The sequence below is a fragment of the Neoarius graeffei genome, chromosome 1, assembly GCF_027579695.1.
Source record: "Neoarius graeffei isolate fNeoGra1 chromosome 1, fNeoGra1.pri, whole genome shotgun sequence".
Classification (NCBI taxonomy): Eukaryota; Metazoa; Chordata; class Actinopteri; order Siluriformes; family Ariidae; genus Neoarius; species Neoarius graeffei.
The window spans coordinates 902283-972472 of NC_083569.1; the positions used below are offsets into that span (position 1 = coordinate 902283).

A 70190-nucleotide genomic window follows, 5' to 3' on the forward strand; every position below is an offset into this window, starting at 1 on the left:
ACGTTAGAATCGTCAAGCAAGAGTCAAGCACCGTGCTCTGTTTCCCCAGTAGAATAACATCCAACGCTTATGTCTGTGAAGATTCTCAGTCATCCAGGTCATAGTAAACTGTGGGTGGTAAAAGAGAGCAACTGGACTTGCTTGAAGATTCTTGAAGACGTTTAACTTCTCATCCGAAAGGCTTCTTCAGTTCTGTCTGATTAATAGGGAGTATCAGGTATTTAGCCTCTCATGGATGAAAAGCAATCCTAAGGTGTGGTTGAGTCCTCCTGTTGGTGTGGGTCACTGGGGGCTGGGTGTGAATGGCCTAGAGAGTTGTTGGGGTGATCAATGGGTTGTTGATTCTCTCGGTCCTCCTGTGAGTCACTGAAAACAGCTGGATTTTGGTGTGCATTCAGTTGTCTGGGAAGTGTGCCAAGGACTGCATTGTAGGTGGCTAATAACTGATGTCTTAGGTCAAGTTTACATTAGACCGTATCTGTCTCGTTTTCTTCGCAGATGCACTGTCCATTTACATTAAACCGCCTGGAAACGCCGGGAAACGGGAATCCGCCAGGGTCCACGTATTCAATCTAGATCGTGTCTGGTCTGGTGCTGTGTAAACATTGAGAATACGCGGATACGCTGTGCTGAGCTCTAGCTGGCGTCGTCATTGGACAATGTCACTGTGACATCCACCTTCCTGATTCACTGGCGTTGGTCATGTGACGCGACTGCTGAAAAATGGCACGGACTTCCGCCTTGTATCACCTTTCATTAAAGAGTATAAAAGTATGAAAATACTGCAAATACTGATGCAAATACTGATGCAAATACTGCCCATTGTGTAGTTATGATTGTCTTTAGGCTTGCCATCCTTCCACTTGCAAGTGGTAAGTGATATGCGCTGGGATCACACACACAGCGGCTCAGTCCCAAATCACTGCTTGTGTGCTCCACTCGCGCGCTCTGTGAGCTGCGCAGGGCCGGAGTGCACACCCTCCAGAGGGCACTCGCTGTTCAGGGCAGAGTGATTTGGAGCGCAGGATCCCTGCGGAGCCGAGCGTACCTGTGTATTGGTGTTGCTGTGTGCACACTAATCGTTTTAAAAACGTTAATCTGATGATCCTCTGATACAGTCTAATGTAAACCCCACCTTAGACCCCCACCTCTGTTCAGTGATGGCCGTTCCAGGTTGACACAAATGGCTTCTTTAACTCCTCGCTCATACCAACGATCCTCTCTGGCTAAAATGCGTACGTTGCAATCCTGAAATAAGTGTTCTTTGTTGTTAAGATGAAGATAGACAGCAGAGTCCTGGGCCCTGTACTACGAAGCGGGTTTTCTGGCTTACCAGGGTAACTTCGAGAGTAACTTGATCACGTGCAGCGTAACTTCCCGATTAACCCATACTACGAAAGTTGGCTATGTTCAAACCGAGGTATGCTGCCATGGCAACTTGCGCTGCATCTCAAACCTGCTCGTCTCAGGTTATGTTCTTGGTTAACCCGAGGTTTCTGATTAACCACACCCTTTTTAAACACCACCTCTCCACCGACACTTCCTCTAGAGACAATGCCAGCGTACCTGGATGACCCGTGCGATATCGGAGCGCAGATTAGAGATGGGATTTATGGCGCTTTGATGGGATCCGCATCTTTGTGATCCGTTCTTTGAAAAGAGCCATTCAAAAGACTGGCTCATTTGGCTCTTTTTAAATATTTATTCAGTTTTAAGAAGACAGCGTCTAAAGAAGCCAGATCCCTCTGCTTAGACAGTGACATCAATATTTCTGGACATACCTTTTATATAAAGCAACCTAGACTTACATTATTGTAACCCCTAAACGCTCATAAATAACCATTAAAAAACAATGAGGGCTTCAATGAATGTCCATGCAGAATGGCTTTTCTGTAAAAAAAAAAAAAGAACCCACTCAAGAACATAGTTACCAAGAACGCAAGAATATTTTATAGAAAAACACTTGTTTTACAAAAATATTTAAGTCTGAGATACAAAATAGATACAACTACAATAAATATAACACAAGAACTAGTTATCACACAAGAACATTTTAATAGAAAAAAACAAACTTTCTATATTAAAAATATTGAAATTGTAACAAAAATAGATACAACTAAACAGTCAGATAAATAGTTATAACAAGAACACAAGATTATTTTAATAGGAAAAAACAAACTATTAATGCAAAAAATATATTAGTATTAGAAAAATAGATACAACTAGACAAACAGATAAATAAATAAAATACACAAAAATAGAACAAACAAAATGACGATAGAATAAATTAAATGAACGTCCGTGCAAAGTAGCTTTCCCACAATATTATCATTAATATCACACAACAACATTATAAACTATATACAAAACAATTTGAACTATTAGGCAAACAGATAAATCTCTCGTCTTCTTCCGCTTTATCCGGGACCGGGTCGCGGAGGCAGCAGTCTAAGCAGGGAAGCCCAAACTTACCTTTCCCCAGACACCTCGGCCAGCTCCTCGGGAAGAACACCGAGGCGTTCCCAGGCCAGCTGAGAGACATAGTCCCTCCAGCATGTCCTGGGTCTTCCCCGGGGCCTCCTCCCGAGGGGACATGCCTGGAACACCTCCCGAGGGAGGCGTCCAGGAGGCATCCGAAAAAGATGCCCGAGCCACCTCAGCTGATTCCTCTCGATGTGGAGCAGCAGCGGCTCTACTCCGAGCTCCTCCCGAGTGACTGTGCTTCTCACCCTATCTCTAAGGGAGCGCCCAGCCACCCTGCGAAGGAAACTCATTTCGGCCGCTTGTATCCACGATCTTGTCCTTTCGGTCATTACCCAAAGCTCATGACCATAGGTGAGAGTCGGAACGTAGATCGACCAGTAAATTGAGAGCTTCGCCTTCTGGCTCAGCTCCTTCTTCACCACGACGGACCGGTAAAGCGACCGCATCACTGTGGAGGCTGCACTGATCCGCCTGTCGATCTCACGCTCCATCCTTCCCTCACTCGTGAACAAGATCCCGAGATACTTAAACTCCTCCACTTGAGGCAGAACTTCTCCACCAACGTGGAGAGGGCAAGCCACCCTTTTCCGGTCGAGAACCATGGCCTCGGACTTGGAGGTGCTGATTCTCATCCCAGCCGCTTCACACTAGACTGCAAACCGCCCCAGTGCATGCTGAAGGTCCTGGTTTGAAGAAGCCAACAGGACAACATCATCCGCAAAAAGCAGAGATGAAATCCTGTGGTTCCCAAACAGGATTCCTTCTGGCCCCTGGCTGCACCTAGAAATTCTGTCCATAAAAATTATGAACAGAACCGGTGACAAAGGGCAGCCCTGCCGGAGTCCAACATGCACTGGGAACAGGTCTGACTTACTGCCGACAATGCGAACCAGACTCCTGCTCCGTTCATACAGGGACCGGACAGCCCTTAGCAAAGAGCCCCGAACCCCATACTCCCGAAGCACCCCCCACAGAATACTACGGGGGACACGGTCGAATGCCTTCTCCAGATCCACAAAGCACATGTGGACTGGTTGGGCAAACTCCCATGAACCTTCGAGCACCCTATGAAGGGTATAGAGCTGGTCCAGTGTTCCGCGACCAGGACGAAAACCGCATTGTTCCTCCTGGATCCGAGGTTCGACTATTGGTCGAATTCTCCTCTCCAGTACCCTGGAGTAAACCTTCCCTGGGAGGCTGAGAAGTGTGATTCCCCTATAATTGGAGCACACTCTCCGGTCCCCTTTCTTAAAAAGAGGGACCACCACCCCAGTCTGCCACTCCAGAGGCACTGTCCCTGACTGCCACGCGATGTTGCAGAGGCGTGTCAACCAAGACAGCCCCACAACATCCAGAGACTTGAGATACTCAGGGCAGATCTCATCCACCCCCGGTGCCTTGCCACCGAGGAGCTTGCAAACCACCTCAGTGACTTCGGCTTGGGTAATGGACGAGTCCACCTCTGAGTCATCAGCCTCAGTCTCCTCAGTGGAGGACATGACGGTAGGATTGAGGAGATCCTCAAAGTATTCCTTCCACCGCCCGACAATGTCCCCAGTCGAGGTCAACAGCTCCCCACCCGCACTGTAAACAGTGTTGGCAGAGTACTGCTTCCCCCTCCTGAGGCGCCGGACAGTTTGCCAGAATTTCTTCGAGGCCGACCGATAGTCCTTCTCCATGGCCTCCCCGAACTCCTCCCAGTTCCGAGTTTTTGCCTCCGCAACTGCCCGAGCTGCGGCACGCCTGGCCTGCCGATACCCGTCAGCTGCCTCGGGAGTCCTGGAGGTTAACATGGCCCGATAGGACTCCTTCTTCAGCTTGACGGCATCCCTTACTTCTGGTGTCCACCACCGGGTTCGGGGATTGCCGCCACGACAGGCCCCGGAGACCTTGCGGCCACAGCTCTGAACAGCTGCGTCCACAATGGAGGTAGAGAACATGGTCCACTCAGACTCAATGTCCCCCGCCTCCCTCGGAAGCTGGGAAAAGCTCTCCCGGAGGTGGTAGTTAAAGACCTCCCCAACAGAGTGCTCAGCCAGACGTTCCCAGCAGACCCTCACCATACGTTTGGGCCTGCCAGGTCTGTCCAGCTTCCTCCTCCGCCAGCGGATCCAACTCACCACCAGGTGGTGATCAGTTGACAGCTCAGCCCCTCTCTTCACCCGAGTGTCCAAGACATAGGGCCGGAGATCAGATGAAACGACTACAACGTCGATCATCGACCTCCGACCTAAGGTGTCCTGGTGCCACATGCACTTATGGACACCCCTATGCTCGAACATGGTGTTCGTTATGGACAAACCGTGACTAGCACAGAAGTCCAATAACAAAACACCACTCGGGTTCAGATCGGGGAGGCCGTTCCTCCCAACCACGCCCCTCCAGGTGTCACTGTCATCGCCCACGTGAGCATTGAAGTCCCCCAGTAGCACAATGGAGTCCCCAGTCTGAGCACTCCTCAGTACCTCTCCCAGGGACTCCAAGAAGGCCGGATACTCTATACTGCTATTTGGGCCGTAGGCACAAACAACAGCAAGAGCCCTCTCCCCAATCCGAAGGCACAGAGAGGCGACCCTCTCGTTCACTGGGGTAAACTCCAAGACATGACGGCTGAGCTGGGGAGCTATAAGCAAGCCCACACCAGCCCGCCGCTGCTCACCACGGGCGACTCCAGAGAAGTGGAGAGTCCAGCCCCTCTCGAGGACCTGGGTTCCAGAGCCCAAGCTGTACGTGGAGGTGAGCCCGACTATCTCTAGCCGGTACCTCTCAACCTCCCGCACAAGCTCAGGCTCTTTCCCCCCCAGCGAAGTGACATTCCATGTCCCAACAGCCAGCCGCTGTGTCCGGGGATCAGGTCGTCGAGGCCACTGCCTTCGACTGCCACCCAATCCACATTGCACCAGTCCCCTACTGCTACCTCTGGGTGGTGAACCCACAGGAGGTCGGGCCCACGTCACCTCTTCGGGCTGAGCCCGGCCGGGCCCCATGGGCAAAGGCCCGGCCACCAAGCGCTCGCATACGAGCCCCAACCCCAGGCCTGGCTCCAGGGTGGGGCCCCGGCTGCGTCATCCCGGGCGACGTCACGGTCCTCAGATTTTTCTCCATAGGGGTTTGGGTGAACTGCTCTTAGTCTGGCCTGTCACCTAGGACCTGTCTGCCTTGGGAAACCCTGACAGGGGCATAATGCCCCCGACAACATAGCTCCTAGGATCATTCAAGCACACAAATCCCTCCACCACAATAAGGTGGCAGTTCTAGGAAGGGACAGATAAAACTTGAATAAATAAAAGGCAAATGAATGCTTGCTTGCACGCGCACACACACCCCATTATGAATGATGTTTTTATGTTTCATTTTCACCTGTTGCCAGGTGCGTTTGGCACTGCTGTTGCCTCTGAAATGTTCACAGGACATACACCAACTTAGTCAAAGGGACTGAACAGTCAGTCATCCTAATTCATGTGACTCTGTGCACATATCAGCTTAAGTAGGCTACTCCATGAATTTACCATACCAAATTTTATTCAGGACTTTTCGGACATTAAACAAGCTATATATGACTGGGGCCACGTCGAAGGACCATTTTCTGTGACTTGTGATTGATCATGAAGCTTTCTCTCATCCTATACTTCTGTTCTGGAACATGTAGAAGGGAGAATGTACTTACGCATTTACCCGATCGGCAATTCGTTGCAAACATGCTTGCCGCTCCTTATTGGCAGCCGCTGTGTTAGATTTTGCTCTTAATGTTGTTTTGAACTCCTTGTAGCTTTGCATTATGACAGCGCATTCTTCCTCCGTGAAGTACGGCGACCATGTCATTGTGAACAGTGGTGATTTGCGCTGATAACCTTCATAACTGGCGTCATAGTACCGTTTAACCCCAAACAAGATAACCAGGTTTTGTCAACCCCAGGGGTGATAGCGTTCCGGCGCCGCGCCGGATTTCCGGCACGCCGTGGCTGGGGGAAAAAAAAAAATCTAGTTCGCCCATTGTCCTGTGTCATTCTGAGATGCGCAGATAGACAGTAAAGGGAATTCCGAATTCCCTTTACTGTCTATCTGCGCATCTCAGAATGACACAGGACAATGGGCGAACTAGATTTTTTTTTTCCCCAGCCACGGCGCGCCGGAAATCCGGCGCGGCGCGCCGGAACGCTATCACCCCTGCAACCCTGGTTTAGCGGGGGAACCCTGGGTTACTTCTGAGTAGGTTAACCTCCGTTCGTAGTACAGGGTCCAGGCCTGAGGAACTGGCTCTCCTGTGTTGGGCCATGCACCTGTGAAGCGGTTGTTTTGTTTCCCCAATATACGAGTCCATGCATTCCTCACTGTACTGAATTGCATACAATGTGTTGTCCTGTTTGTGTCTGGCTATTCTGTCCTTAGGGTGGACCAGTTTCTGCTTCAGGGTGTTACTGGGTCTGAAATGTACCGGAATGTTGTGTTTGTAGAAGATCCTCCTGAGTTTCTCAGATAGGCCAGAAATGTAGGGAATGACAATGTTCTTGCGTTTGTTCCTGTTATCATCCTTGTCCGTTAAGTTCCTTTTTCTGCTCTTGAAGAAAGCCCAGTTGGGATACCCACAGTTCTGAAGTGCTTTCTTGATGTGATTTTGCTCCTGCTCTTTCCCCTCTACCGTTGTAGGAATGTTCTGAGCCCTGTGTTGCAAGGTCCTAATGACCCCCAATTTGTGTTCTGAAACTGGTCCACCCTAAGGACAGAATAGCCAGACACAAACAGGACAACGCAGTGTATGCAATTCAGTGCAGTGAGGAATGCACGGACTCGTATATTGGGGAAACAAAACTACCGCTTCACAGGCGCATGGCTCTTCATCTATTTCTGTGAGGATTGAGACTGAAGCTGGAACCATCTGTTCAGATGTCTGTCTGATATCTACGTATTTATCTACCCTGTCATTACAGCCTGCTCTTCTTCATTACTGACTAATGCTGCGGAGAAAAACCTCATGACGCTGTAATCTCTGTATACGGAAACCTTTATCATATTTCATAGTAATTATGGAGTCATATGTTGCTTTAAAAGGCTGAACTCTTCTGTCTGTCTCTCTACCTGGTAGTGAGTTAAACCGAGATCACGCAGGAGGGTCGTAGCCTTCTACATTCTGAAATTCAGTTGAATTAAAGGAGCATTAGGTTTAGGTCTGTAATGGTTAAGTAGGTGGAGTTCAACAACATCAGAATGTTTTTTTCCTCCTTAAAGGAGATACATAGAACCTTTATTTTTAAATAAATTTCGAGTGGATAGTAGCTCTACCCTTGACTCTTGTATGATGCATAAATGGGAATAAAATATATATTTTTGAGAGTAAAAATCGACCACAAAGTTGTGATTGGAGCTGCCCCGCTGAGCCAGCCAGCCCTGAGTGCGTGATGTCACAGCGGGAACCGGTTTTGAGGCCTTTTACAGCTATAGACCAAAGTCATATAAATAAAAATTTATGGTGAAAGTAAGAAATACCGTTACTGACTCGCTCAACTAAGACTGATTTGACTTCATTGATTGTGGGTTGACTCTCATTAAAACAGGATGGTTCATCTGTAAAACAGTCCTTCTGCCCCTCGGACCTGCTTGATCCATCCTGGTGCCCTGTGTCTGGTCGGAGTTTTATCGCACCGCTCCTGTGATGGACAGCCCCATGAGGACAGTTGAGGGTTATACCTGTTAAAACTGTTAATATTATAGTCAGGCTGTCTGTTGTTGCCCAAATGAGAATGGGTTCCCTTTTGAGTCTGGTTCCTCTCGAGGTTTCTTCCTCATGTCATCTGAGGGAGTTTTTCCTTGCCACCGTCGCCACAGGCTTGCTCATTGGGGATAGATTAGGGATAAAATTAGCTCATGTTTTAAGTCGTTCAAATTCTGTAAAGCTGCTTTGCGACAATGTTTATTGTTAAAAGCGCTATACAAATAAACTTGATTTGATTTGATGGGTGTTATAACTTATGCAACATGTACATGCATGCATTTTCACTGATAAAAGGTAAAAGGCTCATTAAATAATCAGATGAACTGAGACAATCACATTCTGAAGCAAATTAAATAATCTCATACCGCTAACTTAAACACACAATACAAGTTACATGGATTAATCTAAATGCAGGGAAACGGTGTGTTTTGTGTCCAAATGAGAGTCGGAGCTTACCCGTCTGTGTTCTCGCTTCTTGAAGGCCGATCTTGTGGCCGATTGTTTTGAAACAATCTGACTTTCAGTTGTTCGTTCATTTCTCCGTTCATTTGCTTCTTCCACGTAAGGGCGAGATGGCAGTAATATCCAGTTTAGAAATCAGACGGCTGCTCCACTCATTCTCCATTTTCTCCATTACTGAGTACTCCGCCATTACTGCTCAGCTCAGGCAATTACTAAAACCCGGGACGGAATGGGATGTCACCGGTTTTAGCAACAACTGCGGGGAGGTCACTGCCCGAGCGATATGTCACATCCCATTCCATCCTGGGTTTTAGCAACAACCTTCGGCTCACTCTGGGAGGACTGGTGCAACTGAACTCACTTAAAATAAATAAATAAATATTTTCCTTTTTTTCTTTAATTGTTGGGACTGCACCCTCTTTCAATCCGGGCTTATAGCCAACGCTCCTCAACAGATCAGAAGTCTTCTACGAGTCTTCAGTAAAATGTGCAGAGCAGAAGAGAGACCACTTCGTAGGCACCCAATGTGCCCATGAACTTCTCGCAAAACTTTGCAGTTTGAACATTCTTGTACCATGAATGCAGTGTAAATCCACCTTCTGTCGTGTTGCTGGCGGGTGCAGCAACACATCTACGTGGCATGGCGATAAATTAGCTCAAAATGGAGGATCGGAGTTGCAGTCAGCTCTGTGGTTTAGTATAGCGGAAATAGTGATGAGACTGATAGACTTCCTGCTGTAACGTTACGGACGTCAAGGTCATTCACTCAGACCACTACCTACTGTATATAAATCACTTTAATCGTAAAAATTACTATATTAGATTTATTGTTAACGCTTAAAACTATTCCTGTGCCATTCTTGCGGTCTCAAGGCATTTATAAATGAAAGTGAGGCCATGGTTCTGCATATATGCTTTAAGCCGAACCATAACTTTTTGTTCTGTTCTGTTTCAGATCTCCATGATGAGTGTGATTTAAGTCCCAACTGTCTAAGCAGCAGGAGATGAAGCTGTGTTCTCTACTTGGTCACGTGAAACTCAGTCTGCTGTTCAAGGCCAGTGTGCACGGTTTCAACGCTACAGCCTTCCACCAGAAGTGTGATCATCAGGGCCCCACTGTTACTGTAGCATATAATAACTCAGGCTACATTTTTGGAGGGTACACCAGTAAAGATTACACTCAGACGTATCAGTACATCGCAGATAACAATGCTTTCCTGTTTAGCTTCAAAGCGAGTGAGGTTGATGAAGCTCCTCTGCCTGTGGTGAGCACAAACGCAAACCAGTTGTTGCATGATGGAAACACTGGGCCTCATTATGTCTCCATGGTTTTTCTGTACAATAACACTGCTACTGTCCAAAGCAATCCAGGCACCTATAATTTTAACCCAGTGGAGATGCATGGCAATGACCTCCAGCTGAGCGAGTGTGAGGTGTACCGAGTGGAAGGTGAGGTTTTTTCAGTTAAAGTATGAGATTAAAGCCCAGGTTATTCTCATGAAGACAGTGTTAGTGTTTGTGTCCCTGCAGGGTTGGATAAACTCATGGAGAAACCATGGAGAAACATCAACTGGAGTTTGGAGTAAGAAAAACTCAAACACAGTATAAATCTTCTTCAGAATTAAAGTTATTGTAGGTGCTTTTTCCACCAGCTTAATCTGAAACTCTTCTGTGGTTTCCACCATGAAGGAACTGGTTCTGCTGGACTAGAACCAAGGAAGTGATGTCATAAACTGTTTAGAAATGTGACTGGGTTGTTGTCATAACCTCCCCAAAATAACCCTCACAGCTAAAGAACTAAAAGTAAAGGTCCACCCTCAATGACTCACATATTGAATTGTGCTCTTCAGAAGTTTCCACACATCCAACATGAACTTCTTTCATTGGTCTATTTTCACTTTGGCTAATGCTTTCGTACGTTACCCACAATACCGCTGGGCTACGTGTTAGTGCTGGTGGTGCAGTGGGATTTAGAACTCTCTTTAACTCGACTTAAACAGTGGCCCTTTAGTCCTCATCCGTGCGTTCTGTTCTGTTCACCCAAGCTTCAGCTTTCACACTAATACCACCGTCAACACCATCACACTCATCATCACCATCATACATCACCATCTACTCAAGTCGCGTCTCCGCTGTAACTCGGTGTCGCGTATCTGTGTTACATTCTGGAACTTTGCTCAACGTCTCCACTACTACTTCTCTGGATTTCCCATTCAGATGATGCTGCTGGAAAATGAAAAATAAGTGAGCAAAGGTGTTTTGGTTCCAGTAGTGGAAGCTGAGCATCATCACTTCTCACAAACATTATCATTTTTTTAATGTTATTTTTCTTTCTGTTGTAACTGCAGTTGCAATAATAATGTTCCTGTGTGATATCATCAACTCACAGACATCATGAAAATACAACACCGGCCAACAAATTATCATCAGAATCACAAAACACATCACAGATATTTCAGTGTAAACATGATGAACGTGTTTCATGGTGGAGTTTAACGCTAATAACCCTGTGTAGGAAGAGGACGTCTCTGATGAAAGCGATCGCGGGCTGGACTACGAGTACGGCTTCGGTGCAGAAAGCTCGTGTGTTGCTTGTCGGTGCTGTGGGAGCAGGTAAATCCAGCTTCTTTAACTCCGTTAACTCCGTGTTTAAAGGCCATGTGAGCTTTCAGGCCAACACGGGCATCGCCGGCACCAGCCCCACCAAACAGGTAATTCACTAGTTTTACAGAAAAATGATTTTTTTAAGGGGCGGCACGGTGGTGTAGTGGTTAGCGCTGTCACCTCACAGCAAGAAGGTCCGGGTTCAAGCCCCGTGGCCGGCGAGGGCCTTTCTGTGTGGAGTTTGCATGTTCTCCCCGTGTCCGCGTGGGTTTCCTCCGGGTGCTCCGGTTTCCCCCACAGTCCAAAGACATGCAGGTTAGGTTAACTGGTGACTCTAAATTGAGCGTAGGTGTGAATGTGAGTGTGAATGGTTGTCTGTGTCTATGTGTCAGCCCTGTGATGACCTGGCGACTTGTCCAGGGTGTACCCCGCCTTTCGCCCGTAGTCAGCTGGGATAGGCTCCAGCTTGCCTGCGACCCTGTAGAACAGGATAAAGCGGCTAGAGATAATGAGATGAGATGAGATGATTTTTTTAATAGAATAATTTTTGATTAAAAAGTTCTGTATTAGGACTCGAGCGTTAATATAAAGCTGTGATCTGCAGATATGTTCAGTATGATGTTTGATGGTGTGTGTGTGTGTAGTTCCGTGTGTACCCTGTTCAGGTGGGCAGTGAGACGTTGCCCATCAGACTGTGTGACACTGTGGGACTGGAAGAGGGACTTAACGCTGGACTGGATATCGACGACTTCACCAACATTTTAAAGGGTCACATTCAGGACAAATACCAGGTGGAGATAAAAACCTAAACTCTTCTCCTCAGTGTTAATGCATGGACATTGGACCACTTTGATATCTGAAGAGCAAAGACCTGTGAAACTAAACATACATGAGTTTGTAGTTGGCATGGATTAAAATTTTGGTCCCATGGGTGTGTAAACTTTTGTGCGTGATGCTATATTTATGTGCAATCCACTGGTTTCATGTTCTAGACCCTCAGAAGCTCTTTAGCTACACCACTGATCCTGTGCTGAACCTCGTGTACAGATGCAGTCAGTTTACACACACAGACACGACTGTGATGGTCAGTTTGGGCTTTCAGTGGTTCTCTGAACTGATCGTTTTCTGGGGCAGAATGATTACAACCCACATCTTTAATAATAAAAAAAATTTAATTTGGGTTTTCTGAAATCAACACTTGGTCAAAATTATACATACAGCCATCTAAAATTAGGTTAAATCTCCCTGAGCGAGTTTCTCTTCAGCAGACGCTTCTGTTCGCCACCGACAAGCTTCTGTCAGAGTTCTGGTTGGATATTTGTCTTCTCTTCTCAGCAGAATTGATGGAGCTCAGATAAATGTGTGCATGTCCTCGAACAGACCCGACTTTTAATCACAGTCCACATATTTTCGACAGGGTTGAGATCAGGACTCGTTTAAGCTGAATGTTAGCCTTCTTTATCCTCCACAACCAGCTCTGATGTGTGTTTGGGATCATGAGATGGTCCTTCATGATTCCATCCTCTTTGTTTAATGCATCAGTTCCTCTGGCAGCAGAACAGTCCCAGAGCTTTAAAGCTGGTACAGTGTTCCTCTGTCTCTCTGGTCATTGTGGCCAAACAACTCAATCTTTGTCTCATCTGACCATAAAACCTTCTTCCGGAAAGCATTTTCTTGTCCATGTGTTCAACTGTAAACTTTACTCGAGCTTGAAGGTATAGATTCTGGAGCAGGAGCTTCTTTCTTGGGCAGCAGCCCCTCAGTCCATGATGATGTAAAACTCCCCTGACTGTAGAGTGTTCCAGAAGCTTCCAGTTCATAGGCAGGTCTGTGCCTTGGTGGTTCCTGGGTTGTCCTTGACCATCTGAACCAGTTTCCTCTCAGTTGATGGGGACAGTTTGGATCTTCTTCCAGCAAAGTGGCTCCACCTCCCAATAACTTGTACTTTACATAATTTCTTTGAACTGATGATGTTGGAATCTGCAGATGTTTAGAAATGGCTCCAAGAGACATTCCTGAGTGTAAATCTATGATCCTGTTTCTCAGATCTGCACTGAGCTCCTGGGATTTTCCAACTGTACTGTGTGTTGGTCAATCCAGTGAACGTCAATCAAACCCTTTTTATGTTGGGCACAGAGACGCTTCCAGCTGCAGTCAATCATCATCACTAACAGGAAGTTAAGAGGCCTTGGACTTGGAGAGTTAAAAGATGTTTTGGAAATTTCAGCTCCACTGAATTAATCGTGTAATTGAGGATGTATAATTTTGATGCTGTGTTGATTTCAGAAAACCCAAAATAAATTCAAACTTGTGCATCAAATTCTTGTTTTTTTTCTATTAAAGATTAATGCTGTACAATCAAATTACCATCACGTACGTGTGTGTGTGTGTGTGTATAAACACCTTACTGCAAGTGTAAACCCTGTATTTTGGTACATTCGTGTCGTTATGTTGATAGCTGATAAAATCATGAGTTTTATACTTTTTTTGCCCTCTGTGTCTCTCTCTTTCTCTCTAGTTTAACCCAGTGATGCCTCTCCGATCGGATTCTCTTTATTTTTATGAAAAGCCGACTTTGAAGGACAAGATCCACACCGTGGTGTATGTGCTGGACGCCTGCAAGATCAAACTTCTGTCGGAAAAGATGATCAAGAAACTGGCTGCTCTCCGCACAAAAGCCATGCGAATGGGTAACACACACACACACACACTCACACACACACACACACACACAGAGTACCTTTTTCAGTAACATGACAAGCTATGTGTTTTTGTTTTATTAATTTGAATAGAGAGAATAAAGAGAGACCGGTGAGGGAAAGACTGTTTATAGCTGCTATAATGTCAGTGACAACAGGAACTCACTCATTTCACTATAAACGGATAAAAAGTATGATGCTCGTTAATAAACAGAAATGTAAATTGATATGGGTATAAGAAGAATAAAACACTTGGGGACGTACTGTTCGAGGAAAATAATCAGCGTTGGGGTGGTAACTCCCCTTCATCACCCCCAACCCAAAATCACTCAGTGTTTCACAGCAACACACTGCGTTTATTATTTACTGAAATATCCCACTTTAGAACTTCAGAACCCAGCAGTGTTAATGCAACCTAGACATGCAAACAGTGCACTGTCACAAATCACAAAGTGGTGTGTGTGTGTGTGTGTGTGTGTGTGTGTGTGTGCGCGCGCGCTACAGGAATACCACAGATGGTTCTGCTGACGAAGGTGGACGAAGCGTGTCCTTATGTTGGAGAGGATCTGAAACACATCTATCAGAGCCATTACATCTACAGGATGGTGAGAGTTCTCTGCTCAAAGTCAGATTTGGAGAATGGAAGCTTTAATTTGGCTTTTTTTTAAATAAAATCACTGCTTGGAGCATTTTTGTGAGGATGATTGGCACCTGAGATGTACATACTGTATTTATAACCAGTCCTAGGTAGGATCAGCTTATTAACTAGCTTAGCTTATTGTTTAGAAGGAAAAAACCTACTGTAAATGAGGATTGATTTCTCTTTTATTTTTAAACTAAACACAGCGAGCTAGCATAAAAGAGCATGACAGGGTGATATGGCAAAAACATTAGCTATCTTTCCTGTGGAAATTATTTCTGAGGTTATTTAGCTCGTGTTTGTTTATCAAATGAACAGTCTGGACATAACGAGCTCATCTAATTTTTTCAGAGAATAATGACTCACTAATGGTCCTTCAAGTAATGTAGGAACTGACCTTTCCAGCCTGTAATGTGTGTGTGTGTGTGTAGATGAACGAGGTGAGTGTACAGCTGGGTGTTTCTCTCAACACTGTGGTTCCAGTGAAGAACTACAGTAAAGAGCTCGAGCTGGACCTTCACACTGACATCCTGCTCCTCAGCGCCGTGCTGCAGATCATCAGAACCACTGAGGCGTTCTTCGACGACCTCAGATGTTAGACTCCATCGTTATCCTGTTAAACCTGCTTCGGGCTGAAACCTGCACGTCACTGTTGTTTAAATCACATTTATTCACTATTTGTACTTCTGCTGAGTAAAGCTGACATAAACGCATTGGGCTGATTGAAATAAATATCAGTTTCAAATGTAAATCCTGGAAATAAATATCATGTTTTTGAAATGAATCGCTGCTCAGTTCACTGTATTTTTCAAACACTTTTTGGACTGGAAGATATTTATTTATCGGAGAGTTTGGCAATTCTAATAAACACAACACACTATAAAACATGCATACAGTTGTGCTCAAAATAATAGCAGTCTTTAAAAAGGCGAGTAAATGTCAAAATTCTTCAAATAAATTGTACTTTAATGAACACAAATGCATTGGGCATACTGCACATTCTATTTCAAAGCAAGAAAATTGGAAAAAGTAATTACATTTCATAATATTTCACAGAAAGTCAAGAAATGTAATGTTCAAAAAAATAGCAGTGTTGACATCTTTCTTTGGAAACTCAAAAATGTACCATACAAACTAAGGAATTCTTGAAAATTCAACTTTGCTGAGTATCCTAAACTAATATTTTGTTGCATAACCATGGTTTCTGATAACTGCTTCGCATCTGTGGTGCATGGAGTCGACCAACTTTTGGCAACAGTCAACAGGTATTGCAGCCCAGGTCAATTGTACTACGTTCCACAATTCCTCTGCATTTCTTGCTTTTGCCTCATGAACAGCATTTTTTATGTCAGCCCACAAGTTTTCTATGGGATTGAGGTCCGGGGATTGTGCTGGCCACTCCATTAGTTGGATGCGGTTTGTCTGGAACCATGATTTTGCTCGCTTGCTGGTGTGTTTGGGGTCATTGTCTTGTTGAAACACCCACTTCAAAGGCATTTCCTCTTCAGCATATGGCAACATGACTTCTTCCAGTATCCTGATGTACTCAAACTGATCCATGATCCCTGGTATGCGGTAAATAGGACCAACACCGTAGTATGAAAAACATCCCCATATCATGATGCTTGCACCACCATGCTTAACAGTCTTCACTGTGTACTGTGGCTTGAATTCTGTGTTTGCAGGATGTCTGACAAACTGTCTGTGACCCTTAGACCCAAAAAGAACAATCTTACTTTCATCTGTCCACAAAATATTATGCCATTTCTTTTCAGGCCAGTCAATGTGTTCTTTGGCAAATTGTAGCCGCTTCAGCCCGTGTCTTTTCTTTAACAATGGGACTTTGCGGGGGCTTCTTGCTGGTAGATTGGCTTCACATAGACGTCGTCTGATTGTACCAGTACTCACAGGCAAGTTTAGATCTTCTTTGATCCTCCTGGAGCTGATCATTGGCTGAGCCTTTGCCAGTTTGGTTATTCTCCGATCCATTCGAGAAGTTGTTTTTCTTTTTCTTCCTCGTCTTTCTGGTTTTGGCTGCCATTTTAAAGCGTTTGATATCATTTTAGCCGAACAGCCTATAAGTTTCTGCACTTCTTTGTAGGTTTTCCCCTCTTTTATCCATTTCTTGATTAAAAGCCACTCTTCATCAGAACAGTGTCTTGAACGACCCATTTTACTTGGTTTTTCAGGACCACTGCAGGACAGCCAGCATATGCAATGTCAGTTGCCTTGATCCTTAAATAAGGGCCACCTGTTAACACCTTTTTTTTCACAAAATCAATGCCCTCCCTAATTGAACTCACCACTGCTATTTTTTTGAACACACCCCTTTCAGCTAATCATTCAATTTCACAGAATCAGTAGCATGCACCGCAGGCCTGTTGGGTCTGTTGGTTTTCTATACCTTTACTATACCCTCCAGAAACTTGCTTGCGGTGTAAAGGTTGAAATTTTAACAAAAACAGTGATTTATCTTGCTACTGTTGAGGGACTGCTATTATTTTGAACATAACTGTACATGTGGGTAAAAGGGAAAATGCTCTGCTAGCTACATAACGTACGTGACATTTGCTGGAGAAGTAAGGTTGATGCTCGCTAAGTGAGATATTTAACAGTTATTCCACGAAATCGAGTCGTACATGAGCTGACGAGGCACGTAGCACCGAGATTGAATGGAATACCTGTTTTCTTCTCTCCACATTCACTGGATTTTGACAAACGGAGCATTTTTATTTTTTGCAAATTCGATAAATAAAAACTTTATACAAAACATCCAACAAAACCCGTCCAGACAAACTGGCGAAATGACAGGAGCAATTTGTGAAAAATGCAATAATTCCTGAAAAATGAAAAAATACATTCTTACCATCAAATACTTTTATTCCATATTTTGTTGTGCTTTTTTTTGTGTGTGTTTTGGGGTTTTGTTTTCAAGAAGAGTTTTGTTTTTGCTCCGCCATTTTGTTTTTCTCTACTAACGGTATATGAGCTGATATCCTAGTACTAGAGTAGCCAATCAGAGTGCGCGATTGCCCATATCCAGTGAATGTGGATAGAATAATTAGCAAGATAACATCAGAGCAGAGTTGTGTTTTGGAAGCCCGTCACACTAGAAATGTACATTTTGTGTCTCTGTGTGCTGAGAAAAATCCTCTCTTGTGGCGCTGTAACTGAACAATTTACCTTTGACGAGAATACTGCAGAAACATCGAGGAAACAGCAAGCTATCAAACTCACGATAATCTCGATAACACAACAAACAGCAAAAAAAAACAAAACTAAATGGCTTTTCTTGAGGGGCGGCACAGTGGTGTAGTGGTTAGCGCTGTCGCCCCACAGCAAGAAGGTCTGGGTTCGAGCCCCGTGGCCGGCGAGGGCCTTTCTGTGCGGAGTTTGCATGTTCTCCCCGTGTCCGCGTGGGTTTCCTCCGGGTGCTCCGGTTTCCCCCACAGTCCAAAGACATGCAGGTTAGGTTAACTGGTGACTCTAAATTGAGCGTAGGTGTGAATGTGAGTGTGAATGGTTGTCTGTGTCTATGTGTCAGCCCTGTGATGACCTGGCGACTTGTCCAGGGTGAACCCCGCCTTTCTCCCGTAGTCAGCTGGGATAGGCTCCAGCTCGCCTGCGACCCTGTAGAACAGGATAAAGCAGCTACAGATAATGAGATGAGATGAGACTTTTCTTGACAAACTGATGTTTATTTCTTGAACTGCACGTCAACCAGCAAATTAATGTGACTGTGGAAAACCTTGAAGTCTCAGATCGCAGCTTTGGAACATGGCAGTTCGAAATTAAACGCACACCTCTTTATAACACACACTGTGGGTTTGGAGAAAATTTGAGAAAGTTTAATTTTTCACCTTTTTTGTGTGCAGGCAAGCTCGAGACAATAAGAGGATGCTACGTCTGCACCAGAGTCCTCTCCGGAACACCACAGACTGCAGATATGGCCCCTATGGACTACACTTAACACCCAGGGATGTTATCACGTTCACATTCACCTGATTTCTCATCACACACAGAGACACAATCACCTCCACACAGTACAGAAGGACTTCAGTTCCACACTCACATTGCGAAGTAATGCTTAGTGATGTTCCACTTGAATTTGCCAAGCCTTGTATTATCTTTATTGCTAACTATGGTTTTGCTCGACTTTGGCCTTGGATATGATTCAAGTTTTTGGATTAGTTTGCTGGACACTTTTTGGGATGTAATTTGTGGTTGACATTCGCGAACAGATCCGTGAAACAAGACGAATATTTATATCTTTTCTCTGTTACTGCATTTGTGTTCTCGTTTCTTTCTCTGTAAGATCAAAACATTAGGTGTACAGTTGTGGTCAGAAGTTTACATACAGTAACATGAATGTCATCTTAGATCTGAATGTCATGGCAATATTTGGGCTTTCAATCATTTCTTTGAACTGTTCTTCTTCTGTGGCGGAATGATTGTACAGCACACAGCTTTAATTAAAAAAACCATGAATTTGGTGCAGAAGTTTTAATTTTCTTTGGGTTTTCTGAAATCAACACCTGGTCAAAAATTTACATACGTTCACTTAGATTATTAATCCAGAGGTGCTGAAACTTCCAAAATGTCTCTGATCTTGCCAAGGCCGAGGTCTCTTAACTTCCTGTTAGTGATCATGATTGACTCCAGCTGGTAGCTTCTCTGTTCCTTCATAAAAAGGGTTTGTTTACAGCACTCATTGGATTGACCAACACACAGTAAAATGGGAAAGTCCAAGGAGCTCAGTGCAGATCTGAGAAAGAGGACCACAGATGTACACAACTCCAGAATGTCTCTTGGAGCCATTTCTAAACAACTGCAAATTCCAAGATCAGTTCAAACAATTGTATCCAAGTTACTGTGAGGTGTCATCACTTTGCCAAGCCACTTTGCTTCAAGAAAACCCAAACTGTCACCCTCAGCTGAAAGGAAATTGGTTTGGATGGTCAGGAACAATCTGGGAACCACCATGGCACAGCCCTGCCATGAACTGGAAGCTGATGGATCACTGTCTACAGTTCAGATCACCATGGACTAAGAGGCTGCTATCCAAGAAATAACCCCCTGCTCCAAAACTGACACCTTCAAGCTTAACTAAAGTTTGAAGCTGACCACACAGACAAAGAAAAAGCCTTGTGGAGGAAAGCTGTATGGTCAGATGAAACAAAGATTGAGTTGTTTGGCCACAATGACCACCATGTACAGAGGGACACTGTACCAGCTGGCAATGATGGTAGGATCATCATGCTCTGGGGCTGTTTTGCTACCAGTGGAACTGATTCATTGTACAAAGTGGATGGAATAATGAAGAAGGAGGACTACCTCAGAATTCTTCAGCATAAACCATCAGAAACTTGAACATGACTTGGGAGTTACAACAGGGCAATGAACCCAAACACGCATCAGAGCTGGTCGTGGAGGATAAAACAGGCTAACATTAAGCTCAAAACAAGTCCTGACTTCAACCCTATTGAAAATATATGGGCTGTGCTTATAAGTCGAGTCCAGGCCAAGAAAAAAAAAATTAATTGAACTCTACCAATTCTACCATGAAGAGTCATGAAATATCCAACCAGAATTCTGCCAGAAGCTTGTTCACGGTAAACAAAAATGTTTGGTCAAGGTGAATCTTGCGAAGACACATTTTACCCAAATACTATGTGTGCTGTATGTATAATTTTGACCCTTGTTGATTTCAGAAAACCCAAAGAAAATTGTGCACCAAATTCTAGGTTTTTTTTAATAAGCTGTATGCTGTACAATCATTCTGCCACAGAAAAAGAACAGTTCAGAGAAATCATTGAAAGCCTAAATATGCCATGACATTCATATCCAAGGTGACATTCATGTCACTGTATGTAAACTTCTGACCACAACTGTGTAACTCCATACTCGCAAACCCTGGAGTCAAGCCCATGCATTCTAAGGCTAAGATAGCTAAGCACTAGCTAGAATGATTTAGTTATCTGTCCAGAAAAATGACACGTCGCTCTATCTTGCAGTTACACTCACTAGGCAGGCTTTCCTTTTCTGCTGGAGGGAGAGCCGAGTCCGCCATGTTTGCCCACGCTGACTTGTTTTGGTTAAAAGTAGGTCAAACACGCCCCACGGTGGTCATGTGATGTTGTTGCTCACTTCCTTCTGCAATCTCTGGAATCGTAAAACATGGGACGCTTTTTATCTCAGCAAAATATTCACACAGGATACACGGTGTGTGTGCAGCAGTGAAACATCTTGAAACTCCAACAGCAATAGAAATAGAAGATTTTACCCAGAATTCAACTCTGCAGTCAGAACCTTTAATAACTGTAAGAAATTGTATCCTCTGATTGAAGTCTCGGATCTCAGATTTGGAGCGTAATTGGACAAAACTTAGTGTGCTCCTGTTTCTGTCTTTAGCATCGTCATTGCAGGAAATTACATATCATGACCTTAAGTGTCTGATTGAATTGTTCACCCAGCCTGTCCATTTGCAGATGGTACATACTGGTATGAATTTATTTAACCCCAGTAACTCATAGAGTTTGCAAATGCCTTGCCAATAGAAATGGGCCAGGAGTTGATTCAGTGGCTTCTCTTGCCCCAGTCATGGGATTATGATGAGCCACATGGAACAAAGGTTCGCTACAGCTCTTTGGGACCAGCAGTTGGGTTTTCTCGTCCTTAGTCTGAATATCTTGTCACTCAGTATTACATATCTTGAATTATAGAAAAATAGGAGAGCGTGACATTAGACTAGATCTTTTGAGCATTGATTACTCTCACTTGGTCAAAAGCATGTCTCATTGTCTTTTCATGTGTCTGATCCAGAGGGAACTCCCCGATGGGAATCCCTGTGAAAGCCCTGAAGTGGAACTTACATCAAAGGCCCTGGGACCACCTCCCCAGCCAATGCTAGCTTCCCCTCATGTGTTGCTACAGTACGACCCATCTGCAAATATGCTGTGTACTAATGTTTGAAACCCCGGATGATTTGCACCCAGAATCAGCGCATGGTTGAGGCGAGACTCGACACTATGCTTTTTCCCCTGAACTTGAATCATGATGGACACAAGGGGAATTCCCATGCACAGCCCCAACCTTACCTTCACCCATCATGCTGTACCCAGTGCCTCACCTAGAACCAGGCACTGGTGAATTGAGGTTTGATTGCACCCCAAATCCACCAAAACATGATAGATAGCCCCTTGGATACTTACAGGTATGTAGTGCATCTCAGCTTATTTGGGGGTGGCCTGTGCTGTATCAGGGACCTGGCCCAATGACCCCACGTCCATCATGTGGTATTGGGCCTTGATGTGCCCAGGCTCCTCACAGAACTAGAACACCAGCCCAGATCTTACTCCCGCACTTGCAGCCCTGGAGTCATCAATGTGCAAGGGAGAGGGGACAGATGCAGAATGGGAGGGAGACCACAGGTTTGGGGAATAGGCTTCGAGGAAAGGATGAAACAGAGAGAAAGGGTGGTGTACCCGCTTGCCACAGGAAATGCCACCAAATGGTCCTTGGTCAGTTGGATCGCCACATCCAGCAATGCCAGGCAGTGACACTAGACATACTCCACTGTTCCTTCCAGTAGCTGGATGATTAACTGCTGCAGTACCATTGTGTCAAGGCAGGTGTCCCGTAGTTGCTACGCAAATGTAGGTGGCCGAACTCATCCATCAGCACGCAGAACTGCTGACAGTGTTATTCTGGGGTGTGACCGACCTGCTGCAGAGTGGCCTGTCTCAGGTCTGGGTACTCCAGCACACTAGCTAGCTGGGGCTCCCCAACAGGAGTAGGAGTAGACAAATCACCCACTGCAGCCAACCCCACACCTCCACAGCTTACTCAAACAGGTCGATGAAGGGTTTGGGGTCATCCTGTGGCCCCATCTCAGTGAGGTGTGGTGAGCTTGTGGCTGCCGCGGGCGCTGTGGTTGGGGTATCTACCAACTGGATCAGACCCCGGAGCACCTACAGATTCTCCTGCTGGGCCTCTGTGTGTATGATGATTGGTGTTGCATCTGGTGGATGTTAGCAAGGGCATGTCTGCTCTTCAGCTTCAGAATCCCAGGTTTCGGCACCAGTGTAACACTTCAGGGGTTCGGGAAACTGAAGAGGTGTTGACAGGTGGGTTGATTTGATTTTTTGCTGTTTATTGTGTTGTGGTGATTTAGCTAGCTTGCTTTGACCTCACCGCAATATTCAAATATACACGGAAAAGGGGTGGAGCACGTTGATTTTGGGGTGTCTTTAAATTACATATTCGTAAAATCTGGATTTTTAAAAATTAAAAATAGTTGTAAGTGTGAACGTGTCATGTGCCGTTTTCTGCTGAGGACTCAGTGTTCTTTCAAAATTATTGAAATTTTAAGAAAAGACTTATTAAATTCATTATTAAATCTGACAAAGCTGTTGACAAAAGGATAAAAATATAAGTTTCGTGTTTTAGTTTTCAAGTGAAAAACTCTGAGATTTGTGTTCACATGTGTCGTAACCTCCTGACTTTAATCTGCGTAATTTTCTGCACCGTGTTGTTAATAAAGCGCGGAAAAACATCCTGTTCATCACGGGATTGTCTCGAGGGGTGGGACTGAGGGACGGGTCATTTCCTCTCACAGTCCTGAGAGAGAGAGTCTTCTCCAGAGCAGCTGCAGGTAATCACCAACATTACAATATTTTTATGTAAATAAACTGTTTTCTAATGAAATGTAAAAATGTATTGAAGTGAATCAGTTATAAAGTACAGAATTATACACTTAGGTTTACATTTATGTTATTCAAAGTTATGTTTTTTCTATCTAAAGCTATTATTATTATGCTGCTAAAATGAAATCTCAGTAAGAGATCTAGAATATTCCCAATTGTTATTGAGATTTTTTTTTTCAAGTCAAATGTATATTATTGAGATAAATTTGACTATCTTCAACCAAATTTTGACTAAAATAAGCTTCCACTTGTTAACGCGCTGTCTTTTGGAGTGACGTAACAACGGTGGACATTACCACAGAAATCAGAAATACGTTTTAAATGGATAAATGTGTCCCTTTAAACGTCAGCGCTGTGGGTACAGTGTGTTCTCTCTGATGGCAGGTGTGTGTAGGTGTGTTACAGGTGTGATGGACATACAGGTGTGTTTTGCGCTCTCATTGGTTGCTTCGTTGGCCATCGTCAACGCTCAGGTGCCTCACTGGGGGGCGTGTCCCGAACCGAGCACTCAGCGTGGCTTCAACCTCAGACGGGTACCGAGTTCACGTTCACACCTTCACTACTGCTGACTGCCCCTCTTCCAACACACCTCAATCTGTGTGTGTGTGTGTGTGTGTGTGTGTAGTTTATGGGACGCTGGTTCGAGGTGGCTAAGCTCCCAGCACAGTTTGAGAAAGGGAAATGCATCGAGACGAACTTCACGCTGGTTTCTGACGGCTCAGCTCTCATACAGAGCTCCGAGATCCTGTAAGTATATATGTGTGTGTGTGTGTGTGTAGGGGGTTTTCTTCAAAAATGAATGGATTAAAAAATCTGACTTTACAGTTTATGTATTTATCTTTGATCCGTTCACCAAGGATTTCCTCCTGATGTGTTGTTAATCACTGAATTGATTCACATTTTACTGATGTAGGAACGGCGAAGTGAGACGGATTGAAGGAACAGCTGTTGTTGAAGACCAGAAGAACCCGGCTAAACTGGGCATCAGCTTCTCCTACAGTAAAACACACACATTCCCGTTTCAGTCAGGCAGAGTTACATTTGGAGAAGCTACACTTGTGTTCAAAATAATAGCAGTCCAACACGACTAACCAGATCAATCACTGTTTTTGGTGGAAATTATATTACTACATGGCAAATAATTTACCAGTAGGTGTAGTAGAGTCATAGAAAACCAACAGACCCAACATTCATGATATGCATGCTCCCGAGTCTGTGTAATCGAATAATTAAGTGAAAGGGACGTGTTCAAAATAATAGCAGTGTGGAGTTTAATTAGTGAGATCATTCATTCTGTGAGAAAACAGATGTCAGTCAGGTGGCCCTAATTTAAGAATGAAGCCAGCACATGTTGTACATCCATTTCTCTCTGAAAACCTGAGAAACATGGGCCGTTCCAGACATTGTTCAGAAGAACAGCGTGCTTTGATTAAAACGTTGATTGGAGGGGTAAAACGTATACTGTAAAGAAGCGCAGAAAATGATGGGCTGCTCGGCTAAAATGATCTCCAGTGCTTTAAAATGGACAGCAAAGCCAGAGAGACGTGGAAGAAAACAGAAGACTACCATTCGAATGGATCGAAGAATAGCCAGAATGGCAAAGACTCAGCCAATGATCAGCTCCAGGGTGATCAAAGACGGTCTGAAGTTACCTGTGAGTACTGTGACGATTAGAAGATGCCTGTGTGAAGCTAATCTATCGGCAAGAAGCTCCCGCAAAGTTCCACTGTTAAAAAAAAGACGTGCTGAAGAGGATACAGTTTGCCAAAGAACACATCGACTGGCCTAAAGAGAAATGGAGAAACATTTTTTGGACTGATGAAAGTAAAATTGTTCTTTTTGGGTCCAAGAGCCGCAGACAGTTTTTCAGACGACCCCCAAACACTGAATTCAAGCCACAGTACACTCTGAAGACAGTGAAGCATGGTGGTGCAAGCATCATGATATGGGGATGTTTCTCTTACTGTGGTGTTGGGCCCATTTATCGCATACCAGGGATCATGGATCAGTTTGCATATATCAAAATACTTGAAGAGGTCATGTTGCCTTATGCTGAAGAGGAAATGCCCTTGAAATGGGTGTTTCAACAAGACAACGACCCCAAACAGACCAGTAAGCGAGCAGCATCAGGGTTCAAGACCAACAAAATGAAAGTTACGGAGTGGCCAGCCCAATCCCCGGACCTTAATCCGATAGAAAACTTGTGGGGTGACATCAAAAATGCTGTTTCTGAGGCAAAACCAAGAAATGCAGAGGAATTGTGGAATGTTGTCAAATCATCCTGGGCTGGAATACCTGTTTACAGGTGCCAGAAGTTCTCAGAAACCGTGGTTATACAACTAAATATTAGTTTAGTGATTCACAGGAATACTAAATCCTTAAGATTTTTTCAGTTTATACAGTAAATATTTGGAGTTTGTAATGAAAAATGCAGACACTGCTATTTTTTTGAACAGCCCAATGTTCATTTTTCTTCATTTTCTGTAAAGTAATTAAAATATTCATACATTTTTCTTCATGTTTTGATGTAGAATATAGTGTGCAGCGTTCCCAATGCATGGAAATAAAAACTATTATAAGGATTTTGAGCTTTACTCACGTTTTTAAAACACACTGCTATTATTTTGAACACAACTGTAAAAGCTTTGTAATGAATATGAGAACGTGTGTGTTGCAGTTCTTCCCTACACTCCGTACTGGGTTATCTCCACGGATTACGTCAGCTCGGCCGTGGTGTATTCCTGCACAGACGTTTTCAGGATCTTCCACGTGGACTTTGCGTGGATTCTGGGACGCAGCCGCTCTCTGTCCGAGTCCACCATCCAGTGTGCGAAGCAGATCTTCATGGAGAACCGCATCGACGTGAGCCGCATGATCGCCAGCTCACAGAAGGACTGCGACAGAACCACAGACAACCGGGCTGTGTTCCAATCCTCTCTGTAGTGCTCCCTCGTTCACGCTCTTACTCAAGTTCCCTTGGTACTAATCACTACAGATGTTCTCTTTATGTATTTGTGTCTGTAATGATGATTCTAGAACCATACTAACAAGTTGATCATATCTTCTGCACAAATTCAACTAGTAATGGAACCCCACACAGGAATCTTCTCATCTCAATCACACACTTGTCAAGCAGCAGTTAGATTCTAGAACCTCCGTGTTTCCAATGTCTCAAGAACTAGAATTCCTTAGACTTAACAGTAAAGGTTCTAGAACTTCCTGCAAACCCTCAAACTCCATAACTGATCTGAACTCTAGAACTTTTGCACTGAAGATTGTAGAATTACAGAACTGAGGATACTCGATTCAGATTCTAGAATCTTTCTACTGGTGGTGTGTAGGAGGTTACGACTGATCTAAATTTTAGAACCATGCTATCTGAAGCTGCTGAAACCAGGTCTGAAACAGTCGAACTTTTACACTGAGGATTGGAGAATTCTAGAACGGTGCTGAGGATGCTCGAGCCAGCCTCTCGAGAAGTTTAGAACCTCTTTCACTCAAAACTCTAGAAGGGTCCAATTGTAACTTGAATTCTCAAACTTTGCCATCTGATGATGCAGAGGATCAGTAATGGAGTCGAGAGTCCTGCTATCTGAGGACTCTCGAAGCAGACGCCAAATAATAATTCTAGAAATGAATTCCCCTCACTTTGATCTAGAAATTTCTAGAACCAAAACATGCAGGCCAGACACCTGCACACTGATTAAATCTAGAACTACAATCATGCTACTAGAACCTTCACCGTCTGAGTCAAATCCTCATCTACACCAGAGGACAATCAGAGACAGCTGTGTGTACGTGAGAGAGATTTTTAATATATTGTGTGTTTATTGTTAATGGAGTCACGTGATGCACATTGTTTCTAACTCACTGACCATATATGAAATGAAAAACATGAAAATATATCCCTCTAAACCATCGTGTGTGTGTGTGTGTCGCTGCTCCTGTACTCTCGAGAACTGCAGCTGATCAGAACCCGCATCTTTTCAGCGAGTCAGGTTATTTGGCTCAGAAGAGTCGACTCTTTCAACACGCAAACGTCTCAACCCTTTGTTATGACTCTTGTTCTTATTTTTGTGTAACTGGGGCTGAAGGTCACATCAGTGAAATCTTTACTTTCTGAATGAACAGAATAATGTTACTGCGGGCTGCGTTTTATAAAAATGTATTTTAAATCAGAGTTAAACGAGTAAAGGCAGGTGTGGGGTGAAGAAACCGAGTCACTCAGAGGAGCGCGGGCAGGAAAGGACAACAGCGTTCAGCTTGGAGGACTTTTATTTCAGTTTTTCAGGTTAAACACAGGTGTGTGAAAGACGTTACACAAGCAGAAGACAAGATCCACAGCACGAAGCTCACAGCCTTTAGATAGTTATACTGTAAGAGTTCATTAGCGATGCAGAGTTAGTTATAATTCTTTACCTATAGATAGGAGTGTGTGTGTGTGTGTGTGTGTGTGCGCCCGTCCATTCATTCAGCGGAACTGCAGTGGACTCACACGCAACCCGATCACATCCTTACCGATCTCAGTCACCTGAGGAGAGACGAACACAGGAAGTGACATCACTGCAGATGCTATTAGAACACCCAATCAAAACTCGTGTCTTGGAATAAACCCGCCTTCTTTAACATCAGACTCAGACAAATTATATTTAAAAAATAAAGCAGCTTTCAATCAAAAATGAAAGTTAAAACACAAAAGTAACAAATCTAAAAAGAAATTAAGGGAAAAAGTAGACAAGAGCCGGGATCGACAGAATAAAACACTGAGATTAAGAACAAAAAAAGATTTTGAGAAATAAAAAATGGAAACAGTTGAACCGAATAAATTAGATTTAACTTTGTGCAGAGTCCAGGTACAAAACCAATGGAATGCAGTAAGTGATGACATCATCAGTGAGCGCTGAAACAGACAGACAGACACTGACCTGTGTGACCCTGCACACCTGCCCTTTGTAGGTGGGGCAGTAGCAGGCGCCAGACAGCGGGCACTTCTCCACGGGGCGTCCTCGGTACAGCGGGGTGAAGGAGGCAGCGCACAGGTCGAAGGGGTTGTGGGGGTCGTAGTTGAGCTGGTGGGTGTCGGTCAGGTTCTTCTCGCACGCTGCCAGGATCTTACGCGTCTGTAACAGAACCGGGTCACTTCAGGCTGAATTCACACAGATCATCGTGAAGCTCGCGCTACCACTGAACACACCATCTACTGCTCGTGCTAAACAGGGTGTGGGATGTGGTCGTCATGGTAACCAGGCCTCACCTGCTGCGCCACCTCGGGTTTGGGTCCGAGCTCGAGCAGGCGGCGTGCGAACCCCGCGGCTGTCTTGAAGTTCTTCAGTTTGAAGAAGAGGTTGAGTGCCGTGCGCAACACCAACACCATGTGGACTGGCTGCAGGTTACAGTGTGTGAAGTACGCGGCCATCTACACACACACACACGGCAAGTTTATTTCTATAGCGCATTTCATACCCAGTGGCAGTTCAATGTGCTTTACAGAGGTAAAAGCAAAACAGTAAACAATAGAAAATAAAATTACATAAAATAAAGGGGGAAGAAGAGAGAAAGTTCAGTAAAAACAGCAGAATAAAATGGAATAAAAAAAGTTTAAAACATGTAAAGATGATATTTATCAGTTAGCAGAAAGCATCTGAGAGCAGCTTGGTCTTTAGTCTAGATTTGAAGCTGCCAACAGCAGGAGCATTTTTAATGTCCTCTGGCAGTTGGTTCCATAGCTGTACTGCATAGTAGCTAAAAGCTGCTTCACCACACTTTGTTTTAACAACAGGTTTTACCAGTAAATTTTGCTGCTGCGATCTGGTAGATCTGATTGGGTTAGGCCGCTGCAACATATCAGAGAGGTAATTGGGCCCTGCACCATTTAGAGATTTGTACACCAGCAGCAATGCTTTCAAGTCAATTCTGTAGCTTACTGGAAGCCAGTGAAGGGACCTTAGAATTGGAGTAATGTGCTCTGTTCTTTTTGTTCGTGTGAGAACCCTCGCCGCTGCATTTTGAACCAGCTGAAGTCGTTTAATGGTCTTTTTTGGCAGGCCTGTGAAAAGGCCATTGCAGTAATCAACCCTACTAGAGATGAAGGCATGTATTAGTTTTTCCAGATCATTTTTTGACACAAGTCCTCTTAGTTTGGAAATGTTTTTTAGGTGATAAAATGCCGTTTTAGTGATTGCTTTCATGTGACTGTCAAAGTTTAGCTCGCTGTCAATGAAAACACCAAGATTTTTAACCATTTCTTTAGTTTTAATCCCTTTTGTGTCAAGAATAGTGGTAATCCTGAGTCTTTCATCTTTTTTCCCAAATAGAATTACTTCTGTTTTATCTGTGTTCAGCTGAAGAAAATTTTGTGACATCCAGCTATTGATTTGGTCGATACACTGGTAGAGACATTCAAGGGGGGCATAATCATTAGGTGATAGAGCAAGATAAATTTGGGTGTCATCTGCATAGCAGTGATACAAAATTGAGTTGTTCTTGATAATTTGTCCAAGTGGGAGCATATTAAGGTTGAAAAGTAATGGTCCAAGAATCGACCCCTGGGGAACACCACAGGTCAAGGACATTGATGTTGAGGTACAATTTCCCAGGGTAACAAAGAAGCTTCTAAGTATGATTTTAACCAATTGATAACTTTACCAGTCAACCCAACCCAGTGTTCAAGTCGATATAGCAGTATGTTGTGATCAACAGTATCAAAAGCTGCACTGAGGTCCAGTAATACCAGGACCGATGTTTTGCCTGCATCAGTATTAAGACGCATGTCATTTATAACTTTAATCAGCGCTGTTTCAGTGCTATGATTGGCACGAAATCCTGACTGAAAATTATCAAAACGGCTGTTTGATATCAAGAAGGCAGTTAACTGACTGAAGACAATTTTTTCAAGGATTTTCCCGATGAATGGTAGATTTGATATTGGCCTGTAGTTATTCAATACTGAAACATCCAGATTATTCTTTTTAAGTAGGGGCTTTACAACGGCTTTTTTCAGGGACGCAGGGGGACACACACACACAATGAGGAACCATCCAATAGGTATGACATCATCAGTACCTCACACTGTCTCTTCTGTTGCTCCAGTGTGTCTTTAGGAAGCTTCTTCCTCTCCGTCTCCATGGTGAGACCCACAATGTACTCTTTACAGATGGTGATCAACTGCTGGGCCTGAGAGACACAGACACAGACACACACACACACGAGAGTGAGACAGGGCTGCACACAGGAGTTTAAGGAAGAAATGATGGGATGGGGCGTTACCTCGGCGATCTCCTGTTTGTTATCGAGCACCAGCAGGGGGACGGACAGCAGGATGCTCCTGAATTTGTCGACAGCCTCGTCGAAGCGCCCCGCGGTGGTCATCTGGTAGCACTGCTGCAGGCGGGCAATGAGGTCACGCAGGTGCAGCCCTACTGCCGGGACGCCACCCTTCTGCCCGTCTCTCTGCCTCCTGCCCTCGGTCGTGCCCCCGTCCCTCAGGGGGTGCGAGAAGAGACAGGGCAGAGATGGAAGCCCCACGTAGGACACGCGTCCCCGCGAGAACGCCTGCAGGAAGAGGGGCTTCAACAGCTCGAACTGGACCACACCCACCTGATCGTGCAGCAGCTGCAGGAGAGAGCGAGAGAGAGAGAGAGATTCTCTCACTGATGGTTTGTAAAAGGCGTCATAATGATAAAACATTTACATTAAATAAAGTCTTTACCCTCATGGCGGTCTCAAAGGATCCGGCGAGGATGTGATCAACCGGCAACTGAGAGTTGTTACACCACATCTGGGTGGGGCTAATACCTTTAGTGGGTGGGACAAAGAAGCCTTCTCCTTCAGCACCACCTCCAGCACCAGCTGGCACATCCTATTGGTCCAAACAGAAACAATTAAAAAAGGGCCACGTCAAATACATTTGCAAATGATCAGTTAAATTAAAAATGAACAGCTAGTGTGTGTGTTGACCAGTTCAGGTGGAAGATCCAGATCCTCCTCCACCTCCCATCCTCCTCCTTCCTCCTTCCCCAGAGCTCCTTCCTCACCAAGACCCTCCTGAGCGTCCATAAACCCATCTGCAGAACGACGAGGACAAAATAAATACCAACACCACCACAACACGTCCAAACAGACCGAGAGAGAGACACACACTGACCTTCATCCAGGTGGAGCTCTGCATCTTCACCCCATCCTTCTCCTCCGGGAGCGTCCATGTCCAGATCGGCTGCCATCTGACCTGCTCTTCCTGCAACAGGAGCGTACGCTAGCATTAGCACATCGCTAACAGAACACACAGGAAACCAGAACCACAGAAGTAGTGACCTGAGCTGACCTTTTGCAGCGATGGCTCCCTCGAAGAAGCCCTTAGAGACAGTGAGGAGGGGCCAGTTTGTGTCCAGAGGGTTGATGGGAGGAGGAGGCTGCAGGAGCTCAGCGTTTGGGTCGACCTCGGGGATCTACACACACACACACACACACACACCTTTAGTCTAAAGGAGCACACTGAGAAGAAAATCACAGGGTTCTGTTCAAACATGGCAACGTTTACCATCTCCTTCTCGAGGTCAAAGGTCTCTTTGAGAGCCTCAGCCTCCTCGTCCATGCCATGTGTTGCTGCAGTCAGGTAGGCCAGCGACTCTGCGCACACACACACACACCAGGAGTTATAGTGAGAGACACAGAAGTGCACCTGAGTAAATGAGTGTGTATACACACATACTTACTCTGTCCACAGTTCTTGAGGATGCGCACTCTCTCACTGACGTCCCCCAGATACAGAGCACCCTGATAATGTCCACTCATGTCCTTCCTGATCTCAGCTACACACACACACACACAGTTAGATATACAGCACACACACTCCTCACGTGCTCTCATGCCCTTCCCAGGTTTCCTCGACACACTCACCGATCTTCATCATCTTGCGGAGCTTGACCAGGTTCCCGGTGATCAGGTAGAGGAAGGTGAGCTTGTCGAAGTTCTTGGTTCTCTGATAGCACATCTCCACCACCTGGTGATGACCCTGCAGCAGAGCCGCCTCGCCCAGACGCTCCCAACAGCTGCGCTCATCCAGAGCCTTCGCCGCTTCCAGCGCCACCTGCAGCACGAGGAAGGAACCATCAGTGAAAGTGTTCACAGTGACCTCACACGGCCGACGGCCACGCCCTCCTCACCTCGATGTTTCCGCACTCCAGCGCCAGACTGAAGCGGGTTTTCTCATCCTTGACGAAGTGCAGCGCCACCTCCGGGTAGCCCTTCTTCTGCAGGTACGCAATGATGGACTGACCCACCAGCTTAGCGTTACGCACCATGTGCAGCACCTGAGGAATTACGGGTAACACGTCAGCATAGATAAAAGATTCATCATTCATAAACCCCTCGCTATAAATATCAGTACGCTGTGGGTGTGTCTCTTCGCCATATATAGACCGACCTCGTCGTATTTGCGGTTAACGAGGGCGAGTTTGAAGCGGTACTCAGTCGGGTCGATGTTGAGGACGCGAGGCCTGCACTCCCGATCCAGACAGTACACACTGTTCCCCCTCACACGGGTCACGTAGATGGGCAGGTCCAGGGTGCGGATTATACCATGATCACTTTGGAGACACACACACAGCACTGAAATCGGAGTACTACTGCATATTATTAGTAGAGGTGCAGTACCCTGTGTGACCAGCAGGGTCACATGTATTCCACACTACGCCGTCATAAATGTATTTGTCAGGTGAGAGAGGGTCGGATGTGGGCGTTACCCTGAGGTGAGGGCGTATTTGATGTGGTTGGAGGTGGTGTAAATAAACACGCCGCTCTCATCCCATGCGCCGCTCTTCACACGGATGTTCTCGTGGATGTTACACAGACTCTCCAACTTCCTGTTGCAGATCATAATGGCTGGAAAGACAGGCGAGGTTTTGATTATTAAGATACAAATATAAATAAAACACACAAACACAAGTGCAGTACCGTGTTTGGCCAGCAGGTGTCATGAGTTTTATTTTTCTATCGGTGCAGTACCGTGTTTGGCCAGCAGGGCGACATGGCTGGTGTCTGCGCTCCACACCACGTATTTGACTTTAGCGATTTTGACGGTAGCGAGTGAACGTTTCTGCTGCACGTCGAACAGCGTGACTCCGTCCGCGTCCCTCAGCAGCAGAGAACCCGTTCCTGCGTAGAAGATCTCCTCGCAGCTCGGCACCTGCACCTTCTTCACAATCTCGTTCTTCAGGTTCTTGATCAGCAGCTGTGGACAAATTAAACACGCACACACACGTCAACAGGAAGTGTGCGTGCGGGGCGGAGAGGGCGGGAGCAGGAAGCGTGTGACGTGATCTCACCGAGTGCATGCGGTCCAACACGGTGAAGCGATTCCGGGCCACCCACACCGCTGTAAGGCCTGAGGAGCGCTTTCCTTCTGGAGCTACACACACACACCACTTAAAACCTGAGTGTAACTGCAGTCAGTGTATAATGGTGTGTGAGAGAGAGAGAGAGAAGCGCGAGCACGGTGCTCACCGTCAGGGTTCTGCGAGTCGCTCTCTCGAGGGATGGAGTACAGATCATACGTGCTGTTCTCCAGATTAGTGGCTCTCTGAAACACACGAGTGTGTGTGAGACATGAGAAGGTTCAGAATGATAACACACACACGCACTTCCTGTCCGAGAGAGACTCTTACCGTACACAGCAGCACGGCGTTCTCCGCAGGATTGTACGACATGCTGAAGACGGGGAACTTGGAGCCGCTGCAAAAACAGAACCCAAAATAAATAAAAAATAAATAAATTAAAAAAAAAAAAAAAGATTAAACTTTTTTTGGATGGAGATTTAGAGGTGGAGTTTCGCATAAATCTGGCCTAATGACCTCAGATCTCAGGATGACGATGTGATCAGAAAGCTTTAGAAAGCTGCACGGTCAGCTAGAGAACTGTGATGATCGGACGACGGTTGTCATGGTAACGGCGAAATAGAACACTGACGTCTAGTTTACTAGCAGTTAGCTAACCGCTAACCGAGCCAAGCGACAAGCCTAATAGAGATATCAAGTCAGGTCAGTGTGTGGGCGTGCACGCATTTGCATAAGCATGAATATTTATATGTTCCTGGGGATGAAATTGTAGAGACGTTGGTCAGTTCTTTGACGCTAAAAATAAATTTTTTTTGAAAGACTACATTTCTGCACCCCTCCCCCCACACACCTGCGTAGCTGCATGACAGCTGTGTCTTTGCTGCTGTTGAAATCGAGCTGACGCAGGAAACGGTCCTTGACGTAGTACAGCATGTTCCCGTACACGGCGTACGCAGGACGCTCACGCTCCAACTTAAACACCAGCATCCCGCTGTCATGACCTGATCTCACACACATTAAAAGCACTAATGTTCACTCATGAACCAATCAGAGTGGGATGCGCACGTGTGTGTGTGAGAGAGGGAGAGAGAAACACACACCAGCAGCGAACAGGTTGAGGTTGGGATGAGCTCCGAGCACCCAGAAGCGGTCGTGATCCCTGCGGAAGGTTTGGACGCCGGTCCTCTTGGACATGTCCCACACTCGGATGCTCTTATCCTCGGAGTTGGACAGGATGAGCTCCTGGCGTGGATGGAAGACGGCGCAGGACACGTTGTTGTAGTGCCCCCTACAGGTGTCCAGTTCCCACGCCTTCGACTCTAAACAAAACAAGAGCGGTGACACGCCCGTACGCATCCGGCTGTGCTCCAATCAGGAGGAGGCCTACACAGGACACACCTCCTGCACATGGATACAAACTCAAACATTCAAACAAATAAAAAGTTCTGCATGTACGTAAACACATCACACACGCTTACCGTTCATCCTCCAGATCTTCACCTGACGGTCGTCAGCTCCACTCACAATCAGTGGCATGCTGGGATGGAATGCTGCCCAGTTCACCCCTCGATCATGACCCTGAGGGCAAAGGTCAAAATTCATCATGTCATCAGTGGGCAGAGCCTGAACATTCATTCATTCATTCATTCATTCATTCATCTGTACACAAAAAAAGGGATCGTTTACAGAAGACAATTTGTCATTTGCTGCACAAGAACCATCATGTCATGGGGGGAGGACGAGGAGCGTCACTACCCCTCCCCCGCCAGAGAAACTCCTCCCACTTTCACAAGTGCAGCTAAAAAGGTCATGAAGGAAATTACAGCAATTACATTAAAGAGAGAAACCGGACCAAACCATTACTGATATGGGGGGGAATGCGGGGTCCATTTATTTCATCAGATACAGGACTAAACCACTACTGATCAGAGGGGGGTCTGAACAGGAACTCTACAGGAAGGGTACTTCTGTTTCAGCTCAGTCGAGTTAGAACGCAGCACCAATAACGGTATGATGATGTAATGGGTCTGACCTCCAGCACGTGTTTAACCACAGCGTCCGACGCTCCGAACAGATCCACCCCAGTGATGCCACGCACTTCTGTTTCCACGGCGCCTGGAGACAGGTTCTTCTTCCTCAAACCTGGAACCAGCATTTACAGTCCGACACCCACGGGGTACCCGATTACACGGAACACACACACACACAGTAAAGAGAGGAGCAGTGTTATAACTGACACAACTATAAAACACACACCCACTCCACAACAACTTGGGATGCAAACTAAATAATAACAATAACAACTTTATCACCATTTTGATTCTTTTAATCAAAAAAGGAGTGACGAAATGAGGTGAAGACTCGGTACGCTGTGATTGGCTAAGAGGCACTCACTCTCAAACATGATTGGCTAACCTGGAGAAAATCATCAAAGGGGTGGGGACATGCCAAATCAATCAGAGAGCGAGCGTGCGAGAGAGAGAGAGGAGGCTGTGTCCCAAACACAGGGCTCATCACTACTTAGTGCCCTTATTACAGCTGACACTGAACCTGTGGGATTTGGGACACAGCCCTAAAAAAAAAAAAAATCCTCATGTTCTTAGTAGCGAGTCAGAGCTTCAAGTGCAGTGCGGTTCTAATCCGTACACTAACTAGTGATAAACTCAGGGGTTTGGATCAGAACAGAACCATAAAGTGGATGATGTAAGAATTTTATCTAGTGATTAAGTCGAGCGTTTAGGACAGAGCCGTGAAGTCTGGTGCACGAACCGTGTTAACGTTTGAACAGAATGTTATAAGAACACTAACTAGTGATGAGCTTTGGCATTTGGGACAGAGCCTTAAATAGATAAACCTGATGCTCTCGTACACTTACTAGTGATGGATTTAAGTGTTTGGGACAGGGCTTTAAAATGGCTGATGTTCTAGTACACTATGTAGTGATGAGTGTGGAATGGGACAGAGCCTTACAACAGCTAACGCTGGAAGAGTGAGGAGCTTTGGTGTTTGGAACAGAGACTCAAAACACACTCAGTGCTAGTGAACGAGTGTTCCGGATGTTCTAGTTCACCGATTAGTGATAAACGTATGTGTGTGAGCCCAAGGTAGCCGTGTGGAGCTGCAGGAGGAAGTGATGTGCAGGGGCGGATGTTTCCGTCAGGGGAGTGGGACAGCGCTGAGATGGGGGAGGGGATGGGGTGGGTGGGTGGATGGATGGGAGAGATGTAAACTGTGATCTGGTGGGGCAGGACAGGTGAACAGAGCAAGCATTAGTGTGCACATGCATTAGAGGACACATGGGTAGGCGTGGTCATGCGTTTAGTGTGATTAGTGACAAACACGTGGCTCACGGCTGAACATGTAATAAACGCAACATTCATTAATATTCGTGTTATTACACACTGTGCGACAGCGCTGTGTCTCGGTGATGCTTCACTGCTCGGTGCAACACCACGTCATTAATCTCTATTATTTTTATTTATTAGAGCAGTAGGTGTTACTGAGTAATAACTTAACACGAAATCCACTTCCTGCTGCGGGTTTAAACAGCACGTACACAGCTAAAGATCTGCAGAGGAACAGGACAAGCTGTGTGTGTCAGCCAGGGTAAGACCAGGTTCAAACAGAAGGATTAATGATGAACAGATGAATATGATGAATGAAGGTAAAGTTATAAACATGCACAGAGACAGAAACACCTCTCAGACTGACACACACACAGATGCTGCTGAACTCGCATCATCTCCACCTGATCAGATTAAATCTAATCTACGTTTTATATATATATATAACCAAACCATTACTGCCTGGGGTCCGAACTTCTCGGGATTAAATTGGGGTCAAAATTACGTGAACACTAATGGGTTATTTTTCTCCTGAACGCGTGGTGTGCCGTGACTGCCGCTGGTGTAATTGGGCCCTACTTTTTTGACACCCCAACAGTGACGTCAGACGCCTATTTACAGATGGTGCAGACCGCCCAGGCACACATGATGTGTGTTTTGTGAATAAGTGGTTTCTACCATTTAAGTGTTAACATAATTTTGACAAACCCTGTATTCTCGAGCGTCCGGACTAGGGGTCGACCGATAATCGGCCTGGCCGATATTCTGCATTTTTAGGGTTATCGGTATCGGCCATAATTTCCACCGATATCATGCCTTTTTGCAGCCATTTCGTTCCTAACACGACTGTCACTGCACGTCCTTTCCTGCACTCGCCTCTCTGAGTTCAAGAACACGGTCCCGCCCACCACAACATCTGATTTGTTTGGCACAAGAGATCTAGCCAATCGACACGCGTAGCTAAACGCTGTGAACTGTTTCAAGGCGGCCGTACGGGCACTCGGGCAGAAGCAGATCGCACTTCAAGGTAAGGACACGCTGCTTTTGCCGCAATAAGTCACAAACACACAAGTTGCAAAAGCACATCATCATTCTATGTTTACATTCTTCATCTACTACTCGTTAAAATTGTCCATTTGCATCTGTGCAGCCAGGCAAACTTAGCTTACGGAAGGAAGCACTTGAATTAGCCTACAACCAACTAGTCTAGCTGAAACTACATGTAATGCTTCCTTCACTACAATATAATCCTCCTAAATTGGGAATATTAGGCTTGGGCATTAAAAGCATTAGAATGTAGATGGTTACTTGTCAAGTTGTTACATAATAGGGAGTGGTAGCCGACTTTACGTTTGATTTTCCTTTTTAAAAAATGCTGCAGGCAGCTCCCTACACGTGATTTATTTTTTTACTGGTGAATATTTATTTTATTTCTCATTTTATTCTAACTAATGTTTGACTTTATTGTACAAATGCTGCTGGCATCTCCCTGCACAAAATTTCATGTTCAATTTTACAATTAAACATACATTTCATGGATATGAAGGTCTGTCTCAGTGTGTGCTATGTTTAAGTTCATGTGAATTATAATGTTTACATTTATCGGTTATAAGCATCCCAATTCCACAATAATCGGTATCGGTATCGGCCCTGAAAAAAACATATCGGTCGATCCCTAGTCCGGACCAAACCATTCTTGATCGGAGGGGTGGGGCCTGACTCTATACAGCGATACAGAACAAACCGGTGCTACCCTGTACTGTGTGTGTGTGAGAGAGAGAGGTGTTTCAGAACAGAGCCCACAGAGATCTCACCCTTACATTCATCTACATCCCTCCACCCCACCCCACCCCCCCTCAGCTGCGTTCCCACTCCTCCTCACCAGAGATATCCCACACCCGCACGGTCTGATCCAGACTGGCCGACACCACCAGGTCCTCCGACGGGTGGAACTGAGCACACATCACATAGTGGTTATGACCCGTCAGGACACTGAGGGAGAGAGAGAGAGAAGCTTTCAGTATTAAATCCTGACTATATTAACCTGCTGCTGCTGTGTCTGGATATATAAACACACACCAGACACAGGTCCTGGACTGCCAGTTCCACAGACGGATCGTCTGATCATCTGAAGCACTCAGGATCCACGGGTACTCCTGTCCACAGAGAGAGAAACACACACTGTCCATCTACTGATCCATCTGTTCATCCATTTATCTCTCTGCCTAGTTGTCCACCTGTCTGTCCATCTAATCATCCATCAGTCTGGTAATCTGTGTGTGGACTCACATGGTGGAAGAAGGTGGTGCGGATGTAGTCCAGATGTCCAAGCAGAGTGAAGAGACAGCGACGGAGCTTATAGTTCCACACCTACACACACACACACACACACACACACACAGGTTTACTCTCTCTGTGTGATGAATCCTGACCGGTACACTGCAGCAGGATCAGGACGCTGAGGTCAGACCTTGATTTTGTAATCGTCTCCACCCGAGACAAACAGAGGCTGCTGCTTGTGGAAGTCGATCCCTCTCACTGGGCCTGTCCATCACACACACACACACACACTCATTAGACTATAAACACACACACAGTAGTGAGATATAAAAGGTCAGACGTGTCTAACCGTCATGTTCGTCGAACTTATCGATGAGAGTGCACATGCGATAATCCCACAGCTGGATGACGCCGTTGTGCAGACTGGCGAGAATCCATGGCCGCTTCGGGTGGAAACTCAGCCCTGACACACACACACACAGCTCTAAATGTATCATGATCACTCATCCTCAAAGATTTAAAAAAAAAAAGTTTTCTTGACAATATTTAACCCATTACTATATGGCAGTTCTATTAAACTGTTTAGTGTTGATTCCCATCACTTCAGATTCTATTTGGCTCCAAACGCCTTGAAAATGTGTCACGGTTTTGCATTTTTCTCGCCTTTGGTTCGCGGTGAAGGGCTTCAGCCTTTTTAATCGCTCCCTCCTGCTCTCTGTCTCGGACCCTTTCGTTCCCCTAAACTCAGGCACTGCACGGTTATAAAAGCTCAAACAGTGGCACTTTATTCTCAGGATATTTAATTAATCTAAAGGGAGAGGGAAAAAAAAATCTTTATTAACATCTGAGATGGAGAGTAAAGTGTTACAGGACCAGTCCAGGCAGCAGAAAAGTATGAATAAATCTGATTTATATGAATAAGTCTCTATGTTGCTGTGGTGTGCTGAGGGGGGGCAGCACATCCAAGGAGGACACATCCAGGCTGGACAAACTGATCAGGTGGGCCGGCTCTGTGGTCGGCATGAAGCTGGACTCTCTGGTGACGGTGGCAGAGAAGAGGTCTATGGACAAACTACTGAACATCATGGACGATGCCAGTCACCCTCTGCACACCGTCATCAGCAACCAGAGGAGCCTGTTCAGTGACAGAATGCTCCGTCCCAAGTGCAGGACAAACAGACTCAAAAACTCCTTTGTCCCTCACGCCATCAGACTGTACAACTCCTCTCTGGGGGGGAACAGAGGATGGGAAGGAGCAGTAGCCTAGCAATATAATGTACAATACCTCTCCTACCGCCGCCCCCCACTTTTTTTTTTAATCTTCCCCCTCCTTCCCCATATCTTATTATTTTTATATATTTGTAAATACTTACAAATACTTGTAAAAAGAGCTTTTTTTTCCTCTCTTTTTCTATTTTCATTTTATTTATATTTTTTTCTGTGTGTTTGTGTAGTTTGATGTTTGAGTGTTTTGTCCGCCGGTTGTGGTGTAGCAGCTCCAGACCCAGTTTTGGGCGTCGGTTCCCTCCAGGCCTTGGTTCGCTGTGGGTGATGCCTGCGCTCCCAGCTATGGACTGCAGTGAGCTCGTTGCTCATTTTAACATCGTGGTTGTCCAGCGCTCTGTCCTTTAATGCTTGGCGTGATGTTCCGAGTGATGTTGGTCGGTGGCGTCGCGGTGGCTGTGCAGGCGGTTTGGACATACCAGCGCTCTGCGTGGCGGTGCTTCTGTGCTCGCTTTCTGGATCCATGGCATGGTGTTCGAGCGATGCTGCGGGTGGCGTCACGGCGGCGGTGCTGGAGATGTGGGACTCGTTTTCATGCGCTTTGGTGGGACTGTGGCTGCTACACCACGGGAATTACATCCTGACCCCTACTTGGTGGACTTTTTATTATTATTTTTTAAATTTTTTTTCCCTTGTCTATAATTGTAAAGCGTCCTTGGGTTTCTTGAAAGGCGCTATATAAATTTAACGTATTATTATTAATACTTACTTTATTTTAATTTATCTAGAAGTTTTCTCTATTTCTTTTCTCTGTTTATCTGTAATGATGCTGCTGGACTCTTAATTTCCCTGAGGGAACCCTCCCAAAGGGATCAGTAAAGTTATATATCTTTTCTAATCTATTTATTTATTTGAGGTCTGGGCAGCACGGTGGTGTAGCGGTTAGCGCTGTCGCCTCACAGCAAGAAGGTCCTGGGTTCGAGCCCCGGGGCCGGCGAGGGCCTTTCTGTGTGGAGTTTGCATGTTCTCCCCGTGGGTTTCCTCCGGGTGCTCCGGTTTCCCCCACAGTCCAAAGACATGCAGGTTAGGTTAACTGGTGACTCTAAATTGAGCGTAGGTGTGAATGTGAGTGTGAATGGTTGTCTGTGTCTATGTGTCAGCCCTGTGATGACCTGGTGACTTGTCCAGGGTGAACCCCGCCTTTCGCCTGTAGTCAGCTGGGATAGGCTCCAGCTCGCCTGCGACCCTGTAGAACAGGATAAAGCGGCTACAGATAATGAGATGAGATATTTGAGGTGTGACACAAGGCTGGCCTCTTTAGCGCGCATGCGCAGTCGTGCTTTTCCATCAGCCAGCTGTAGAAGTGATGAAATTCAATCTTAGAGATGTTTATATTCTTTAAATAAATGACTGAAAGAGGAACTTTACTGTACAGAACTGTCACATCACAGAGCTTTTCCTGCACACATTATTGTTCTTTAACAGCAGTAATGTGAGATTTATAAAGGACTGATGATTTATAAACACAAGTTTATCATCTGTCAGCACTTACAGCATCGATATTAAGATTAACTAATGCCGCACCACACACACTGCAGCCTTTATTTTTAATTTTAACTCATGTTTTAAACTAAATTATCGCATTCACTGCAGTAATACCCGCGCTAGCTGACTGACTGCCTGACTGCCGTTAATGACACACAGTTTGCCCAGAACAGGCATCACTTTACATTATTATCGACAGATTATTTACTGTATAGATGCTTTATAGAGTACACCATTTCTCCTAAAACACACAGATTTATATCAAATCGCCCAAATGAAATGATCCTGACTGAAGCGGCTACAGCTAGCATGCTAACTCCGGCTAGTCGTGCTTGCTAGCGGTGTTGTTACCTTTCACTCGGGCCGATTTGGTCTCGAACTTGGTTAACATCTCGGCCTTTCTGCGCGTCTAATCCAGCAATCCGGTCTAAAGATAAATGCTGAGGTCTGTAATGAACTCTCTCTCTGTCTCACTCGGAGCTGCTACACTTCCTCAGCTGACACGTCCGCCGAAACACAGCACTTCCGGCCGGAGACTAATAAAGTTTTTTGTGTTCAAAACGTGACGGAGAAATCTCCACGTCGCTGTTGAGGAAGTGGTGCGCATGCGCAGAGACAAGAAACAACCCGCTAGCAAAGTTCTAGAAGAGAAAAGTTTGGAACATCAGTAAAAACATTTAAACACCACTCCTGACTCTGATTTTTATTAAAATCCAGAATATATCTAAATGCTTTTAGATTTGACTAGCTTTTTTTTTTATTACTAACACATTTATAAGCACGGTTGCAGAATTATTGGCACCCTTTGAAAGCCCTATACAACCCTGATTCCAAAAAAGTTGGGACAGGGGCAATAAGAGGCTGGAAAAGTTAAAGGGACAAAAAAGGAACAGCTGGAGGACCAAATAGGTCAATTGGCAATAGGTCATTAACATGACTGGGTATAAAAAGAGCATCTTGGAGTGGCAGCGGCTCTCAGAAGTAAAGATGGGAAGAGGATCACCAATCCCCCTAATTCTGCGCCAACAAATAGTGGAGCAATATCAGAAAGGAGTTCGACAGTGTAAAATTGCAAAGAGTTTGAACATATCATCTACAGTGCATAATATCATCAAAAGATTCAGAGAATCTGGAAGAATCTCTGTGCGTAAGGGTCAAGGCCGGAAAACCATACTGGGTGCCCGTGATCTTCGGGCCCTTAGACGGCACTGCATCACATACAGGCATGCTTCTGTATTGGAAATCACAAAATGGGCTCAGGAATATTTCCAGAGAACATTATCTGTGAACACAATTCACCGTGCCATCCGCCGTTGCCAGCTAAAACTCTATAGTTCAAAGAAGAAGCCGTATCTAAACACGATCCAGAAGCGCAGACGTCTTCTCTGGGCCAAGGCTCATTTAAAATGGACTGTGGCAAAGTGGAAAACTGTTCTGTGGTCAGACGATTCAAAATGTGAAGTTCTTTATGGAAATCAGGGACGCCGTGTCATTCGGACTAAAGAGGAGAAGGACGACCCGAGTTGTTATCAGCGCTCAGTTCAGAAGCCTGCATCTCTGATGGTATGGGGTTGCATTAGTGCGTGTGGCATGGGCAGCTTACACATCTGGAAAGACACCATCAATGCTGAAAGGTATATCCAGGTTCTAGAGCAACATATGCTCCCATCCAGACGACGTCTCTTTCAGGGAAGACCTTGCATTTTCCAACACGACAATTACAGCATCATGGCTGCGTAGAAGAAGGGTCCGGGTACTGAACTGGCCAGCCTGCAGTCCAGATCTTTCACCCATAGAAAACATTTGGCACATCATAAAACGGAAGATACGACAAAAAAGACCTAAGACAGTTGAGCAACTAGAATCCTACATTAGACAAGAATGGGTTAACATTCCTATCCCTAAACTTGAGCAACTTGTCTCCTCAGTCCCCAGACGTTTACAGACTGTTGTAAAGAGAAAAGGGGATGTCTCACCAGTGGGAAACATGGCCTCGTCCCAACTTTGAGATGTATTGTTGTCATGAAATTTAAAATCACCTAATTTTTCTCTTTAAATGATACATTTTCTCAGTTTAAACATTTGATATGTCATCTATGTTCTATTCTGAATAAAATATGGAATTTTGAAACTTCCACATCATTGCATTCCGTTTTTATTTACAATTTGTACTTTGTCCCAACTTTTTTGGAATCGGGGTTGTATAAACATTCCAGCATTAGTGCTTACTGTATTATTAGTCTTGTAGTTATTACAGTACAATCATTTATTTTCAATAACAATTACTGAGAACTTTACTTCAGGCTGTGATAAACCAAGACAGACACTATTTACATCCGTGGTGAGCAGAAAAGCATCTCAGAACACAACCTTGAGCTACACCAGCAAAGACCACGCGACGTGGACACGCCCTGATCCAGAGGGCTTTTAAATCGTTAATGAGCTGAACATGAACTCAAACTGGAGTGTGAATGACGCGTGATGGAGCAGGACAGCGGGATAAACAGGGGACAGTGAGAGCAGCTGGAGACGAGACATGGCGCTTCAGGGCCACAAACACATGTAGAGCAACTGGTTTAAACACAGTCCACTTTTAATAATAATTATAAACATCACAGAAGAATAAACCACATTTCATCAACATTAAAGGAACAGAATATCTCGCTCTCCCTCCCTCTCTCTCTCTCACTCACACACACACACTCCCCTGCACTTAAAGCCTTCACTATTAGTGTTGTGGAATCACACATTCTGAATAACGATGTATATAAAACTGTTCGATGGAATACTGACAGGTGTACCTGCATCAGGTATGGGGCGGAGCTTACAGTAAATTTCATCAGCCAATCACTTGGTCACGTGGCATCACAAGGCACCACAAGGTGTTTTTTCAGCTCTGTGCATAAAAAGGTGGCATTTCCCTGGATAAACTACTTGTAATGACACAGTTATTTGACCTAAAGTTAGCAAACATCTGCTCGAGCAGTAATGCTAACATTAAAGTGAAGAAGTGATTTTACTGTGCACACTGACTAATGTGAGGTGTATTATTAATCTGTAATTAAAAGCATGTATTTCCTGCTAATTAGTCGGTCCACACACACACATTTTCATATTACTAACATCTCCGCCTCACTGGGGTCACATGATGGAGCACTGCTCCGCTCCTGCTGCTCCAGGAAGCTGAAGAGATTCCGGGTCAAAGTTCAGACCAGGGGGCTGATGGGAAACACAGCATAAAAGACATTAAACTGCGAGTCTTATGAAAATGGCACCTTAAAAAACGAGACATGTTAAATAGCATTTTGATACAAGACCAGGAACATGTTCTATTGGCTCTTTGCAAAGTGTATCACGTTTTTAATTATTTCAAAACAAAACTAAAACCAAAGCATGCCTCCTAAGAGGTGTGTCCTTCAAGAATGTTCAAGTGTAGCTGATTTTAAAAAAAAAAAAAAAAGGCAGAATTTTGATCCATTATAGCCCAAAATCAGCAGGACACTTGCAGGATAAACAGGTTCGATTTGTACGGACGGAGAGAGGTCACTTCAAGCCGACAGGATGGTACATTTGTGAGGCACATTCACATAGAAGGATCTGAGTGACGTGTGGTACGCAGAGCAGTTCCATCCCAAAGAGCTCACCGTCGCACAGGAAGGGTCAAGCTTGGGTTAGTCACCTTCACTTTCAGCGCTGGAGCCAGCAGCAGCGGGTGATGCGTTGCGCCGTATGCACTGTGCAGCAGCCAGGAATTTGTTAGGGTCGTGGTCTGAATTACGTGGGAGCTGAGCTCCTGTAGAGTGAGGACTGGCTCCCATGAAAGCAGGAAAATCTTTGGGGGTCTCGAAAAATGCAGCATCGTTATATTTTCAGGGACGGATCCAGACTGAAGCACGTGCATCGGTCAGAAATACAGTGGTGCTTGAAAGTTTGTGAACCCTTTAGAATTTTCTATATTTCTGCATAAATATGACCTAAAACATCATCAGATTTCCACACAAGTCCTAAAAGTAGATAAAGAGAACCCAGTTAAACAAATGAGACAAAAATATTATACTTGGTCATTTATTTATTAAGGAAAATGATCCAATATTACATATCTGTGAGTGGCAAAAGTATGTGAACCTCTAGGATTAGCAGTTAATTTGAAGGTGAAATTAGAGTCAGGTGTTTTCAATCAATGGGACGACAATCAGGTGTGAGTGGGCACCCTGTTTTATTTAAAGAACAGGGATCTATCAAAGTCTGATCTTCACAACACATGTTTGTGGAAGTGTATCATGGCACGAACAAAGGAGATTTCTGAGGACCTCAGAAAAAGCGTTGTTGATACTCCTCACGCTGGAAAAGGTTACAAAACCATCTCTAAAGAGTTTGGACTCCACCAATCCATAGTCAGACAGATTGTGTACAAATGGAGGAAATTCAAGACCATTGTTACCCTCCCCAGGAGTGGTCAACCAACAAAGATCACTCCAAGAGTCAGCGTGTAATAGTCGGCGAGGTCAGAAAGGACCCCAGGGTAACTTCTAAGCAACTGAAGGCCTCTCTCACATTGGCTAATGTTAATGTTCATGAGTCCACCATCAGGAGAACACTGAACAACAATGGTGTGCATGGCAGGGTTGCAAGGAGAAAGCCACTGCTCTCCAAAAAGAACATTGCTGCTCGTCTGCAGTTTGCTAAAGATCATGTGGACAAGCCAGAAGGCTACTGGAAAAATGTTTTGTGGACAGATGAGACCAAAATAGAACCTTTTGGTTTAAATGAGAAGCGTTATGTTTGGAGAAAGGAAAACACTGCATTCCAGCATAAGAACCTTATCCCATCTGTGAAACATGGTGGTGGTAGTATCATGGTTTGGGCCTGTTTTGCTGCATCTGGGCCAGGACGGCTTGCCATCATTGATGGAACAATGAATTCTGAATTATACCAGCGAATTCTAAAGGAAAAATGTCAGGACATCTGTCCATGAACTGAATCTCAAGAGAAGGTGGGTCATGCAGCAAGACAACGACCCTAAGCACACAAGTCGTTCTACCAAAGAATGGTTAAAGAAGAATAAAGTTAATGTTTTGGAATGGCCAAGTCAAAGTCCTGACCTTAATCCAATGGAAATGTTGTGGAAGGACCTGAAGCGAGCAGTTCATGTGAGGAAACCCACCAACATCCCAGAGTTGAAGCTGTTCTGTACGGAGGAACGGGCTAAAATTCCTCCAAGCCGGTGTGCAGGACTGATCAACAGTTACCGCAAACGTTTAGTTGCAGTTATTGCTGCACAAGGGGGTCACACCAGATACTGAAAGCAAAGGGTCACATACTTTTGACACTCACAGATATGTAATATTGGATAATTTTTCTCAATGAATAAATGACCAAGTATAATATTTTTGTCTCAACTGTATACATGCACCACTTGGCATCAGTCACGGGGTGTTTGTTTACTTTACTGCTAGCTGGCTGCATGGACTATAGCCACGCTTAACCAACAGACCAGTGGGTCAGGACCCGACCACCTGTGGTAAGTGGTGATGCTGACCTGACCTCATCACCTGGATTCTCAGGATGCTTTGTATAGCATGACCTGAGACAAAGAATCTAGGTCAAACCAATAAAATGCTCCAGAAAGAGGTTGAAATTCGCCGTGAATAACGGGCCGAGCCTGGGCTGTTTTGAAAGTTCTCAGCGAGAGGGAGGTGCCTGTAAAGTCAGGCAGGGCTAAGACTTTCAGAGACCGAGTAATGAATTTTTAAATTCCGGCATGCGCGCGGCTAGAGCCAGGGCTCATATTAAAAGTTTTCGGTGAGCCGCGCTCGCATGGGGCTTCGGGGGTGAATAGCGGCCCGAGCCACAGTCGTGGCTGCCCTCTTTGGAAAGGGCTCGGCATGCTCTACGCCCCTGTGCGATCTGGTAAAAATATTTCTGCAAACGTGCATCTGTCAGATCCTCGGGCTGGATCCATCTCTTATGTTAATCACAAATAAAACTCATTTTCCTTCAATTTACTGAGTAATATTCACGTTAAAATCAGACAAATAGCCTTAAATAAGAAGAATGAACATGTTTTCCAAAAGAACGCATTACAGCTCGGTGCATACTCTCGTAAACGCAGCACCACCACACCATTCTGCGCGCAGACTATCCTTCCGAGAGCTCGCAAATGTTAACACACAAATCCTTTCAGAAGAAGAACCACTTGACCTCGGTTTCATTCATCGGTTAAGTTTTCAAGAAAAAGATCAATAAGTTCAAGACTACTGGCTTCCACGCCACCGAAAAAACATGTCGTCATTTGCGTTAGACGAGCGCTTTAACTGTATCCTGAAGTGTGTTTACCACCACAGATCAGAAACATGATCCGTTTGACCTGCAGGGTTCTCACATTTAGAGTCTCGAGACAGATATTTAAAGACACTCACGGCTTCTCCGGCCAGTTCCTTCGGCGGGTGACCCAAATCCTGCAGCTGGGTGAAAACAAACACACACAGCATTAACAGTGTCCTCCATCAGTGGGACTGAGACACAGGCGATGTCTCTGTACCTTCTGCATGAGCTCCAGAATGTTCTCAAAGCTACTCTGTGTGTCTCCGTCTCTCTCAAACTGGCTGCAGATTTCTCCCATGATCCTGTGCTGCTGCTCGTACCGCTGGACGTCCTCGGCCGAGAGCGACTGTCTGTTACTGTCCAACCACTCCGGGTACTGCCGGACACAGAGATATTTTACATCAAATAACGAACAGAGAAGAAGAAGAGAACAAACAGGGGCATGTGTGAGATTCATCATCATCACATTTTAACGAGGTTTAGAGAGACACAAAAGGAGGAGAGTGGGCGGGACATGAGGGAATGAGGCGGAGCTTGAGACAATGTGGACAGAATTTGTCAATCACAGTGATGCACCCTGACTCCGCCCCCACTTTGACTCACCTTCTCCGTGATCTCCTTGAGCGACGGATACAGCACGTCTTTGGACAGAAGGTTCTGCATGATGGACTGCATGATGGGGAGGATGTTTCCGTCTTCCCCGCCCCCTTCACTATTCTCATCCAATCCCAGCCCTTCTAATGTTTTAGTCAGATCCTCTCCAGCCAATCCGGTGGCCTGGTAACACACACGCCGTTATTATGAATGAATGAATGAATTAAAGGTGCGGTGGGTTTTGCTGGAGCTCTGTGTGTTTCAGTACCTGCAGGTTATCTGCGTTCTTGGCCAGCCCACTCAGCGTGTCTTTGAGGCAGGAGGCGAACTCTTGCTGAGACGCTGCATCAGTACCTGCATTGATAACGTTAACTCAGACCTGTGTGTGATGATAATACCCTACAGTGTGATGAGGTGAACTCGTTAGTGGAGGTTACAGTGACGTACCCACTCTCCCCGCGGCCTCGGACAGTTTGTGGAACTGCTGGATCAGCTCGGGTTCTTCCTGTGCGAGCTCAGCCATCGCTCTGTCCCACTCCTCCTTCGCCTGGTGAGCCATCTCTCCTTCAAACAGAGACTCGAAGAACTGACTGTCCTCCAGCAGGGGCGGCTACACACGCACAGCAAAGGTTTGTGCTAAATCTGATTGTGATTTAGCTTTAGTGAGATTATTGAATCTGATTTTGTGCTGATCTGAGCTGAACCTGAGCGTTAATCAATCATCAGCTAAAAACCTCGACACAGACTGAGATTCACCTTCTGCCCCGTCTTCGCTTCTGCACCGACGGCTTCAGGAGCAGCGTGAGGAACATTCGTCTTCTCAAAGTCATCCAGTGCACCTGAGAGAACGTGCATCATGAAATAACACAACCTAATGATAAATATCCGACTGAAAGAAACTGAAAGTTTTAAACACAACCTCCTCAACTTCAAGGAACAATTCGATCAGATTCACTTTGCTTTATAAAGGAACGTCTTAATAATTCCACCATCAGGTAATAAACTCACAGACAGGAGATAAACGCAGTGTCTGTACCACACAGTGACACCGGTGTTATCCAAAGTAAGGAGAGAAGAGCTGTCGTTATCTCTTTATACATATATAATCAACTTAAGAAAAGGGATATTAAATGCTGACATCAATAGCACTATTATCTACAATACTGTCAGGTACATTACACTATTTATGACTGCAGGGAAGATTAGTGTAAAAGCCTCGTGCTTTATTCGTGATTGGAATGAAAATGTTAGTGATCAGAGTAAACCTCTGGACCAGCCCCCTCTCTCTCTCTCTCTCTTAGTCTGTGAAGGTTCTCAGCCATCCAGGTCATCATAAACTGTAGGTGCTAAAGAAGGCAACTGGACTTGCTTGAAGTTCCTGATGTTTCACCTCTCATCCGAAAAGCTTCTTCACTTCTGTCTGACTCGTGGGGAGTTCCAGGTGTTTATCCTTGCTGTGAGATCTGAGCCTTCTCAACAAACTCATTCCAAAACTTCACTGAGAAGAAGTGAAATGTACAGTGGTGCTTGAAAGTTTGTGAACCCTTTAAACTGTTCTATATTTCTGCATAAATATGCCCTAAAACATTTTCACACAAGTCCTAAAAGTAGATAAAGAGAACCCAGTTAAACAAATGAGACAAAAATATTATACTCGGTCATTTATTTATTGAGGAAAATGATCCAATATTACATATCTGTGAGTGTCAAAAGTATGTGACCCCCTTGTGCAGCAATAACTGCAACTAAACGTTTGCGGTAACTGTTGATCAGTCCTGCACACCGGCTTGGAGGAATTTTAGCCCGTTCCTCCGTACAGAACAGCTTCAACTCTGGGATGTTGGTGGGTTTCCTCACATGAACTGCTCGCTTCAGGTCCTTCCACAACATTTCCATTGGATTAAGGTCAGGACTTTGACTTGGCCATTCCAAAACATTCACTTTATTCTTCTTTAATCATTCTTTGCTAGAATGACTTGTGTGCTTAGGGTCGTTGTCTTGCTGCATGACCCACCTTCTCTTGAGATTCAGTTCATGGACAGATGTCCTGACATTTTCCTTTAGAATTCGCTGGTATAATTCAGAATTCATTGTTCCATCAATGATGGCAAGCCGTCCTGGCCCAGATGCAGCAAAACAGGCCCAAACCATGATACTACCACCACCATGTTTCACAGATGGGATAAGGTTCTTAGGCTGGAATGCAGTATTTTCCTTTCTCCAAACATAATGCTTCTCATTTAAACCAAAAAGTTCTATTTTGGTCTCATCCGTCCACAAAACATTTTTCCAATAGCCTTCTGGCTTGTCCATGTGATCTTTAGCAAACTGCAGATGAGCAGCAATGTTCTTTTTGGAGAGCAGTAGCTTTCTCGTTGCAACCCTGCCATGCACACCATTGTTGTTCAGTGTTCTCCTGATGGTGGACTCATGAACATTAGCCAATGTGAGAGAGGCCTTCAGTTGCTTAGAAGTTACCCTGGGGTCCTTTCTGACCTCGCCGACTATTACACGCCTTGCTCTTGGAGTGATCTTTGTTGGTCGACCACTCCTGGGGAGGGTAACAATGGTCTTGAGTTTCCTCCATTTGTACACAATCTGTCTGACTGTGGATTGGTGGAGTCCAAACTCTTTAGAGATGGTTTTGTAACCTTTTCCAGCCTGATGAGCATCAACAACGCTTTTTCTGAGGTCCTCAGAAATCTCCTTTGTTCGTGCCATGATACACTTCCACAAACATGTGTTGTGAAGATCAGACTTTGATAGATCCCTGTTCTTTAAATAAAACAGGGTGCCCACTCACACCTGATTGTCATCCCATTGATTGAAAACACCTGACTCTAATTTCAACTGCTAATCCTAGAGGTTCACATACTTTTGCCACTCACAGATATGTAATATTGGATCATTTTCCTCAATAAATAAATGACCGAGTATAATATTTGTGTCTCATTTGTTTAACTGGGTTCTCTTTATCTACTTTTAGGACTTGTGTGAAAATCTGATGCTGTTTTAGGTCATATTTATGCAGAAATATAGAAAATTCTAAAGGGTTCACAAACTTTCAAGCACCACTGTATTTCTCTCACTGAGAAGCTGGTTCTGGGCCTTCTGCAGGAGTCTTTCTGCTCTGGGCCCGTTGCTGGTTTGTGGGAATAATCTCGGGTTGACCCGCAGGTGGTTTCCGGAAGTCCTCTGATTCTCCCGCACCAGCCGAAGCGTGTGGAAATACTCCTGTGGAGCTTCTCAGTCATCCAGCTCACAGGAACCCGTCGGTGCTAAAGAAGGCATTAACCCCTGGAACTCCCCACGAGTCAGCCAGAAGTGAAGCAGCTTTTCGGATGAGAGGTGAAACATCTTCAGGAACTTCAAGCAGGTCCAGCTGCTTCTTCAGCACCGACAGTCTGTTGTTGTTGTTGTGGCTGTAACACCGTGTTTCTGATCCGCTCTGTCCTCGTGTAAGTCTCAGCTCGCTGCCTTTATTTGTTCTGTTCAGTAAAACACTCTCCATCTCATCGCAAACCTTACTGTCCAATAATTCATCCAGTTCTGTGTCCACTGCAGCCGTGTTTTCAGCTTCCGACGCCATCTCGCCCTGCAATGACAAGCTGGAGTGTCGCGGAGAGATGACGCAGAGGTCACGTGGCACGAGTCGCCCAGTTAATTCTCTCAATCCGAGTCGTTTTGCTAGCTCGGTGGCTAACTGAAGCCGGCGACGGGTTTCTGTATAACGGGATTAAACATCACTGTCTGTTTTTATTGTCGCGTCTTGTTCATAAAATAATAAAGAGTCAAATCTAACATCTAAATGTATCTGTATAAAAGCAGGGAAAAACGAGCTAGATTACCTGTAATCATCCGAGTCATGAATCATTTAGTTCGAACCGCGAAAGTGATTCGAATCTTTTCCTCTGATTCTGTATGATGTGGCTGATCAATGTTTCCGTATAAAATAAAGATAAAATATGAAAATAAAGATAATGTGTGTATCCTGGAATGAACTATAGTTTATATTTTTACAGTTATTTTGTACTGTATGGTATACAACCCCGATTTCAAAAAAGTTGGGCCAAAGTACAAATTGTGAATAAAAACGGAATGCAATGATGTGGAAGTTTCAAAATTCCATATTTTATTCAGAATAGAACATAGATGACATATCAAACGTTTAAACTGAGAAAATGTATCATTTAAAGAGAAAAATTAGGTGATTTTAAATTTCATGACAACACCACATCTCAAAGTTGGGACGAGGCCATGTTTCCCACTGTGAGACATCCCCTTTTCTCTTTACAACAGTCTGTAAACGTCTGGGGACTGAGGAGACAAGTTGCTCAAGTTTAGGGATAGGAATGTTAACCCATTCTTGTCTAATGTAGGATTCTAGTTGCTCAACTGTCTTAGGTCTTTTTTGTCGTATCTTCCGTTTTATGATGCGCCAAATGTTTTCTATGGGTGAAAGATCTGGACTGCAGGCTGGCCAGTTCAGTACCCGGACCCTTCTTCTACGCAGCCATGATGCTGTAATTGATGCAGTATGTGGTTTGGCATTGTCATGTTGGAAAATGCAAGGTCTTCCCTGAAAGAGACGTCGTCTGGATGGGAGCATATGTTGCTCTAGAACCTGGATATACCTTTCAGCATTGATGGTGTCTTTCCAGATGTGTAAGCTGCCCATGCCACACGCACTAACGCAACCCCATACCATCAGAGATGCAGGCTTCTGAACTGAGCGCTGATAACAACTCGGGTCGTCCTTCTCCTCTTTAGTCCGAATGACACGGCGTCCCTGATTTCCATAAAGAACTTCAAATTTTGATTCGTCTGACCACAGAACAGTTTTCCACTTTGCCACAGTCCATTTTAAATGAGCCTTGGCCCAGAGAAGACGTCTGCGCTTCTGGATCGTGTTTAGATACGGCTTCTTCTTTGAACTATAGAGTTTTAGCTGGCAACGGCGGATGGCACGGTGAATTGTGTTCACAGATAATGTTCTCTGGAAATATTCCTGAGCCCATTTTGTGATTTCCAATACAGAAGCATGCCTGTATGTGATGCAGTGCCGTCTAAGGGCCCGAAGATCACGGGCACCCGGTATGGTTTTCCGGCCTTGACCCTTACGCACAGAGATTCTTCCAGATTCTCTGAATCTTTTGATGATATTATGCACTGTAGATGATATGTTCAAACTCTTTGCAATTTTACACTGTCGAACTCCTTTCTGATATTGCTCCACTATTTGTTGGCGCAGAATTAGGGGGATTGGTGATCCTCTTCCCATCTTTACTTCTGAGAGCCGCTGCCACTCCAAGATGCTCTTTTTATACCCAGTCATGTTAATGACCTATTGCCAATTGACCTATTTGGTCCTCCAGCTGTTCCTTTATTGCACCTTTAACTTTTCCAGCCTCTTATTGCCCCTGTCCCAACTTTTTTGAGATGTGTTGCTGTCATGAAATTTCAAAATGTCTCACTTTCAACATTTGATATGTTGTCTATGTTCTATTGTGAATACAATATCAGTTTCTGAGATTTGTAAATTATTGCATTACGTTTTCATGTACAATTTGTACTTTGTCCCAACTTTTTTGGAATCAGGGTTGTACTATAAACCACTCAATTTGTAAAAAAAAAAAAAAAATCTTTCAAATGATTTTGATAATAGATTTATGACAATAGGTTTCCCAATTAATTCAATGGAGTTTTGAATTTCTGAGCAAAATATTTAATATTTTATTTCAAAAACGTTTTTTTTTTTGCTGACAGATTTCCATGAATAACCCAGACACACAAGGTGAGAGAAGAGGAAGTGACACCCACACAGCCATTTCATATTTCCATTTTAATAACAAATCCATATCATACACAATTCTGTTTTATATTACACACATTCCTCTAGTCTCTGTGCCCATGTGGAGTTTCTTTCTGAGTAAAATCCTGTGTTTCAGTAGGAGAATGTTACAGCACATTAAACACGCACAGCAGCAGCATTACATCACAACACTCAGGACCTGAACTCGCTCTCAATTATAAACCGTTTACGTGTTTAAACTTTGCAGTATTTCTAAGTGCTTCACAACTCCTGCTCTAACACACTGTCAAATGTTATTTATCTGTGTATTATGTGTTATTTAGCTATACACTTCCAACCATGATCTTACAATTTTCTTGTAATAACGGTCATTGTTGTGTTAAAATGTCTACATTTTCCCCTTAAGTTAAAATAACTAACCGGTTAACACAATCCAACTAGCTAACAAACATTAAGAAGTAGCCAAATGTCCAAAATTGGCCCTCAGCTCAGATGAAAGTTTCTAATGTTACTATGGTTGTGATCATGGGGGCGGGGCGTTGTTATGGAAACCTGGTAAACAATATGGGAGTGTATTAAACATTTCTTTAGGGAGGTGAACAATAAGATCATCTGTTTAATATTAAATAGGCCGTAAAAACAGTAAAACTGCTTTATTAGCGAGATAACATCTGACTAGCATGCTAACATTGATCCATCCGACTAGCATGCTAAATATTGACCTGGTATTTTCTTTCAAATAATTCCAAATAACATGGTATGAAGTTTAAAAGTGAAAATTAAAACTCTTATTGAATTGTTCGTCTTGCCTGATTGGGTGGACACAATGTGCCACACAGACTCATTTGCATAAAGTTTAGCTCGGCTGAATGTGCACATGGAAACATAGCGCAAGTGTGAGTTAGCGAAATGTAATGTCATTAATGTTAAATGTTAGCTACAATACATATGTGTTATTTCCCAGCTGGGAGGTCCGTATGGTGAAATACCGTGACTGAGGCCTCTGGGCCGAGGTCACGGTATTTCACCATACGGACCGACCTTAAGCTGGTAAATAATATATTTATTTTTTCTTTACCAAATTCTAACAGAAAACGAGAGCGCCCGACAGGGAAAACCGAGCCGAGCCGCCATTTTGAATCCTCATTCACGGCTATAATGCAAATGGCTTCCTCCTCGGTATACAAGTGCACTTCCATGGCAGGAAAAAAAACTACATTTTGTCACCTATGTAGTCCCCTATTTATACAAATAGGAGTCCTTCAGGATTCGGCCATGTTTTTGCTCGGCGTTAGCAAGTTACAGGTTTTTAGCTTTCTCCTGAAATGTTTTCTTTTATTTCTTCTTCCTCAGGGTAGTAAAACTCGCTTTCGCTGTGAACACTGTCGTTATCGCTATCCATGCTGTAAAATTAATGATATTCTCCTGAGAAATGCGCAAATAAATGTTGACAAAAATTGCTACTATGTTGTTTGTTGTTGTGAACAAGCGAGTCGCCAGAGGTCCGTAACCGGGGTCCGTACTGTAGGATACGGACCTGCTCACAAGCAATGGAAACCGGACCATGAAAAAAATAGTCAGTTACCCCCCCCAGAAAAAAAAAACCCAGAATGACAGTTTTGTGTATTTTGCTCTAATACGTTAAAGAGTCCGTGTGTGTGTGTGTGTGTGTGTGTGTGTGTGTGTGTGTGTGCAGGAAAGGTTCAGATAACATGAGCTACAAAGGACAAAAATGAAACAGCAAAACAAAATAAGTAAAAAAAAAAAAGATGATGAATTCATTTTCCCATGGGGAGGTAATAAAGTTAAACTCTGCACGTCACACAGGTAATGGACTGCTAGTGGTTTAAATACCATCATTTATAAAGGCAGTAAATGTTTATCCACTCCTGTATTAAAGCCTAATCAGAAAGTTTCACAGCAATTAAACACAACCACAGCCGGCTTCGTTAATGTGCACTTATGCGTTTTTGAAAACTCAGAGTCATAATTAGCTGCTTTTTATTATCTAAATGGAGAAATGAGAACTTCTTTACATTAACTTCCTGATTGAAGCCCCCCCAAAAAAGAAAAGAAAAAGATGTATTCCTTATTTACTATTCTAATAATATTCTTCATCAGAATGTCCTTATTTATTTATTTATTTATTTATTTATTTCTATATTTCTATCAACGCATTCTCACACATGCGTGTCCTTCCTGTCTACAGCTATTTCTACACTTTGGCTTCTTAAACTGAGTTACACTCGTGCGATATGAAAAGATTTATTTCACACCTTTTTTTTTTATCTCAAATAAACAAACTGGAACCACATGCAGGAAACACAGCGTGCACACACTGCTACACACACTGCAGGTGTTTATTACGTCAGTGAAAGGGTTAAAATGTTGATTAAATGTGTAAAGGTGAAACAGACAGCAATGTGTGATAGTAAAATGTCAAAAACCTCTTGTTTTATCTCCTGTTTCCTGGTTCTATGTCAGGAATTAACTCTAAAACTCCTGACTGTAACATCCACAGTTTTAAGGCTCCGTCCCAAATCCGAGAACTCGTCCCTACATAGTGTACTCACGAGAATGCCAGCTAAACCTAGAACCATCTAGAACCCACAGAAGAAATTCTAATAAGACTGGGGAGTGGTTAGTGTGATACTGTACATTAGTGTTTGTTAGAACCTGATCAGCTCATTAACACGCCCATAACGAGGGGTGTGTGTGTGTGTGTTAGTGTGTTTGTTTGTGTGTGTTAGTGTGTGTTGTAGCATCAAAACACTATACTATGCTGAATATTTTCCGCTTTTTAAGTTTTTGAAATCAAATGTTTAGCCCCTCCCACTCTTGCTGTCATTTTATCACCGTGTCAGAACTCTACTTTACAGGCGGGGAATGTCTCCTCTTGCATGGCCACCGTGCTGTTGCTGCCCAGAACCGTGATGCCCAGCTGCTGCTGCTTCTCCTGGGTCTGATGGTACCACTCGTGCATCGTCACTGACTCAAACGTGGGGATTAACGTCACCTGCAGACAGGAAATGATATGCACTGAGGTGCAGATAAACTCTTACTGATTGTCTCTCTAACTGGCTGGTTGTGTCTCTTACTGTCTCTGTCTCTCTCTTCCTGCCTGTCCTTCTTACTGTATCTACTACTGGCTGTCTCTCTTACTGACTGTCTCCCTTCCTGTCTCTGTCACTGACTCTCTCTTCCTGCCTGTCTCTCTTACTGACTGTCTCTTACTGACTGTCTCCCTTCCTGTCTCTTTTACTGACTGTCTCTTTTACTGACTGTCTCCCTTCCTGTCTGTCTTACTGACTGTCTCCCTTCCTGTCTCTGTTACTGACTGTCTCTTACTGGCTGTCTCCCTTCCTGTCTCTGTTACTGACTGTCTCTTACTGGCTGTCTCCCTTCCTGTCTCTGTTACTGACTGTCTCTTACTCACTGTCTTCCTTCCTGTCTCTGTTACTGACTGTCTCTTACTGGCTGTCTCCCTTCCTGTCTCTGTTACTGACTGTCTCTTACTGGCTGTCTCCCTTCCTGTCTCTGTTACTGACTGTCTCTTACTGACTGTCTCCCTTCTTGTCTGTCTTATTGACTCTTCCTGGCTGTCCTTCTTACTGTATCTATTACTGGCTGTGTCCCTTCCTGTCTCTCTTATTGACTGTCTCTTACTGGCTGTCTCTCTCATGGACTGTCTCTCTTGCTGTCTCTATTACTGATTGTCTCTCTTACTGGGTGTCCTTATTACTGGGTGTCTCTTTAACTGTCTGTCTCTCTCTCTGGACTGTCTCTCTAACTGGCTCCCTGGCTGTCTCTCTTACTATAGCTCTCAATTATTGTCTCTCATACTGGCTGGCTCTCTTATTGCGTGTCCTTCTTACTGGCTGTCTTTCTAACTGGCTGGCTCTCTTACTGTATCTCTCAATGATTGTCTCTCTTACTGGCTGTCTCTTTTGCTGATTGTCTCTCTTACTTATGGGCTCTCTTATTGTCTCTCTAACTGGTTGTCTCTCTAACTGGCTGGCTCTCTTACTGTATCTCTCAATGATTGTCTCTCTTATTGACTTTCTCCCTTACTGATTGTCTCTCGTACTGGCTGTCTCTTTTACTAGGTGTCTCTCTTCTAGAGCGTCTTTAATGGCTGGCTCTCTTAACTGGTTGTCTCTCTTACTAGCTGTCTCTCTTACTGCCTGTCTCTCCTTAAATTAAGGACCCATAATCGTTGCTTAAATGTACTATGTGTTAACTTACTGGCACATCTTCAGGCCAAACAGACTTTCCGTCCAGTAAAGCATCCAGAATGGGTCTCATCATGTCTTCCTTCAGAGCATCATCTCCGCTTATAATGTAACAGGATGATCGTAAACGACAGAAGAATTCGACATCAATAGTGGATGCTGCATTTCCAGAGGGGAGGTACGCCAGGTCCAAATACGCGGAGGTGATGCTCTTGATACCTGCTGGTATAATACAATTATTATTAGGGATACATTTCTTAGTTCATATGTGTAAAATCTTTATTTTTCTGTGAAGTGGCTGTGAACAGTGAAACCAACAGTATTTTGTTAATAAACATTTTAATACCTGTGGTGGTTGGTCTTTTTGCACCAAAATGAGACGAACGTGATACTGCAGTGTCTACGGTAGAATTTGACCTCAATCCACTTTGACTTCCTGTTCTGGTCTTGCTAGCTTGTGCTGAAGTGCTTAGCCTCTGCGTAACCACAGTTGTCTTCCTGTTCTTTGCACCTGTTTTGCCGAATTTCCCAAGATCAGGCATGCAGGCCCCAGGTTGGGCAGGAAAAGGGGGGAAGTCTTTGAGAGGAACAGGAAGAGGATCCTGAAGTGGTGAATTATTCAGGTTCAAGTTGTCAGAGGAGCAGTGTGCTCCTCCTTCTTCATCAGAATCTAAAGCACCATCGGCAGTGATGGAAGGGCACTCCTCCAGACCCGGCTGGGGGTCGGAATCCGAGGCAGTGGGGAAGTAATCACTGGCAGAGGTGAGAGGGGTTTCCTGGGCTGGGTGAGTGGCCTTGTTGCTTAAAAATGCCTGGTGCAGGGGCTTCACCACTTCCTGGGAGCGATCGCTGTCATCGGAGAAGTCATGAGGGCTGGTGGCCATAAGTCCTGGAGAAAGGGTGTGGTGATCTTTCTCTAGAGGTTTAAAATGTTTAAATTCACAGGGAGAAACCAAACAAAGATCGACATCATGGGAAGCATCAAACATCAGACTCTGTGGTCCAGAAGGACGTCCATCTGAGGCGTCGTTTATCACCCTCTTTGAATGTGCCATCTTTAAAGACAAGGACATTCCTACTTTGAAGTCAGGATCTGCGTAGTGTCCGTTAGAGTAAGAGGTCTCATCCTCATTTGTGGATTCACTGACTGTAGGAAGCACCTGCTCAAAGGACATTGATAAAGACTCGTCAACCTCAGTGGACTGTGGTGAGCTAACTTCGGCAGGCATTGAGTGGGTGGTGGTGGTCACTGTGGGTGATATGTCAGGCATAATGTCTTTGAAAGAGCTCAGAGACAGGAAGCTGGAGTGTTTCTCTTTAGAAGAGCTGGAGTTGCTCTCTTGAGTACTTTTGGGACATCCAGACTCTGAAGTCTTACATGATCCTCCTTGCTGGCTGTCTGATCCCAAGCACATCTTAGCTGCTATGCTGCTGCGGTCTCTGGAGGCCCAAGTTTCCTCAGGGGAAAGGTGATATGGCGTATGACCAGCACTGTTTAGACCAGACCTTGGAGAACTCAACTCCAAGGTCTTTTCATCAGGGCTAATGCAGACTTCGTCCTGGCCACTTTTGGGTGGATTGTCCTTCAAAGCTCCATCGGGCCAGCTAATCTCAGTGGGTGTAAGGTCCAGATTAACGCTACGTTCACTCTTTGGAGTCTTGACAATCCCAGAAGCCTCAGTGGACTTGAGTGGATTCAGTATGTCATCTATAGCCTTCTCTGGACTCACATGGCTGCTTTTTGGATTGTCCTCACTTCCTGATTCCTTTCTCGACAGGATGTCAGGGAGTTTAGTTTTAACATTCAATTCATTTGATTGCTCTTGCTCCGGTTCCAGAAACTCTGTCGCCTCGCCTGATGAGATCTCCAAGTGTTTTGGATCCCCTACATCACTCGAAAGCTTCTGGTTTTGCTGCTCCTTGTTAGATTTGTTGGATTTTACTCTGTCCTCTGTCCCTTTGTTTACTTTTGTTTCATTTTTCTTTGTACTTGCAGATTTGTTTGGGTCTGCAGGAGGGGATGAAGACCTTGGAGCCATTTTCTTGGCCTCTTTCCCCATCAAATTGTTTTTCCTTTCTTCAGTCTTTTCATCATTCTTCTGTTTGTTCGAAGGGGAATCCTTTTTACCTGACATTTTCCTCTGTCTAATTTCCTGGTTTTTTGACACTGATACACTACTCTTGTCATCTTTTTTGTTGGCTTTAAAAGACTCCTTCTTTGCAATGGTTTTGTTCAGTTTAGGCTTGACACTGTTTTCAACAGACTTTGGTTTTTCTTCACCAGCCATAGACTTGACCTTGACCTGGTCTTTTGGCTCTGGATACCCACGGACTGATTTCTCCTTTGTTGTGGCACTGCTTGGCCTGGATTCTTTGGTGGTGGACTTGAGGCTGTCTTGGCTCTCAGCTCGTTTTGGGTTCTTTTCTGAGTTTGGTTCGATATCTTTGGAACACACTACAGGACGCTTGAGAAACTCTAGGTGCTTCAGCTTTTCTAGACCTTCCAGTATCTTTGCTTGTGGCGTTGACCCAGGGAAGAGGACTCGTATGATCTTTTCATGTGGGCTGGCAGGATGCCACACAAGTAAAGTGCAAATAGACACCAGAGAACTTAGGGGAACTTCAGAACCTTTGGGATTAATGCTGTTTTCAGGCCAGCGGTTCATGAAGTCCTCAAACTCTTTGCTGCCTTTAACTGGGTTAATGACATACAGCTCAAGACATCCAACTCCCATCTTCTGAAACAGAATCACTGGTTCTATGGGACCACTTGAACTGCGAAGTAGTGGTTCTGCTGAGAGCTTGAGCTTCTCCAAATTACGTAAAGTAAGGCCTGCTTGATCACTACTTCGCAGTACATTTGGATCACCTTGAATTTTCTTCAGCCTTTTTGGTGCATTAAAGAAAACGACACCCAACTCTGGGGAGATCAGATTTTTCAGCCACTTTTCTTTCTTCTCTGATTCAGAGGAATCATCTTCCTTGAGCTCAGCAACCTTCCTTGCAAAAAGACTATTAATCCCTGGAAGATTATCAGTCCCAGCATGAGTTAGAAGAATGGAATCCACACGGTCCAGATGCCTCACTAACTTCCAGAAGCAAGAGCATGGATCCGATCCACCGTTCACCAGGACGTTGAATCCGTTGACGGCGAAAAAGGCACAGTCCCCTCTCCCACCTGGAAATATGTAGCAGCAAGGACGACAGAGTTTGAGGAACCCCACCGTGCTTGGGGGTTCTAGGAGATCAAACGGTGATGGCGGCTCAATGTTTTCGCAGAGATGACTGGTGAACTCCTGGAGGCCATCCATTTTGGGCAGCACCATTAAAGGGTTCACTTTAATGTCTATTACGTCTGGTAAACTGTGTTTCCCGAGTATGGTGTTCTTCCATGGTCCAGTCTTTGGGCAGCTGAGGGTCAGTTTTGCTTTTCTTGTCACACTTGTAGAGTTCAGTTTGTCCTGAATCTGTTGTGTGCAAAAATAAAACACAGTCAGTGTAGATGCAGAATCTTTTGGCTCATTTTTGTTAGTTTGCTGTTTCTCACCAAAGGAAAGAAAATCATTAGTTTAAAAAGAAGAGTTAAAAAGTAAAACGTGTTAAATTTTTCACGGACCTCCTCATCTGTAAATATCTGAATGAGGTGGTTTGGAGTGAAGTGTCCGCTGTGTAAGACGAGGTCTCCGCTGTCCTCCAGGGAGCGTCCAGTCAGCACCAGCAGCTTGTGCTGAGACGTGTCTGTTATTAGTCCGTGGATCTGCACATATTAGCATGCTAATCATGGACAACGTCGTAGTAATTACTATTTTACTGAACCTAAACAAATGTGTACATGTACCTTAAAAAAACACAAACAAGCACAAAGCCATTTATTATATAGTCTATATAATATACAGTTGTGGTCAGAAGTTTACATACAGTGACATGAATGCCATCTTGGATATGAATGTCATGGCAATATTTGGGCTTTCAGTCATTTCTTTGCACTGTTCTTTTTCTGTGGCAGAATGATTTTACAGCATACAGCTTTAATTAAAAAAACACTAGAATTTGGTGCACAAATTTTAATTTTCTTTGGGTTTTCTGAAATCAACACAGGGTCAAAAATATACATACAGCACACCTAATATTTGGGTAAAATGTCTCTTCGTAAGATTCACCTTGACCAAACATTTTTGTTTACCGTGAACAAGCTTCTGGCAGAATTTTGGTTGGATATTTCACGACTCTTCATGGTAGAATTGGTAGAGTTCAATTAATTTTTTTTCTTGGCATGGACTCGACTTATACAGTTAGGTCCATATATATTTGGACACTAACACAGATTTTGTTTTTTTTACCTGTTTACTGAAACATATTCAGGTTATAGTTATATAATGGACATGGACATAAAGTCCAGACTTTCAGCTTTCATTTGAGGGTATCCACATTAAAATTGGATGAAGGGTTTAGGAGTTTCAGCTCCTTAACATGTGCCACCCTGTTTTTAAAGGCACCAAAAGTAATTGGACAATTGACTCAAAGGCTATTTCATGGGCAGGTGTGGGCAATTCCTTCGTTATGTCATTCTCAATTAAGCAGATAAAAGGCTTGGAGTTGATTTGAGGTGTGGTGCTTGCATTTGGAAGATTTTGCTGTGAAGAAAATATGCGGTCACAGGAGCTCTCCATGCAGGTGAAACAAGCCATCCTTAAAGGAGTACACCACCCCCAGGTGAAATTGAGTCAGTCCCTGCAGTCCCTAGAGTTGGATGAGTGAGCCAAAGCGTTTTGTAGCCGACCCAGCCATTGTCTTGATCAAGAAATGCCCCGGTTAGCTTTAGCTTAGCGTAGTCGCTGTAATCCGGCGTGTCCAGCTAGCATTGTCATTGCAAAAGTGAATCAAATAACTCAAGATTTTTTATAATTATTTCTCATGACCTGTACATTCACATCGAGTACACATATCAATGCAAATTAACACGAAGGGATTTACTAGACCAATTTATATCTGGAACTATTTTCGTCCACAGCACAGGCAAAGCACCGCTGCAGGTGCAAAGACACCACGCAGCACCACAACTTCCGTCAATACACCAGTGTTACCAGGGAAACCAGTTTTTCAGGTGCTGCGTGGTGTCTTTGCGCCTGCAGCAGTGCTTTGCCTGTGCTGTGGCCGAAAATAGTTCCAGATATAAATTGGTCTAGTAAATCCCTTCATGTTAATTTGCATTGATATGTGTACTCGATGTGAATGTACAGGTCATGAGAAATAATTATAAAAAATCTTGAGTTATTTGATTCACTTTTGCAATGACATGCTAGCTGGACACGCCGGATTACAGCGACTACGCTAAGCTAAAGCTAACTGGGGCGTTTCTAGATCAGGGCAATGGCTGGGTCGGCTACAAAACGCTTTGGCTCACTCATCCAACTCTAGGGACTGCAGGGACTGACTCAATTTCACTTGGGGGTGGCACACTCCTTTAAGCTGCGAAAACAGAAAGAACCCACCCGAGAAATTCCTACAATATTAGGAGTGGCAAAATCTACAGTTTGGTACATCCTGAGAAAGAAAGAAAGCACTGGTGAACTCATCAATGCAAAAAGACCTGGACGCCCACAGAAGACAACAGTGGTGGATGATCGCAGAATAATTTCCATGGTGAAGAGAAACCCCTTCACAACAGCCAACCAAGTGAACAACACTCTCCAGGAGGTAGGCGTATCAATATCCAAATCTACCATAAAGAGAAGACTGCATGAAAGTAAATACAGAGGGTTCACTGCACGGTGCAAGCCACTCATAAGCCTCAAGAATAAAAAGGCTAGATTGGACTTTGCTAAAAAACATCTAAAAAAGCCAGCACAGTTCTGGAAGAACATTCTTTGGACAGATGAAACCAAGATCAACCTCTACCAGAATGATGGAAAGAAAAAAGTATGGCGAAGGCATGGCACAGCTCATGATCTAAAGCGTACCACATCATCTGTAAAACACGGCGGACAAGTGTGATGGCTTGGGCATGCATGGCTGCCAGTGGCACTGGGTCACTAATGTTTATTGATGATGTGACACAGGACAGAAGCAGCCGGATGAATTCTGAGGTATTCAGAGACGTACTGTGTGCTCAAATCCAGCCAAATGCAGCCAAACTGATTGGTCGGCGTTTCATAATACAGATGGGCAATGACCCAAAACATAAAGCCAAAGCAACCCAGGAGTTTATTAAAGCAAAGAAGTGGAATATTCTTGAATGGCCAAGTCAGTCACCTGATCTCAACCCAATTGAGCAGCATTTCACTTGTTAAAGACTAAACTTCAGACAGAAAGGCCCACAAACAAACAGCAACTGAAAACCGCTGCAGTAAAGGCCTGGCAGAGCATTAAAAAGGAGGAAACACAGCATCTGGTGATGTCCATGAGTTCAAGACTTCAGGCAGTCATTGCCAACAAAGGCTTTTCAACCAAGTATTAGAAATGAACATTTTATTTACAATTATTTAATTTGTCCAGTTACTTTTGAGCCCCTGAAATGAAGGGATTGTTTAAAAAATGCTTTAGTTCCTCACATTTTTATGCAATCATTTTGTTCAACCCACTGAATTAAAGCTGAAAGTCTGAACTTCAACTGCATCTGAATTGTTTTGTTCAAAATTCATTGTGGTAATGTACAGAACCAAAATTAGAAAAATGTTGTCTCTGTCCAAATATTTATGGACCTAACTGTAAGCACAGCCCATATATTTTCTTTTTTTTTAACTTTAATTTTTATTTGGATTTTTTCATTTAAATACAATAATACACAAAAAACAAACAACAAATAGAAAGGAAAAAAAACTTCCATTAACAGCTTATAGGTCCTCCCATTCGGTCACAATGCAACAATTCTGTCTTGTTCAGTTGTCATTACTATAATTTCTAGTGGTATCCTCCTTACCCCTTCTGTAATAATTCCATTTCTCCCATTTCCCTTCAAACTGTTCCTCCCTCATTCTCAAGGTATGTGTGAACCTCTCCATATCATAAATCTCCTCCACAATGCTCAGCCACTGATCTCTAGTTGGGGGGTCTACCTTATACCAGGCCCTTGTAATTGCCTTCCTGCTAGCCTCCAATAATACTTTCACCAGGTATTTATCTTCTCCTTGTACCGACTCTTGTGGGATGTTCCCCATATATAATACCAAACAAGTCTTTGGTATCTCATATCCCAGTATCTCCCTCAGCACACTCCAGACTCATCTCATCTCATCTCATTATCTGTAGCCGCTTTATCCTGTTCTACAGGGTCGCAGGCAAGCTGGATCCTATCCCAGCTGACTACGGGCGAAAGGCGGGGTACACCCTGGACAAGTCGCCAGGTCATCACAGGGCTGACACACACTCCAGACTCCCTCCCAGTATCCCTCCATCTTTTGACATTTCCAAAACACATGTGTATGGTCTGCCTCCGCTTGACCACACAACCTCCAACATGATTTCTGATCTGGTGTGTGTCTCCCCTTAATCTTTGGTGTTATGAAAAACCTTATAATCTTCTTCCACCCAAATTCTCGCCATACCCTGGAGCTAGTGGCTGAGTGTTGAACATTGCACGCTTTATACCAGTCATCTTCTGTTATTTCTATTCCAAGCTCTTTTTCCCATTTTTCTTTAATATAGACAGTTGAATTACCCCCACTGGCACCTATAGCTTGGTATAGAGCTGAGATTACTCTACATTTTCTCCCTTCGTATGCATTTATCATTATTTTAATAATCATATTCTGTTCTTTGGGTTCTTCTAACTTTATTTCCTTTAAATAATAATCCCTCACCTGAAAATATCGAAAAAGTTCATTTGCCTCCAAACAAAATTTCTCCCTTAAAGCCTGAAAACTCTGCATTTCCCCCCTCTCAACTAGTGTACATATTGCTGTAATACCCCTATGTGCCCATCTCTCAAAGCCCCAATCACTAATTCCTGGTTTGACTCTCTTGTCATGGGTTATCCACCACAGAATCTTTGCTTCAGTCTGTAGTCCATACTTTCTCACTACCAAGTACCAAATCCCCAATGTGAATTTAGTTATTGGGTCCAACAGACCCTCTTCCCTCTTAAACAATTCCCTATCAGTTATTAATATTTGTACTGGGCTAGCCTCTATCTTCATTTCTATATCCTTCCACCTAGCTACATATTCTCTATTACACCAACAAGTTACTGCCCTAAGCTGTGCAGCATAGAAGTAGTCTTGCAGATTCGGTACTGCCATGCCCCCTTTGTCCTTGGGGAGCTGCATAGCCCATATATTTTCAATAGGGTTGAAGTCAGAACTTGTTTTAAGCTTAATGTTAGCCTGCTTTATCCTCCACAACCAGCTCTGATGTGTGTTTGGGTTCGTTGCCCTGTTGTAACTCCCAAGTCGTGTTCAAGTTTCTGATGGTTTATGCTGAAGAATTCTGAGGTAGTCCTCCTTCTTCATTATTAAATCCATTTCATGTAATGAACCAGATCCACTGGCAGCAAAACAGCCCCAGAGCATGATGATCCTACCATCATCGCCAGCTGGTACAGTGTCCCTCTGTACATGGTGGTCATTGTGGCTAAACAACTCAATCTTTGTCTCATCTGACCATACAGCTTTCCTCCACAAGGCTTTTTCTTTGTCTGTATGATCAGCTTCAAACTTTAGTTCAGCTTGAAGGTGTCAATTTTGGAGCAGGGGGTTATTTCTTGGATAGCAGCCTCTTAGTCCATGGTGATCTGAACTGTAGACAGTGATCCATCAGCTTCCAGTTCATGGCAGGGCTGTGCCATGGTGGTTCCCAGGTTGTTCCTGACCATCCAAACCAATTTCCTTTCAGCTGAGGGTGACAGTTTGGGTTTTCCTGAAACAAAGTGGCTTGGCAAAGTGACTACACCTCACAATAACTTGGATACAATTGTTTGAACTGATCTTGGAATTTGCAGTTGTTTATAAATGGCTCCAAGAGACATTCCGGAGTTGTGTATATCTGCGATCCTCTTTCTCAGATCTGCACTGAGCTCCTTGGACTTTCCCATTTTACTGTGTGTTGGTCAATCCAACGAACGCTGTAAACAAACCCTTTTTATGAAGGCACAGAGAAGCTACCAGCTGGAGTCAATCATGATCACTAACAGGAAGTTAAGAGACCTCAGCCTTGGCAAGATCAGAGACATTTTGGAAGTTTCAGCACCTCTGGATTAATAATCTAAGGGAGTGTATGTATAATTTTGACCCTGTGTTGATTTCAGAAAACCCAAAGAAAATTAAAACTTCTGCACCAAATTCTAGTGTTTCTTTTTAATTAAAGCTGGATGCTGTACAATCATTCTGCCACAGAAAAAGAAGAGTTCAAAGAAATTACTGAAAGCCCAAATATTGCTATGACATTCATATCGCTGTATGTAAACTTCTGACCACAACTGTATACAGTGAATTGCTATTGATGTATTATGTGTAAAATCTGCTTCTTTAGTTGCTCTTATAGCCAAAGTTTGAAACAGCTGTTTTCTGATTGGTTAAACATTGTCACATGACCATAAATACAGGAAAAATGACTTGGAACACAGAATGTTGGATTTCCAGAGTGGGAATCATTCCAGCGCTTCTGCTGGGAAAAGTGTGGCTGAGCAGAACAAGGTCATGTGTTTATGTTTATGGCGAGTCGCTGAGTTTGATAAAAATAAAGAAGATTTAAATTAATAATTCGCAAAGAAAAATGTGTTCTGTGTTGTTAGTCTTTGTTCGTAAAAAGATCTGCGTTAGAAATCAATGGAATTATGTTGAAATTTTTGAAAAAAAATTTAAAAAATGACAAAAATCAAATTCTCAGGTAGAACATGAGGGAAAAGGAATTCTGTTTACTGTCAATGTTTACAGTATGTTAGAGAACTCGGGCAAGTTGGACGTTCCCAGAGTTCCTGACTTGGAATTCCGTGTTGAAGAGTGTTTCATCACAATTTCCTGTTTGTGAGGGGCAGTTTGGAACACTATACAACAGATCGCAGACTGATCAGAAAGATCTGCACATTTTAAACTGTGAAAGCAAAAAAAAAATAATGATGTGATTCCTGACACTGATATTTGTTTCGGAAAATGTTCTAATTTACTGGAAAAAAAAACACAAACGGATGCCACAGGAAAGAGCAAATGCACGAACAGATCAGAGCGGAGCTACAAGTAGAAAATTTACTGGCATACATTTTTATTTAAAGGTGTACTGCCTTTCAGATTTTTCTAGTGTAGGTCATAAAATATTTTTCCCAGACACCCTAATTATTTTTGTTTAGTGACCAAAAGCTACTGAATTCGAATCACAGACTTCCAATTTTATTAGTTTAAAAAAAAAAAAAACTAGAACAATTAATGAATTTAAAGCCACATGGCCCTAAATTCTCCGCTATTTTTTCCTGCTTCACCATGACCCAATTCAAGATACTACGTCATGCATCACATCACGTGGTGGGCTTTCCCTGTTTGTGCAAGGCATTGTGGGATACAAATTTGAAACAGGAGAGAAAAATGGAGTGCGAATGAAACGTGAAAGAGCGACTACAGTAACGGAAAGAAAGAGAGAAGAAAAGACGTTATGTTATATACGAAGGAAAGGAAACGCAGGACCAAACTAATAAATATGGGCGCTCAGTGAGCACCTCGGTGTGATCAGCTGTTCGTTTAGTGACAGAATGATGGAACTGTCAGTGCACGCTCAAAGGGAAACCTGTAGATGGCAGTAATGCAACACTGTGGATGCCAGCTGCTGTAAAACCTAAAAGAAGAAGGTAAACCTGCGCATGCGCACACGGACTTCCTCTGTCTGCTTGACTGCGTGATTTCATGCACATTATTTGCTTTAATCCCCTCAAATTAAATAACTTCCCAGCCACAGAACGGCCTGATATTTTGTGAGATATTACAAAATAAACAGATATCATAATGACCACATTTCAGACGGAACTAAATCTCACAGATTTTATGAAATCGAAGGGCCATCTCGCTTTAAAGCTGCAGAACGTGACTTCTTTTTGTTTGGAAAACTCAAAGACAAAAGAAAGAAAATCTGCAAAGACGAATAAAGAATAAAAAGAAGTTTGATTTTAATTCTTTATATGTGTAGAGTTTATGTAATATTAAACTATTTCACCTATTCTGTAATTTTGTTTAATGTACTGTATTTATAACTCTATATCAACCCTCAGCAAAGAGCTACA

The 70190-nt window shown here is 44.1% G+C and overlaps 5 protein-coding genes across 6 annotated transcripts in view; 2 read left to right on the top strand and 3 right to left on the bottom strand.

Moving 5' to 3' along the window:
• The first annotated feature begins 4032 nt into the window (after positions 1–4032).
• Positions 4033–15350, top strand: LOC132886338 (interferon-induced protein 44-like). Its single transcript, XM_060920892.1, has 8 exons — positions 4033–4047; positions 9637–10105; positions 10187–10238; positions 11172–11367; positions 11905–12051; positions 13779–13950; positions 14464–14564; positions 15031–15350. The coding sequence occupies exons 1-8, from the start codon at positions 4033–4035 to the stop codon at positions 15196–15198; spliced, it is 1320 nt and encodes a 439-aa protein (XP_060776875.1). The 3' UTR covers positions 15199–15350.
• A 7821-nt stretch (positions 15351–23171) lies between these two features.
• Positions 23172–27223, top strand: apoda.1 (apolipoprotein Da, duplicate 1). Its single transcript, XM_060920902.1, has 5 exons — positions 23172–23252; positions 23689–23837; positions 23930–24051; positions 24218–24303; positions 25982–27223. Exons 2-5 carry the CDS (start codon positions 23715–23717, stop codon positions 26245–26247), a joined length of 597 nt encoding a protein of 198 aa, XP_060776885.1. The 5' UTR covers positions 23172–23252; positions 23689–23714; the 3' UTR covers positions 26248–27223.
• A 338-nt stretch (positions 27224–27561) lies between these two features.
• copa (COPI coat complex subunit alpha) lies at positions 27562–42553 on the bottom strand. The gene is made up of 29 exons (XM_060927408.1): positions 42380–42553; positions 39609–39722; positions 39450–39523; positions 39269–39349; positions 39059–39135; positions 38862–38971; positions 35668–35777; positions 35114–35213; positions 34736–34954; positions 34486–34636; positions 33966–34032; positions 33805–33880; positions 33627–33709; positions 33307–33532; positions 33045–33183; positions 32726–32888; positions 32466–32612; positions 32200–32389; positions 32016–32111; positions 31841–31929; positions 31625–31748; positions 31448–31537; positions 31261–31367; positions 31013–31162; positions 30571–30915; positions 30367–30477; positions 28559–28720; positions 28230–28424; positions 27562–27835 (listed from the first exon to the last, which is right to left on the bottom strand). Exons 1-29 carry the CDS (start codon positions 42417–42419, stop codon positions 27776–27778), a joined length of 3696 nt encoding a protein of 1231 aa, XP_060783391.1. The 5' UTR covers positions 42420–42553; the 3' UTR covers positions 27562–27775.
• A 2050-nt stretch (positions 42554–44603) lies between these two features.
• pex19 (peroxisomal biogenesis factor 19) lies at positions 44604–52580 on the bottom strand. Its single transcript, XM_060927422.1, has 8 exons — positions 52475–52580; positions 49703–49785; positions 49394–49556; positions 49215–49300; positions 48956–49129; positions 48570–48728; positions 48448–48492; positions 44604–45247 (listed from the first exon to the last, which is right to left on the bottom strand). The coding sequence occupies exons 1-8, from the start codon at positions 52533–52535 to the stop codon at positions 45170–45172; spliced, it is 849 nt and encodes a 282-aa protein (XP_060783405.1). The 5' UTR covers positions 52536–52580; the 3' UTR covers positions 44604–45169.
• A 3233-nt stretch (positions 52581–55813) lies between these two features.
• map1sb (microtubule-associated protein 1Sb) overlaps positions 55814–70190 on the bottom strand; it is a 23244-nt gene continuing 8867 nt past the window's right edge. The window contains exons 4-7 of one of the 2 annotated variants that reach the window (XM_060927443.1): positions 62607–62747; positions 59337–62457; positions 59004–59209; positions 55814–57774 (exon numbers count right to left, since the gene is read on the bottom strand). In XM_060927443.1, coding sequence (XP_060783426.1) covers positions 57619–57774; positions 59004–59209; positions 59337–62457; positions 62607–62747 — 3624 coding nt within the window. In that variant the 3' untranslated portion in view covers positions 55814–57618. Of the gene's footprint in view, positions 57775–59003; positions 59213–59336; positions 62458–62606; positions 62748–70190 lie in introns of both variants that reach the window. The other variant, XM_060927434.1, reaches the window with a different exon arrangement.

What these genes read in the sequence shown, in the direction of transcription:
- apoda.1 (XM_060920902.1), top strand. Translation starts at nt 23,715, where the DNA reads ATGGACATACAGGTGTGTTTTGCGCTCTCATTGGTTGCTTCGTTGGCC. An exon ending in GTGGCTTCAACCTCAGACGG is followed by an intron (nt 23,838 to 23,929) that starts GTACCGAGTTCA and finishes GTGTGTGTGTAG; the next exon opens with TTTATGGGACGCTGGTTCGA. An exon ending in ATACAGAGCTCCGAGATCCT is followed by an intron (nt 24,052 to 24,217) that starts GTAAGTATATAT and finishes TTACTGATGTAG; the next exon opens with GAACGGCGAAGTGAGACGGA.
- copa (XM_060927408.1), bottom strand. Translation starts at nt 42,419, where the DNA reads ATGTTAACCAAGTTCGAGACCAAATCGGCCCGAGTGAAAG. An exon ending in TGGATCTTCCACCTGAACTG is followed by an intron (nt 31,163 to 31,260) that starts GTCAACACACAC and finishes TTGGACCAATAG; the next exon opens with GATGTGCCAGCTGGTGCTGG. An exon ending in CCTTTGAGACCGCCATGAGG is followed by an intron (nt 30,916 to 31,012) that starts GTAAAGACTTTA and finishes TCTCTCCTGCAG; the next exon opens with CTGCTGCACGATCAGGTGGG.
- pex19 (XM_060927422.1), bottom strand. Translation starts at nt 52,535, where the DNA reads ATGGCGTCGGAAGCTGAAAACACGGCTGCAGTGGACACAGAACTGGAT. An exon ending in ACTGGATGAATTATTGGACA is followed by an intron (nt 49,786 to 52,474) that starts GTAAGGTTTGCG and finishes ACGTTCTCTCAG; the next exon opens with GTGCACTGGATGACTTTGAG. An exon ending in AGAACGCAGATAACCTGCAG is followed by an intron (nt 49,130 to 49,214) that starts GTACTGAAACAC and finishes GTGTGTTACCAG; the next exon opens with GCCACCGGATTGGCTGGAGA.
- LOC132886338 (XM_060920892.1), top strand. An exon ending in GCACCAGCCCCACCAAACAG is followed by an intron (nt 11,368 to 11,904) that starts GTAATTCACTAG and finishes GTGTGTGTGTAG; the next exon opens with TTCCGTGTGTACCCTGTTCA. An exon ending in ACATTCAGGACAAATACCAG is followed by an intron (nt 12,052 to 13,778) that starts GTGGAGATAAAA and finishes CTTTCTCTCTAG; the next exon opens with TTTAACCCAGTGATGCCTCT.